The following is a 71816-nucleotide window of genomic DNA, read 5'->3' on the forward strand; positions in this document are numbered from 1 at the left end:
AAAAATTTAAAAAAAAAATATTAATCAGTCAATGAAGGGTGTAGCCAGGACTATCATCGACAGCTTATTCCCCCTTCCCCGACTCTATTTTTTTCTTGAATTTGAATCCTAGTATGAATGACGTTAAGGGGCAGTTCTTTTATCTCTTCCACTTAGTTCTGTAAGAAGTAAACTGGAAGATGCGGTACATCATCTGCAGATAAATACACTTTCCAAGACCATGTCTTTTAGAATACCCTCAGCTAACTTTTGCAACAAGGCTAACAGAAGATAGTTTATACATACCCAGGAGATTTTGGAAAATATGCTCCAGGCACATTGCTTTCTGGTGATAAAGATTAGAAAATCTAGGAAAACAAGAGTGTTTGACAGATCCTAGACGGTTTCCCTCCAAAATCCTATATCTCACATAGACTGTCAGGAAATACTGGATCACATTCAGTGCAGATCTGGAGGTTCTGACAGGAGACTCATATGCTTCAAATAATAGGCTGGCAGAAGACAGAATGCCATTGCATTGCACAGGTTTTGGCACTTGACAAATTATTGGTCCTGGGAGCTATCGCACTTCCATCTGAGATCGGCCACAGGCTGTCTGAAAATAAAAGTAGTTCCCCAAAAGAGATCTTAAGATATTTGGACTCAGATAAATTCCGGTTGAGACCCCAGAATTCTTACCATATTGATTTCATTTTGAAAAAAATTTTTTTATTTATAAATTTATATTTTATTGGTGTTCAATTTGCCAACATATAGCATAACACCCAGTGCTCATCCCATCAAGTGCCCCCCTCCGTGCCCATCACCTAGTCACCCCCACCCCTCACCCACCTCCCCTTCCACCACCCCTAGTTCGTTTCCCAGAGTTAGGAGTCTCTCATGTTCTGTCTCCCTCCCTGATATTTCCCACTCATTTTTTTCTCCTATCCCCTTTATTCCCTTTCACTATTTTTTATAGTCCCCAAATGATTGAGACAATATAAGGTTTGTCCTTCTCCGATTGTCTTATTTCACTCAGCAGAATACCCTCCGGTTCCATCCATGTCGAAGCAAATGGTGGGTGTTTGTCGTTTCTAATGGCTGAGGAATATTCCATTGTATACAGGGACCACACCCTCCTTATCCATTCATCTTTCGATGGAAACCAAGGCTCCTTCCACAGTTTGGCTACTGTGGACATTGCTGCTAGAAACATCAGGGTGCAGGTGTCCCGGCATTTCATTGCATCTGTATCTTTGGGGTAAATCCCCAGCAGTGCAATTGCTGGGTCATAAGGCAGATCCATTTTTAACTCTGGGGATCCTCCACAGAGTTTTCCAGAGTGGCTGTACCAGTTCACATTCCCACCAACAGTGCAGGAGGGTTCCCCTTTCCCACATCCTCTCCAACATTTGTGGTTTCCTGCCTTGTTAATTTTCCCCATTCTCATGGTGTGAGGTGGGATCTCCTTGTGGTTTTGATCTGTATTTCCCTGATGGCCAGTGATGCGGAGCATTTTCTCATGTGCTTGTTGGCCACGTCTATGTCTTCCTCTGTGAGATTTCTGCTTATATCTTTTGCCCATTTCATGATTGTATTGTTTGTTTCTTTGCTGTTGAGTTGAATAAGTGCTTTTTAGACCTTGTATACTTGCCCTTTATCTGATATGTCATTCGCAAATATCTTCTCCCATTCTGTAGGCTGTCTTTGAGTTTTGTTGACGGTATCTTTTGCTGTGCAAAAGCTTCTTATCTTGATGAAGTCCCAGTAGTTCATTTTTGCTTTTGTTTCTCTTGCCTTCATCGATGAATCTTCAAGAAGCTACTGTGGCCACGTTTGAAAAGGGTGTTGCCTGTGTTTTCCTCTGGGATTTTGATGGATTCTTGCCTCACATTTAGATCTTTCATCCATTTATCTTTGTGTATGGTGTGAGAGAGTGATCCAGTTTCATTATTCTGCATGTGGCTGTCCAATGTTCCCAGCACCATTTATTGAAGAGACTGTCTTTCTTCCAGTGGATAGTCTTTCCTTCTCTGTCGAATATTAGTTGACCATCGAGTTGAGGGTCCACTTTTGGATTCTCTATTCTGTTCCATTGAACTATGTGTCTCCTTTTGTGCCTATACCACACCGACTTGGTGAGCACAGCTTTGTTGCACAACCTGAAATCCGGCATTGTATTGCCCCCAGCTGTCATTTTCTTTTCTAATATTCCCCTGGCCATTCACGGTCTTTTCTGATTCCACACAAATCTTAAAATAATTTGTTCCAACTCTCTGAAGAAACTCCTTGGTATTTTGAGAGGGATTGCATTAAGTGTGTAAATTGCCCTGTGTCATGTTGACATTTTCCCAATATTCTTCGAATCCATGAGCATGGAATATTTTTCCATCTCTTTGTGTCTTCCTCAGTCTCTTTCAGAAGTGTTCTGTCATTTTTTGGGTAGAGATCTTTACCTCTTTGGTTAGGTTTATTCCTAGGTAGTGCATGCTTTTGGGTGCCATTGTAAATGGGGTTGACTCCTTAATTTCTCTTTCTTCAGTCTCATTGTTAACGTCTAGAAAGGCCACTGATTTCTGGGCATTGCTTTTGTACCCTGCCACACTGCCAAATTGCTGTATGAGTTCTAGCAATCTTGGGGTGGAGTCTTCTGGGTTTTCTATGTAGAGTATCATGTCATCTGCGAAGAGGGAGAGTTTGACTTTGCTGATTTGAATGCCCTTTATTTCTTTTTGTTGTCTGATTGCTGAGGCTAGGACTTCCAGTACTATGTTGAATATGGTGAGAATGGACATCCCTATCTTGTTCCTGATCTTAGGGGAAAGGCCCCCAGTGCTTCCCCATTAAGAATTATATTTGCTGTGGGCTTTTGTAGACGGCTTTTAAGATGCTGAGGAATGTTCCCTCTATCCCTACACTCTGAAGAGTTTTGATCAGGAATGGATGCTGTATTTTGTCAAAGGCTTTCTCTGCATCTCTTGAGAGGATCATATGGTTCTTGTTTTTTCTCTTGTTGATATGATCAATCACATTGATTGTTTTACGAGTGTTGAACCAGCCTTGAAGCACAGGGATAAATCCTACTTGGTCATGGTGAATAATCTTCTTAATGTATTGTTGTATCCTACTGGCTAATACCTTGCTGAGAATTTTTGGGTCTATGTTTATCAGAAATATTGGTCTAGGGGATCCCTGGGTGGCGCAGCGGTTTGGCGCCTGCCTTTGGCCCAGGGCGCGATCCTGGAGACCCGGGATCAAATCCCACGTTGGGCTCCCGGTGCATGGAGCCTGCTTCTCCCTCTGCCTGTGTCTCTGGCTCTGTCTCTGCCTGTGTCTTTGGCTCTGTCTCTCCTTCTATCTCTCAAGAATAAATAAATAAAATCTTTTTAAAAAAAAGAAATATCGGTCTAAAATTCTCCTTTTTGGTGGGGTTTTTGGTTTTGGGATTAAGGTGATGCTGGCCTGAAAGAACGAGTTTGGAAGTATTCCATCTCTTTCTATCTTTTCGAACAACCATAATAGAAGAGGTATGATTTCTTCTTTAAACGTTTGATGGCATTCCCCAGGGAAGCCATCTGGCCCTGGACTTTTGTGTCTTGGGAGGTTTTTGATGACTGCTTCAATTTCCTCCCTCGTTATTGGCCTGTTCAGGTTTTCTATTTGTTCTGTTCCAGTTTTGGTAGTTTGTGGTTTTCCAGAAATGTGTCCATTTCTTGTAGATTGCCTAATTTATTGGCGTATAGCTGCTCATAATATGTTCATAAAATCATTTGAATCTCCTTCGTGTTGGTAGTGATCTCTCCTGTCTCATTCATGATTTTATTAACTTGAGTCTACTCTCTCTTCTTTTTAATAAGGCTGGCTCATGGTTTATCGATCTTATTAATTCTTTCAGAGAACCAATTCCTGGTTTTGTTGATCTGTTCCACAGTTTTTCTGGTCTCTATATTCACTGAGTTCTGCTTGAATCTTTATTAACTTCTTTTGCTTGGAATAGGATCTGTTTGCTGTTTTTTCTCTAGCTCCTTTAGGTGCAAGGTTACCTTTTGTATTTGAGTTCTTTCCAGTTTTTGGATGGCTGCTTGTATTGTGATGTATTTTCCCCTCAGAACTGCTTTTGCTGTATCCCAAATATTTTGAATGGTTGTATCTTCATTAGTTTCCATGAATCCTTTTAATTCTTCCTTAATTTCCTGGTTGACCCTTTCACCTTTTAGCAGGATGGTTCTTAACCTCCACGTGTTTGAAATCCTTCCAAACTTCTTCTTGTGATTTAGTTCTAATTACAAGGCATTATGGTCTGAGAATATGCAGGGGATGATCCCAATCTTTTGGTATCAGTTAAGACCTGATTTGTGACCCATAATGTGGTCTCTTCTGGAGAAAGTTCCATGTGCACTTGAGAAGAATGTGTATTCAGTTGCGTTTGGATGTAAAGTTCTGTAGATATCTGTGAAATCCATCTGGCCCGTGTATTATTTACAGCTCTCGTTTCTTTGGAGATGTGCTTAGACGAACTTTCGAGTGTAGAAAGTGCTACATTGAAGTCATCAAGTATAAGTGTATTGTTATCTAAGTATGTCTTAACTTTGTTATTAATTGATTATTATATTTGGCAGCTCCCACATTCGGGGCATATATATTGATGATTGTTAAGTGATCTTCTTGGATAGGTCCTTTAAGTATGATATAGTGTCCCTCGCTCACTACAGTCTTCGGGATAAACTTTAGTTTCTCTATATGAGGATGGCCACCTCTGCTTTCTTTGAGGACCATTTGAATGGTACATGGTTCTCCAACCTTTTATTTTCAGGCTGTAGGTGTCCTTCTGTCTAAAATGAGTCTCTTGTAGACAGCAAATAGATGGGTCCTGCTTTTTTATCCAGTCTGAAACCCTGCGCCTTTGATGGGGTCATTAAGCCCATTCACATTCAGAGTTACTATTGAAAGATATGATTTTAGTGTCATCATGATACCTATTCAGTCCCTATTTTTGTGGATTGTTCCATTGGACTTCCTCTTAAAGAGGAATTTTGTGAGTCTCCCTTAAAATTTCTTGCAGAGCTGGTTTGGTGGTCACATATTCTTTCAGTTCCTGCCTATCTTGGAAGCTCTTCATCTCTCCTTCTATTCTGAATGAGAGCATTCCTGGATAAAGTATTCTTGGCTGCATGATCTTCTTATTTAGGACCCTGAATATATCCTGTCAGCCCTTTCTGGCCTGTCAGGTCTCTGTGGAGAGGTCTGCTGTTAATCTAATATTTCTCCCCATAAAAGTTGTCTTGCTGCTTTAAGGATCTTCTCTTTATCTTTCGAATTTGCACGCTGCACTCTTAATTGTTGAGGTGTTGACTGATTTTTATTGATTTTAGGGGGCAGTTCTCTCTATTTTCTGGATCTGAATACCTGTTTCTCTTCCCAGATTAGGAAAGTTTTCAGCTATGATTGTTCAAATACATATTCTGGACCTCTGTCCCTTTCAGGCCTTCAGGAACCCCAATTAAATGTAGATTTTTCTTCCTCAGACTGTCATTTATTTCCCTTAATCTATCCTCATGATCTTTTAATTGTTTGTCTCTTTTTCCTCAGTTTCCCTCTTTGCCATCAACTTGTCTTCTATGTCACTCACTTGTTCTTCCACCTCATTAACCCTTGTCGTTAGGACCTCTAGTTTGGATTGCATCTCATTTAATTGATTTTTAATTTCTGCCTGATTAGATCTAAATTCTGCAGTCATGAAGTCTCTTGAGTCTTTATGCTTTTTTCTAGAGCCACCAGTAGCTTTACAATAGAGCTTCTTAATTGGCTTTCTGACATTGAATTGTAATCCGTTTTTTGTAACTCTGTAGGAGAGAAGACTGTTTCTGATTTTTTCTTTTGAAGTGAGTTTTTCCTTCTAGTCATTTTGCTCAGTACAGAATGGCCAAAAAAAAGTTGAATTGGGAAAAGGAGAGAAAGAGAGAATATAAGAAAAGAAAAAGGAAAAAAAAAGGGAAAAAAGAAAGGAAAAAAGAGAAGAAAAAAAAGGGGGGGAAGCAACAGAAATCAAAAAACAAAAAACAAGGGGGAGTATCCTGATTCTGTATACTGTAGATCCCTTGACTTCGCATGGAAATTTCCAGGGCTGCTTGGTCAATAATTTTTTTTTCCACCTGGACACAGGAGGGTCCTTGCTGTCCTGTGCCCTCCTGGCTTCTGCCTCACCCGGGGGGAGCCGACGGACCTTGCGCTGTATCCCTGGTACCCTGTACTCCCAGACTTGCCCTGCTGGAGTCACGCTTCTGGGCCCGCAGCCCCCTCCACGCACAGCCTGTGACAGAACCCCCCCCACGCTGATCCCAGGGCTGCTCAGCCTCCTCCACCTAGAATGCACTGAGTACTGTCAGCTGAGCCTCCCCCATGTTTCCGGACAGGATCTTGTGGGGATGCTTTGGAACAGGACTTGACGGTGTAGCTTTCTTCTTGGTTCCCGGGGTTCCTTGGTGTGTTGCCTGACCCTCCCCTGGAGCCAGAAATAGGACTGAAGCCAACAGCTCCCGAGTGCTCAGTACCTACATTTGGGCTTCCTTCCTCGCTCACTACCTGAGATGCCCAACTGCATGCAGATGCCCCCCCCCTTTTTTTTTCTTGTGTCCTTGCCCTTCCCCTTGTCTGATGTAGCAGTTCTCTCTGCTTATTATTCTTGGGTTTTTTGACCATCACCCAAATCATCAGCCCCTTTGGTCCTGTATTCTGTCCTGTACTCTTATCCCCATCATATTCTGCTTGTGCTTCCTTGGCCCAATATCCATATCCTTGCGTACTTCAGCCAACCATCCATTGCATTCCTTAAGAGGTCCAGCTGCATGCCTGGAAAACTTCCTGTTTCCTCAGACGGTTTCTTGATTTCCTGTCTTGAATCTCCTGGCTTGAACTGTAACCTGGATTTTCCATGAAAATACTGCTTCCTTTGTATATATCTTAAAGAGGGACCGTTCCTGCCAAACTGTACCGTTCTTCTTCGAGGTGGGGATGTAGAGTATTTTCCTTGTTTCTTCTGACTCCTTCAAACCATTATTCCTCTTCCTCATCTGAAAGTCTCTAATTCCATAGAAACTTTGCTACTAACCATTTCCCTGACACTCCAGATCTAGATATGCTTCTTTTTTTTTTTTCTGGAAAAAAAGTAGCGATAATCTAAACGTCTTAGAGTCCATCATCAAAATATTTATTTACTTGAGAGAGCCAGAGAGAGAGAGAGAGAGAGAGAGAGAGAGAGAGAGAAACAAGCTGGGGTAGGGGCAGAGGGAGAAGTAGAAGCAGATTTCCCACTAGTTGTGGAGTCTGACATGAGGCTAGATACCAGGACTCCAGGATCATGATCTGGAGCAAAGGCAGATGCTCAATACACTGAGCAACCCAGGGACCCCTTGAGTCCTTCATCTTGAGTGATGTCAGTGTCCATGTAGATGATCCCATCGGATCCATAGTGTCCATGTAGATTCAATGCTTTGGCTTCTCCTTTGATTTCTTTATCAATAATATCCACCCATCCATTCAACTTCAGCTGCTTGTCGCCTACCTGGTCTTTTCCAGGACCCAAGAATTATCCCTCCCCTGAAATCATGTACTCATACATTGCATTTTCTGACTACTACTTCCTGAACTTACACTGTAATCACTGAAGTTCCTCCTTCACTGGGGCCTACAACCATTGACTCTTACTTTCTTCTTATTAATTCTGATTCCTGTTATCTTGTTTTCTCTCCTCACCCACTTCAGAATCTAGGATTCATAATTTCATTGCTATTCTTACCATAGTCTATGCTCTCTTGCCAGATCTTTTTATTCTCCTTTCCTGGGCGTTAAATCCCCAGTATGAGAGATTCCAACAATTTGACTTTCTGATGTTGATGAATGCTGCTGAAAAAAAAATTCATACACCAGGAAGATACGAAACAATACCCACAATTCTCAATACCTGTAGGCCTATTCGTGGTGATATTTTTTATGAGAGTTAGAGAAATATGTGAGACAACTTTAATGCACGTAAATAAGGATTCAGGCAAATTATGGTGCAGCCAATCCTAGATAATGAACAGGAAATGTCCAGTTGAAGAAAAGAAGGAGAGATAAGCACTTGAGGTGATGTTCATGGCATTCTAGGATCAGTTGGGGTGCAGATTGTTAAATTTGTTAAGTGCTAGGAGCTTAGGTTTTGCTGCTTTTCTATATGGATCTAAAACAACTGTTATCACAAAGAAATGGCACGGCCTCCTACTGAGATCTGAGTTTAAAAAGAAAAATTTCTCCTGAGATATTAAAATCGTGTGCCTGGAATGCCAGGGTGGCTCAAGAGCTGAGCATCTGTCTTAGTCTCGGAGGGTGATCCTGGCATCCTGGGATTGAGTCCTGTGTCGGGCTCCCTGCAGGGAACCTGCTTCTTCCTTTGCCTGCTTCACTGCCTCTCTCTCTCTCTCTCTCTCTCTCTCTCTCTCTGCATGTGTGTGTGTCTCTCATGGGTAAATAAATAAAATATTAAAAAAAAAAGAATTCTGTGCCTACCTCTTGCCCCTGTTTTGAGTCCAAAATGTGAACTATGTGATACAGAAATCCACATCCAAAAATTAAACTGTTTTTAGGTCAGTGTACCTCTGAGGTGTTAGATACAAAGTCTTCACTCTGTAGTAACACCACCATAGTCCAAGTCACAAGGAAAGCCCTGCTGAAGGGGAACTCACAATCCAAAATTAGAAAACATATGAGCAAACAATCCGTGTGAGGGATGGTCAGCAGGTATAAAGAAGGGCATATTTACACAAACACTTCACCAATAATGTCATGTAATTAAAGGCATAGAACAAAAACTTGAAATTCTGTTAAAAAGCACAAGATACTGCAGAACAGATGCCAAAACAAACAAACAACAAAACCAACACCAGAATGAAAAATAGAGTCATTGAAGTAAACTCAGTGGGTAGTATACACTTCAGATTGGACACTATTTTCTTTTTTTAAGATTTTATTTATTGATTCATGAGAGACAGAGAGAGAGAGAGAGAGAGAGGCAGAGAAGCAGGCTGCATGCAGGGAGTCCAAAGTGAAATCGATCATGGGACCAGGACTCCGGGATCATGCCCTGGGCCAAAGGCAGGCGCTCAACTGCTGAGCCACCCAGGTGTCCCTGGACACCATTTTCTAATAGCAGCTTGAAAAATATGATCATTGAAATAATAATGTCAGTGAACAAGATGAACTTGACATTAGATGGCACTGAAGAGAGAAAGGATGATGTGAGGGAATTATCAAGAGACAGCACAAAGAGATGAAAGAAGGAAACAATCTGTGATATTTTTATTTATATGAAATATATATTTGGCCATTCAGATGACCAAAATATATTTCTCATTTATTTGGCCCTTGTCCACAGCTCCTGGCTCATAGCTCCCGATACCCTGGGAATTTTCTGAGCAATAAGAGCAAGGGGAGCATCCTTTGTCATAACACTTGGTCTCTTGTTCTCAGTTCCTGAAATCACCTCAGAGCCATAAAGGTTACTGAGTTTCTTATTACTTATAACAAGCCCCTTCCCACTACCACCACAACTGCGTTTATGGTAGTGAGGTGACTTGGATAGCACCTAAGGATGGGGCTGGTTGTCGGGGGAACCGACCAAGAATAAAGGGTGGGAACTTCTAGTCCCACCCCCTGACCTCTGAGGAAGGGAGAGGGGCTGGAGGTTTGAATGAATCACCAATGGCCGACGATTTAATCAATCATGCTTACCTAATGAGGCTTCCATAAAACCCCCAAAGGATAGCACTGAGAAAGCTTCTGGGTTGGTAGACATGGCCGGTGCTGGGAGAGTGGCCTGCCAGAGAGGTCGTGGAAGCCCCGTTTCTCTTGCCACATAACTTGCCCTGTGCATATCTTCCATCTGGCTGTTCTTGAATTATATCCTTTTATAATACACCAGTAATCTAAGTTTCTCTGAGTTCTATGACCAGCTCTATCAAATCAGTCCCACCCAAGGAAGGGGCCCTGGGAACCTCTGATTCATAGTCAGTCAGAATCACAAGTCAACCAGGCTGTGACTGGTATCTGAAGTGGGGGGCAGTCTTGTGGTACTGAACCCTTAATGTGTGGAATCTGAAGCTATCTCTAGGTGAGGAGTGTCAGAATGGAGTTGAATGGTCGCATACCCAGTTGATGTTGAAGAACTGCTTGGTGGTATGGGGAAACCACCCCACACACAAACGCACACATTGGAATTTGGTGATCAAACCCATTTAATGTGAAAGTAAGGTTAAGAAGAATGTAAAATAGAATTTAAGAGTGCAACATCTGAGGGGGGCACTTGATGGGATGAGCACCGGGTGTTATGCTGTATGTTGGCAAATTGAACTCCAAAAAAAAAAAAATTTTTTTTTTTTAAAGAGTGCAACATATGTCTGGTAAAAGTATAAGATGCAGAAACTAGAGAAAATAAGGAAGAGAAAATATTCAAGTGATAATAACTGAATTTGTTCCAGAAATGATAAAACACGTTAATCCTCAGAATCAGGACACATTATGAAATCTCACAGAAACAAGAAATCCACAGCTAGCTCTAACAGAGAGAAACTGTGAACATTAAGGATTAAAGAGACCTTAAACGCAGTAAGAGAGGGGCACCTGGGTGGCTCAGTGGTTGAGCATCTGCTTTTGGCTCAGGTCGTGATCCCAGGGTCCTGGGATTGAGTTCTCATCAGGCTCTCCACAGGGAGCCTGCTTCTCCCTCTGCCTGTGTCTCTCTGTGTCTCTCATGAATAAACAAGAGAAAAAAGGCCTCCGAGTGGGGGGGTGGGGGCGAGGAGCCGGGCTAGGGCCGCGGCGAGAGCCCCCAGGACAGGAGAGCCCGGCCCGGAGGAGCAGGAGCTTCCCCAACCTTCCTGGGCAGAATGGCGCTCGCAGGGAGGTGGAGCAGGACCCCAGGAGGGTGGGGATGCGCTCCGGCTCCCGGGGGTACTAACAGGAGCTGCGCCCCGGGGAGAGCGCCCACACCCCGCGGCCGAGCTCCCTAAAGGGCTGCAGCACACACGGCTGGACCCGGGAGCACAGGGTGCCGGGGACACAGCCCAGGAACCGGCGCTCCCCCCCGGGACAGGCAGAGGCCAGGAGGGCCCAGGACAGCAAGGACACTCCTGCAGCCGGGTGGCCCTGAGCTGAGCAGATCAGCGGCCCCCCGCGGGAGCATCCAGGCCCCTGCGGAGCTGAGAGCTCCGCAGTTACTGCGGGTGCTGACTCCAGGACTTCAGAGCTGGCCCCGCCACTGTGGCTGTTCCTCCTGGGGCCTCACGGGGTAAACAACCCCCACTGAGCCTCACTGTGTCCTCACAGGATGAACAGGTTAAACAACCTTCACTGCGCCCTGCACCAGGCAGGGCGCTGAGCAGCTCCCCCAAGTTCTCACACCTGAGAATCAGCACAGCAGACCCCTGCCCCAGAAGACCAGCTAGACGGACAGGGGGAAAAACAATTGACCAAGCAGCACTGGAAAGTTCCAAGGGAAGTCGAGGGATTTACAGTATACACAACCAGAAGATACTCCCCCTTGTTTTTTGTTTTTCGATTTCTGTTGCTTCTCCCCCCTTTTTTGCTTTTCTTCTCTTTTTTTTCTTTCTTTTTTCCTTTTTTTCTTTTCTTTTTCTTTTCTTCCTTATCTTCTCTCTTTTTCTCCTTTTCCCAATACAACTTGTTCTTGGCCACTCTGGCACTGAGCAAAATGACTGGAAGGAAAAACTCACTTCAAAAGAAAGAATCAGAAACAGTCCTCTCTCCCACAGAGTGACAAAATCTGGACTACAATTCAATGTCATGAAGCCAGTTCAGAAGCACTATTATACAGCTACTGGTGACTGTAGAAAAAAGCATAAAGGACTCGAGAGACTTCATGACTGCAGAATTTAGATCTAATCAGGCAGAAATTAAAAATCAATTAAATGAGATGCAATCCAGACTAGAAGTCCTAACGACGAGGGTTAACGAGGTGGAAGAACGAGTGAGTGACATAGAAGACAAGTTGATGGCAAAGAGGGAAACTGAGGAAAAAAGAGACAGGCAATTAAAAGACCATGAAGAGAGATTAAGGGAAATACACGACAGCCTGAGGAAGAAAAACCTACGTTTAATTGGGGTTCCCGAGGGCGCCAAAAGGGCCGGAGGGCCTGAATATGTATTTGAACAAGTCATTGCTGAAAACTTTCCTAATCTGGGAAGGGAAACAGGCATTCAGATCCAGGAAATAGAGAGATCCCCCCCTAAAATCAACAAAAACCGTTCAACACCTCGACATTTAATAGTGAAGCTTGCAAATTCCAAAGATAAGGAGAAGATCCCTAAAGCAGCAAGAGAAAAAAAGTCCCTGACTTTTATGGGGAGGAATATTAGGGTAACAGCAGACCTCTCCAAAGAGACCTGGCAGGCCAGAAAGGGCTGGCAGGATATATTCAGGGTCCTAAATGAAAAGAACATGCAACCAAGAATACTTTATCCAGCAAGGCTTTCATTCAAAATGGAAGGAGAGATAAAGAGCTTCCAAGACAGGCAGGAACTGAAAGAATATGTAACCTCCAAACCAGCTCTGCAAGAAATTTGAAGGGGGACTCTTAAAATTCCCCTTTAAGAAGAAGTTCAGTGGAACAATCCACAAAAACAAGGACTGAATAGATGTGATGACACTAAACTCATATCTCTCAATAGTAACTCTGAATGTGAACGGGCTTAATGACCCCATCAAAAGGTGCAGGGTTTCAGACTGGATAAAAAAGCAGGACCGATCTATTTGCTGTCTACAAGAGACTCATTTTAGACAGAAGGACACCTACAACCTGAAAATAAAAGGTTGGAGAACCATTTACCATTCAAATGGTCCTCAAAAGAAAGCAGGGGTTGCCATCCTTATATCAGATAAATTAAAATTTACCCCGAAGACTATCGTGAGAGATGAAGAGGGACACTATCTCATACTCAAAGGATCTATCCAACAAGAGGACTTAACAATCCTCAATATATATGCCCTGAATGTGGGAGCTGCCAAATATTTAAACCAATTAATAACCAAACTGAAGAAATACTTTGATAATAATACACTTATACTTGGTGACTTCAATCTAGCTCTTTCTACCCTCGATAGGTCTTCTAAGCACAACATCTCCAAAGAAATGAGAGCTTTAAATGATACACTGGACCAGATGGATTTCACAGATATCTACAGAACTTTACATCCAAACTCAACTGAATACACATTCTTCTCAAGTGCACATGGAACTTTCTCCAGAATAGACCACATACTGGGTCACAAATCGGGTCTGAACCGATACCAAACGATCGGGATAGTCCCCTGTATATTCTCAGACCATAATGCCTTGAAATTAGAACTTAATCACGGGATCCCTGGGTGGCGCAGCGGTTTGGCGCCTGCCTTTGGCCCAGGGCGCGATCCTGGAGACCCGGGATCGAATCCCACGTCGGGCTCCCGGTGCATGGAGCCTGTTTCTCCCTCTGCCTGTGTCTCTGCCTCTCTCTTTCTCTCTGTATGACTATCATAAATAAATAAAAATTAAAAAAAAAAAAAGAACTTAATCACAACAAGAAGTTTGGAAGGACCACAAACACGTGGAGGTTAAGGACCATCCTGCTAAAAGATGAAAAGGTCAACCAGGAAATTAAGAAAGAATTAAAAGGATTCATGGAAACTAATGAGAATGAAGATACAACCGTTCAAAATCTTTGGGATGCAGCAAAAGCAGTCCTGAGGGGGAAATACATCACAATACAAGCATCCATTCAAAAACTGGAAAGAACTCAAATTCAAAAGCTCACCTTACACATAAAGGAACTAGAGAAAAAGCAACAAATAGACCCCACCCCCAGCAGAAGAAGACAGTTAATTAAAATTCGAGCAGAACTAAATGATATCGAGACCAGAAGAACTGTGGAACAGATCAACAGAACCAGGAGTTGGTTCTTTGAAAGAATTAATAAGATAGATAAACCATTAGCCAACCTTATTAAAAAGAAGAGAGAGAAGACTCAAATTAATAAAATCATGAATGAGAAAGGAGAGATCACTACCAACACCAAGGAAATACAAACGATTTTAAAAACATATTATGAACAGCTCTACACCAATAAATTAGGAAATCTAGAAGAAATGGACGCATTTCTGGAAAGCCACAAACTATCCAAAACTGGAGCAGGAAGAAATAGAAAACCTGAACAGGCCAATAACCAGGGAGGAAATTGAAGCAGTCATCAAAAACCTCCCAAGACACAAGAGTCCAGGGCCAGATGGCTTCCCAGGGGAATTCTATCAAACGTTTAAAGAAGAAATCATACCTATTCTCCTAAAGCTGTTTGGAAAGATATAAAGAGCTGGAGCACTTCCAAATTCGTTCTATGAGGCCAGCATCACTTTAATTCCAAAACCAGACAAAGACCCCACCAAAAAGGAGAATTACAGACCAATATCCCTGATGAACATGGATGCAAAAATTCTGAACAAGATACTAGCCAATAGGATCCAACAACACATTAAGAAAATTTTTCAACATGACCAAGTAGGATTTATCCCCGGGACACAAGGTTGGTTCAACACTCGTAAAACCATCAATGTGATTCATCATGTCAGCAAGAGAAAAACCAAGAACCATATGATCCTCTCATTAGATGCAGAGAAAGCATTTGACAAAATACGGCATCCATTCCTGATCAAAACCCTTCAGAGTGTTGGGATAGAGGGAACTTTCCTCGACATCTTAAAAGCCATTTACAAAAAGCCCACAGCAAATATCATTCTCAATGGGGAAGCACTGGGAGCCTTTCCCCTAAGATCAGGAATAAGACAGGGATGTCCACTCTCACCACTCTTGTTCAACATAGTTCTGGAAGTCCTCGCCTCAGCAATCAGACAACAAAAAGACATTAAAGACATTCAAATTGGCAAAGAAGAAGTCAAACTCTACCATCTCCGCCGATGACATGATACTTTACATAGAATACCCAAAAGCCTCCACCCCAAGGTTGCTAGAACTCATACAGCAATTTGGTAGCGTGGCAGGATACAAAATCAATGCCCAGAAATCAGTGGCATTTCTATACACTAATAATGAGACTGAAGAAAGAGAAACTAAGGAGTCAATCCCATTTACAATTGCACCCAAAAGCATAAGATACCTAGGAATAAACCTAACCAAAGAGGTGAAGGATCTATACCCTAAAAACTATAGAACACTTCTGAAAGAAATTGAGGAAGACACAAAGAGATGGAAAAATATTCCATGCTCATGGATTGGCAGAATTAATATTGTGAAAATGTCAATGTTACCCAGGGCAATTTACACAATCCCTATCAAAATACCATGGACTTTCTTCAGAGAGTTAGAACAAATTATTTTAAGATTTGTGTGGAATCAGAAAAGACCCCAAATAGCCAGAGGAATTTTAAGAAAGAAAACCATAGCTTGGGGCATCACAATGCCAGATTTCAGGTTGTACTACAAAGCTGTGGTCATCAAGACAGTGTGGTACTGGCACAGAAACAGACACATAGATCAATGGAACAGAATAGAGAACCCAGAAGTAGACCTTGAACTTTATGGTCAACTAATATTCGATAAAGGAGGAAAGACTATCCACTGGAAGAAAGACAGTCTCTTCAATAAATGGTGCTGGGAACATTGGACAGCCACATGCAGAATTACAGACCAATGAAGAAGAATGAAACTGGACCACTCTCTTTCACCATACACAAAGATAAACTCAAAATAGATGAGAGATCTAAATGTGAGACAAGAGTCCATCAAACTCATAGAAGAGAACACAGGCAACACCCTTTTTGAACTCAGCCACAGTAACTTCTTGCAAGATACATCCACGAAGGCAAAAGAAACAAAAGCAAAAAAGAACTATTATAGGGACTTCATCAAGACGGGATCCCTGGGTGGCGCAGCGGTTTGGCGCCTGCCTTTGGCCCAGGGCGCGATCCTGGAGACCCGGGATCGAATCCCACATCGGGCTCCCGGTGCATGGAGCCTGCTTCTCCCTCTGCCTGTGTCTCTGCCTCTCTCTCTCTGTGACTATCATAAATAAATAAAAAAAAAAATTAAAAAAAGATAAGAGGCTTCTGCGCAGCAAAGGATACAGTCAACACAACTAAAAGACAACCTACAGAATGGGAGAAGATATTTGCAAAGGACGTATCAGATAAAGGGCTAGTTTCCAAGATCTATAAAGAACTTATTAAACTCAACACCAAAGAAACAAACGATCCAATCATGAAATGGGCAAAAGACATGAAGAGAAATCTCACAGAGGAAGACATGGACATGGCCAACATGCACATGAGAAAATGCTCGGCATCACTTGCCATCAGGGAAATACAAATCAAAACCACAATGAGATACCACCTCACACCAGTGAGAATTGGGAACATTAACAAGGCAGGAAACCACAAATGTTGGAGAGGATGCGGAGAAAAGGGAACACTCTTACACTGTTGGTGGGAATGTGAACTGGTGCAGCCACTCTGGAAAACTGTGTGGAGGTTCCTCAAAGAGTTAAAAATAGACCTGCCCTACGACCCAGCAATTGCACTGTTGGCGATTTACCCCAAAGATTCAGATGCAATGAAACGCCGGGACACCTGCACCCCGATGTTTCTATCAGCAATGGCCACAATAGCCAAACTGTGGAAGGAGCCTCGGTGTCCATCGAAAGATGAATGGATAAAGAAGATGTGGTTTATGTATACAATGGAATATTACTCAGCAATTAGAAACGACAAATACCCACCATTTGCTTCAATGTGGATGGAACTGGAGGGTATTATGCTGAGTGAAATAAGTCAATCGGAGAAGGACAAACAGTGTATGTCCTCATTCATTTGGGGAATATAAATAATAGTGAAAGGGAATATAAAGGAAGGGAAAAGAAATGTTGGGAAATATCAGGAAGGGAGACAGAACATGAAGACTCCTAACTGGGGGAAACGAACTAGGGGTGATGGAAGGGGAGGAGGGCGAGTGTTGGAGGGGAATGGGTGACGGGCACTGAGGTGGACACTTGACGGGATGAGCACTGGGTGTTTTTCTGTATTTTGGTAAATTGAACACCAATAAAAATTAATTTAAAAAAATAAAGTAATATTCAAAAAGGAAAACTTACAACCTTGACTTACTAAAGACTAATGTCAAGAATGAACTAGTATTTTATGTGTCTTTGGGCTTTAACTAATTTTTACCTTTATGGCTTGTGTACTATGATACTAGTGTATTAGTTTATTTAAATATATGTATTTAAATATATAAATATATGTATTTAAACGTATAAACTAAGTATATATATATGTATTTAAATATATAAATTACGTATATAATATAATTTATCTCTCTCTGTATATATAATATATTTTCTCCATTAGTTAGCTCTGCCTATATATATATTAGTGCGGGGATCCCTGGGTGGCGCAGTGGTTTGGCACCTGCCTTTGGCCCGGGGCGCGATCCTGGAGACCCGGGATCGAATCCCACTTCGGGCTCCCGGTGCATGGAGCCTGCTTCTCTCTCTGCCTGTGTCTCTGCCTCTCTCTCTCTCCCTCTCTCTCTCTCTCTGTGACTATCATGAATAAATAAAAAATTTAAAAAAGTTATATATATTAGTGCGTGTATGTGTTTATATGCCATATGTGACTTTTTATAAAATTAGCATTGCTGTACACTACTTGCTTATTTTTTAATTACCTGAAATTTGCTTTTTTTTGTTTTCTTTCTCCTTTCCTGATTCTTTAGGCTTCCTGCACCTGGGATCACTATCATTTATCTGAAGATAATGCTTTTCTGTAGAAAGCATTATGTTTGTTCTTAAATGAAAATGTATTTAATTCTGTTTTTAAAGGACTTTTCATTAACTTTAGAATTCTGACAGATAATTATCTTTTTTGAGCACCTTACTGATAATTCATTGAATTCATAATTCATTTTATTTCTTTGAGAAATTGCTATAATACTTATTTTGTTCTTTACAGGAACTTATCTCTTCCTTTGCTTTCACTTGTAACTATATGCATTCCTAAGAAAGGATGAGAAAACACATTTGAATTGAGTCCTTCCTGGGCAGAAGGAAAATGAATTTCTCTCTCTAGAGAATCTAATGCAAATAATATTTAAAAGTGGCCTGTGCATCCAGGATAGAAAAGATTATTCCTTGATTTTCTTGGTGGATATTCTTTTTATATTATTATTATCATTATCTAAAGATTTATTTGTTTATTTGAGAGAAAGCGAACATGCAGGGGCAGAAGGGGAGGGAGAGAGAATCTCCAGCAGACACCCCTCTGAGCACAGAGCTGATGTGAGACTTGATCCCAGGACCATAAGACCATGACATGAGCTGAAATCAAGAATCAAGAATCTGATGCTTAACTGACTGAGCCAGCCAAGCACCCCTGTCTTGGTAGATATTCTACTAGAAAATTTGTTTTTAGATAGTAAGCATTTACTTATTCCTTTGGTCCTGGATATTTACTTATTCTGTTTAGTTTACATTTTTATTGTGAATATAGTCTTTTACTAATAAATTTCTGTGTATTTCTCTTTAATGTTTAAGGTATGTCTTAAACTATTCATTTCCATAGTGGTTTCCATATTTCATTATTGCAATCTTGTTTAGAACACATAGCTAAGTATAACTGTTTATATATTACCTATTTGGATATTGGAGTCCAGATTAAATGTTTAGAAAATTCCCTTGTGGCTTGAACTATGGGACCAGGGCTGTTAATGTGTATAGCTTATTGGTCTTTTTTCTCTGCAAGGCAGTTCTTATTTTCATTATAAACCTTTTCTTACACTGTAAGAAATATAATTTCTTATATTATACACTTATATTGCAAGTGTCTGGGAGGCCCCCCCCCCTTTTTTAGTACCAAGTTCCCACTAATTTGTACTCTGAGTTGCCCATAACTAGTTGGTTCATTAAGAGAACATCTGACCCTACAGCTAGACCTCTGTAGGGTCAAGAGATTGGCCTCTATTTCATCCTCAAGGGTCAACAGAGGCATCTCAGAAGCTGTCTGCTGCTGGTAAGAGATCTGAGTGTGATAAAGAATCTAAGGAGGAAAGAGAAGGAAGATTTTTTATTCTTCTGTGCAGAATACACAAGTCAGAATAAGTATCCATAAGTTCTTTGGCCTTTTTTAAAAAAATAATAAATTGATTTTTTATTGGTGTTCAATTTACCAACACACAGAATAACACCCAGTGCTCATCCCATCAAGTGCCCCCCTCAGTGCCCGTCACCCGTTCACCCTCACCCCCCACCCTCCTCCCCTTCCATCACCCCTAGTTCGTTTCCCAGAGTTAGGAGTCTTTATGTTTTATCTCCCTTTCTGATATTTCCCACACATTTCTTCTCCCTTCCCTTCTATTCCCTTTCACTATTACTTATATTCCCCAAATGAATGAGAACATACAACGTTTGTCCTTCTCCGATTGACTTAATACCTTCCAGTTCCATCCATGTTGAAGCAAATGGTGGGTATTTGTCATTTCTAATGGCTGAGTAATAGTCCATTGTATACATAAACCACATCTTTATCCATTCATCTTTCGATGGACACTGAGGCTCCTTCCACAGTTTGGCTATTGTAGACATTGCCACTATAAACATTGGGGTGCAGGTGTCCCGGCATTTCATTGCATCTGAATCTTTGGGGTAAATCGCCAACAGTGCAATTGCTGGGTCATAGGGCAGGTCTATTTTTAACTCTTTGAGGAACCTCCACACAGTTTTCCAGAGTGGCTGCACCAGTTCACATTCCCACCAATAATGTAAGAGGGTTCCCTTTTCTCCGCATCCTCTCCAACATTTGTGGTTTCCTGCCTTGTTAATGTTCCCAATTCTCACTGGTGTGAGGTGGTATCTCATTGTGGTTTTGATTTGTATTTCCCTGATGGCAAGTGATGCAGAGCATTTTCTCATGTGCATGTTGGCCATGTCTATGTCTTCCTCTGTGAGATTTCTCATGTCTTTTGCCCATTTCATGATTGGATCGTTTGTTTCTTTGGTGTTGAGTTTAATAAGTTCTTTATAGATCTTGGAAACTAGCCCTTTATCTGATACGTCCTTTGCAAATATCTTCTCCCATTCTGTAGGTTGTCTTTTAGTTTTGTTGACTGTATCCTTTCCTGTGCAAAAGCTTCTTATCTTGATGACGTCCCTATAATAGTTCATTTTTGCTTTTGTTTCTTTTGCCTTTGTGGATGTATCTTGCAAGAAGTTACTGTGGCTGAGTTCAAAAAGGGTGTTGCCTGTGTTCTCTTCTATGAGTTTGATGGACTCTTGCCTCACATTTAGATCTTTCATCCATTTTGAGTTTATCTTTGTGTATGGTGAAAGAGAGTGGTCTAGTTTCATTCTTCTGCATGTGGCTGTCCAATGTTCCCAGCACCATTTATTGAAGAGACTGTCTTTCTTCCAGTGGATAGTCTTTCCTCCTTTATCGAATATTAGTTGACCATAAAGTTCAAGGTCTACTTCTGGGTTCTCTATTCTGTTCCATTGATCTATGTGTCTGTTTCTGTGCCAGTACCACACTGTCTTGATGACCACAGCTTTGTAGTACAACCTGAAATCTGGCATTGTGATGCCCCAAGCTATGGTTTTCTTTCTTAAAATTCCTCTGGCTATTCGGGGTCTTTTCTGATTCCACACAAATCTTAAAATAATTTGTTCTAACTCTCTGAAGAAAGTCCATGGTATTTTGATAGGGATTGCATTAAACGTGTAAATTGCCCTGGGTAACATTGACATTTTCACAATATTAATTCTGCCAATCCATGAGCATGGAATATTTTTCCATCTCTTTGTGTCTTCCTCAATTTCTTTCAGAAGTGTTCTATAGTTTTTAGGGTATAGATCCTTCACCTCTTTGGTTAGGTTTATTCCTAGGTATCTTATGCTTTTGGGCGCAATTGTAAATGGGATTGACTCCTTACTTTCTCTTTCTTCAGTCTCATTGTTAGTGTATAGAAATGCCACTGATTTCTGGGCATTGATTTTGTATCCTGCTATGCTGCCAAATTGCTGTATGAGTTCTAACAACCTTGGGGTGGAGGCTTTTGGGTTTTCTATGTAGAGTATCATGTCATCGGCGAAGAGTGAGAGTTTGACTTCTTCTTTGCCAATTTGAATGTCTTTAATGTCTTTTTGTTGTCTGATTGCTGAGGCTTGGAATTCCAGTACTATGTTGAACAGCAGTGGTGAGAGTGGACATCCCTGTCTTGTTCCTGATCTTAGGGGAAAGGCTCCCAGTGCTTCCCCTTTGAGAATGATATTTGCTGTGGGCTTTTCGTAGATGGCTTTTAAGATGTCAAGGAATGTTCCCTCTTTCCCTATCCTCTGAAGAGTTTTGATCAGGAATGGATGCCGTATTTTGTCAAATGCTTTCTCTGCATCTAATGAGAGGATCATATGGTTCTTGGTTTTTCTCTTGCTGACATGATGAATCACATTGATGGTTTTCGAGTGTTGAACCAGCCTTGTGTCCTGGGAATAAATCCTACTTGGTCTTGGTGAATAATTTTCTTAATTTATTGTTGGATCCTATTGGCTAGTATCTTGTTGGGAATTTTAGCATCCATGTTCATCAGGGATGTTGGTCTGTAATTCTCCTTTTTGGTGGGGTCTTTGTCTGGTTTTGGAATTAAGGTGATGCTGGCCTCAGAACGAATTTGGAAGTGCTCCATCTCTTTCTATCTTTCCAAACAGCTTTAGGAGAATAGGTATGTTTTCTTCTTTAAACGTTTGATAGAATTCCCCTGGGAAGCCATCTGGCCCTGGACTTTTGTGTCTTGGGAGGTTTTTGATGACTGCTTCAATTTCCTCCCTGGTTATTGGCCTGTTCAGGTTTTCTATTTCTTCCTGCTCCAGTTTTGGTAGTTTGCGGCTTTCCAGGAATGCGTCCATTTCTTCTAGATTTCCTAATTTATTGGCATAGAGCTGTTCATAATATGTTTTTAAAATCGTTTGTATTTCCTTGGTGTTGGTAGTGATCTCTCCTTTCTCATTCATGATTTTATTAATTTGAGTCTTCTCTCTCTTCTTTTTAATAATGCTGGCTAATGGTTTATCTATCTTATTAATTCTTTCTCTCACAGCTGCGAGTCTCCTCCCGACGAGTCCTTTGTGCAGTCCTTCGGTCCCGGGGGGTGTCACTGGGCCCCGTCCTCCTCCCAGTTGATGCGCTGGGGTTCCACCTGCCTGCGCCTCTACGCAGTGCGAGCATCGGGCAGCCGGGAGGGCCTCGGTTATTTGCCCACTCCGCTGCAAGTTCCTGGAGGTCTTTGCTCATATTTTAATAAACAAAATAGGGTAATGGGGAAGGGAGGGAGAATAAAATAAGCAGAAATCAGAGAGGGAGAAAAAAACATAAGCGACTCTTAACTCTAGGAAACAAACTGAATCTGCTGGAGGGGAGGTGGGTGGGGGGATGGGGTAACTGGGTGATGGGCATCAAGGAGGGCTCGTGATGTAATGAGCATTGGGTGTTACATGCACCTGATGAATCACTGATCTCTACCCCTGAAATTAATAATATGCTATATGTTAATTGAATTTAAATAAAATTATAAAGAAGAAAGCAAGCAACGTGAGATCCAGAATGAGCTGCTGCATGCATGTTTAAGTGACTGATTAGTGAGTAGTGGGTCTACCTTCAATGTCATACATTCAAGTTCATGAGCTGAAGTAAGCATCATTTTTTACCTTGGAATTTAGGAGCTTTTTACAACCATGTGAATAAATATTCTAGACGTTTAGAAAATTTAATTTGGTTCTGGGAATTTACATGATTTGTCTGAGTTTACTTCACCCCAATGAAAATAAGCTGCGTACTCTGTAAACATACTGTACCTTCTCTAGATTCTCTTCTTTGAACCCTACTGCCTCAACCTCTAGTATTAACGCTCTTTGTGGCCTACTTAAAGCCTAAACTCCACCAGAATAATATTGTCTTTATGAGGTCCTTTTGAGGACTAAGAGATAGATTACAGAAAGCAATTCTATGACAAAATCAAAGTATATGTGTAAATCAAAAGCATATTCATGCAAATGGATCACAATGCTTTTTCAACTAATCACTGTGGTGTGACATTTTGAACAATCTGAAGTAAGTTAATAAAGCTCTCGAGTGAAACATCTTGATATTTTATAAAGCTGCATGCTTATAAAGCTGACCCTTTGGTTATTACAAACAAGAGCAAGTATCTATCTTTGACAATATGTTGATGAACACAAAACTTGAACAAGATGTATACGTATGTTTTCCAAATTTGACATTAAACAAAAGGAAAAAAATAAATTGAAAATGTATGAATGCTCAGGTGAGACCTACTAGTATCACCTTTGAAAAGGAATGTACAATTAAAATAGGTTGATTAGGGCAGCCCGGGTGGCTCAGTGGTTTAGCGCTGCCTTCAGCCCAGGGCATGATCCTGGAGACCCAGGATTGAGTCCCACATTGGGTTCCCTGAATGGAGCCTGCTTCTCCCTCTGCCTGGGTCTCTGACCCCCATTTCTCTCCCTCTCTGTCTCTCTGTCTCTCATAAATAAATAAAATCTTTAAAAATTAAATAAAATAAATAAAATAGGTTGAATGATGTCACCTAAAATGCTAGTGTAAGTAACTCCGACACACCATCCCTTCATGAAGGCAATGATCAAGCTGACAAAAACTATTGGAATCAACTTTTTCTGACTTCTAAAAAACACAAAACCTGGGGAAGGGCTTAAAAGAAAAAAAAGAAAAGGGTAGTACTGAATTTCAGTAAAACAGTCTGACATTTTAACTTAACCACCTACCATGCCACACTCCCCAGCTCTGTGGTCACCATGAGGACAGTGGTCTACTTTCCTGGGACAGTGTGCTCATGCCAGCAAGACTGATTGTTCTCAGAGGATTGTGGTTGTGTATTCTGACCTCCTTGGGGACTCCAAGAAGCACTGACTCAGGGTCTTTCATTTGTTTGAGGCAGTTTCAAACTGCCTCAGAGCTTTTAGGAGCTCCTGGGTGACACTGCCAAGAGCATGTCAGTGAACATACTAGCCACACCTGTCTGGGCAAGGGGCCAACCAGAGAGGCCAGAGGCAGGCAGACCGAAACACCTGGGAAGGAAGATGCTGGAGATTATCAAGGGGCGAAGGACACCGAAAATCTGCTGTGTGCCAGGCAATCCAAGGGCCATGCTGATGCCCGTGGCTGGACATATTCTTAGAAAACCCTTGAGAGGACCACATGAGTTTGCCTTCAGCACCAGGGCAACAGCAAGGGAAGGGAAGACAGAGTTAACTCCCTGCCTGCGCCCTGTGGGGCGCAGTGCAGGGGCGTCTGCAGTGACCAGCAGAGTGCTTCGTGGTGGCTTGCTCCCGGCGTTTAAGGGGCTCGCTCTTAGTCACAAGGTGACCGCTAGGCTAACAGAAGAGACTTCAGGGCACTCCTAACAAAGACCCTTTACAAAAAGTTGAGAAAAGCATTAAACAAGTGACACCATCCACACAAGTTGTAAACAAACAAACAAACCCAGAAAAGGCAGAAGAGTGCCGTTTCCAAAATTACCATCTGTGATATTCGAAATGTCAATATTCAACAACAGAAGATGGCAGTCACTCAAGGAAAGGAAGTACCGTTCATGGGAGTGGGCAGGGATTGGTAATGAAACTGAGGACCATGCTCCTAAGGAAGTGGCTTTAAAAGAACTATTTCAGTGATGCCTAAGAAATGAAACCTAGGGGTGGGGAGCCCCTAGGTGGCTCAGTTGGTAAATTGACTCTTGATTTTGGCTCAAGTCATGAGATCGAGCCCTCCATGGGCTCCATGCTTAGTGTGGAGCCTGCTTAAGATTCTCTCTTCCTCTTTTCCTTCTCTCCCTCCTAAAAAATGAAACCAGAAAGGATTCATTTTTACCAAATCAAGAGTTTCAATACATCGTGATAGATTTTAAAATGGAGTTAAAAATTCTGGAGTTGAAAAGTACAATAGTTGAAATGAAAAAAATCTATATAAAAAGAGGGTTCTAGCATTGGATTTGATCAAGAGGAAAACTAATCCATGAACATAAAGACAAATCATTTGAAATGATCAGTCAAGGTTTATGGATGAGCCAAAGATGATCTTTGCATAGCAGACCTCTGTTTATTTTTTCACAGCAGGCAGAGACCTTTAACTCAAAAAACCACTGTCACCAACCTCAAATTTTTACACACTGAATGGATTTAAACATAGCCCAGATTGGTAGAGGTTAAGCCAATTATAGCTTAGCCATATCTTCTGTGCATATCCTGTGGATCACCACCTGAATCTACCAACAGTAGATAAGATAAATCATGAATATTGGTGTCCCTAAGATCCTGTCATCCATTCATAATTCCCTGGCTCAGAGACTCCATATCCCGATGCGAGACATCATCTCACTAAGTAAGCCCTTCCTCAATCCCTCTCCTCTGGGGAGTTTCTTTTCTATCCTAGCTTTCTGGGTGGTGGCCCTATACTGTTGCCACTGAAAGATATCCTGTGAGGGACCTCTCCATTCAATTAAGCTGTCAGCGTGCCATCCAAATAAGTCTCGTTGTGTGATTATATAATTATACATTATCAGCCCTTTGCTGAAGTCCCTCGATCTCAGCACAACTGCCCAACACACATCCATGGGTCAGTGGAGATAATCCTACCAGAACGGGGCCTCCTCTGAGAAGGGAGTGTGTGCATGAATCTTAGGGGTCCTAGGACCAGCAGAGGCCCCAGGACTGGCCCCTTCCTTCCTGGAGACACCCTGTGCGATTCCTGGCTGGGCCACCAGATGGGTCTCTAATAAAGTGGTTTCCCAGAATTACAGTTCAATACAACTAGAACTTGGGAGTAGGACATGTATTGCCTTAGTCAGACAATAGAATTGGTTGCTCATCATCCTCACACATGACTTGACAGTGTGTTTCTACCCTAACTGTCCCATAGAATCATTGGAGGAGATTTTTTAAAAATGATGTATCAGTTTCAACCAGGGATGTGCTCATTTACTTGGTCTCTAGCCCATGGTTTTAGGATTTTGCTAGTTTGGCAAGAGTACAGGTCAGCTCAGGACTCCTTGGAGTATTTCCCCTTGATGTTTAAGTTCAGTCCTGGTTTTGGTTGAGGGAAAACATTTCCAAGCCTTGGGGCCGCAGCACGGGAATCCCTAGGGAAATCCCCTCTGTGAGAATGTGTATTTCACTCAGGGGGAAAGTACTTTGCACTAATTATTTAAACAAAACAAAACAGCTTAAGTGATGGCTGATAGGGCTCCAGTAGGATAAAATACCTAAACCTATTTTCTGGTCTGTGGGGGTGGGGTGGTGAACAGCCATGGTGCTATCTAAGGTGACTGGAGGATGCATAACTCAGGAATTACCTTAATAATAATATATAGACTGTGGTCACAAAATAAACTTTTTCTCCTACTCTTAGCTCAATTCAGAAGTTTGGAGACAAAATACAAAGAGATTTCCGGAGACTGAAAGAGAAAAGCTGCCTGTCTCTCTGGCACCAGGTTGCTTCCAGTAGCAGAGACAAAGGCTGAGGGCCACCAAAAGTCTTTACTGGATATCTTTGATAGTGCCTGTCTGACCCCATCTGACCAGGGCCATGACCTTCTGAGAAACCTGGCAAGTGGGGCTGAAGGTGACCCTTGTGCCACCGCCAGGGCATTAAGGCAGACAGACCATGGTGATGCGAAGTTGGACTAAGTGGAGCTGAGTTGTATGGAAGGGGCCTTTGGAGAAAGGGGAGACTCAGAGTCCTGATGAGTCTCTAACCCACATGCCCGGAAGTACAGACCTGGATCTACAAAGAGAAAACTAGAATACCAACATTTAGCTTCTTTAAAAGAGATTTTATTTTTCAAATATTTTTCGGTGTTGATCTATAGTAAAAGTTAAAACTTCTTAAAAATTTTTACTTTTGATATTACCAGATCATTTCACATTCCTATATTTATGCCACATTTTTCATAAACTAAAGGACCAAAGGTAATCCTCTGCATACGTGCTAAAAAGTGCTTTATTATTTTTTTAAAGTTTTATTTCTAAGTAATCCCCACACCCAAGGTGGGGCTCGAAGCCACAACCCTGAGACAAAGAATCGCATGCACCACCACCGGAGCCAGCCAGGCACCCCAACAGTTAGATCTTACTTATTTTTAATTAATTTATTTTTTGTTGGAGTTCAATTTGCCAACATATAGCATAACACCCAGTGCTCAACCCATCAAGTGCCCCCCTCAGTGCCCGTCACCCTGTCACCGCCCGCCTACCTCCCTTTTCACCACCCCTTGTTCGTTTCCCAGAGTTAGGAGTCTCTCATGTTCTGTCTCCCTCTCTGATATTTCCCAATCATATTCTCTTTTCCCTTTATTTCCTTTCACTATCTTTTATATTCCCCAAATGAATGAGACCATATAATGTTTGTCCTTCTCTGATTGACTCACTTCACTCAGCATCATACCCTCCAGTTCCATCCACGTCGAAGCAAATGATGGTTATTTGTCGTTTCTAATGGCTGAGGAATATTCCATTGTATCCAGAGACCACATCTTTTTCCATTCATCTTTCGGTGGACACCGAGGCTCCTTCCCCAGTTTGGCTCTTGTGGACATTGCTGCTGGAAACATCGGGGTGCAGGTGTCCCGGTGTTTCATTGCATCTGTATCTTTGGGGTAAATCCCCAGCAGTGCAATTGCTGGGTCATAAGGCAGATCCATTGTTAACTCTTTGAGGACCCTCCACAGTTTCCCAGAGTGGCTGCACCAGGTCACATTCCCACCAACAGTGCAGGAGGGTTCCCCTTTCTGCGCATCCTGTCCAACATTTGTTGTTTCCTGTCTGGCCAATGTTGCCCATTCTCACCCGTGTGAGGTGGGATCTCGTTGTGGTTTTGATCTGTATTTCCCTGATGGAAATACAGTGATGCGGAGCATTTTCTCATGGGCTTGTCGGCCACGTCTATGTCTTGCTCTTGCCATTTCGGTTCATGTCTTTTGCCCATTTCTGGATTGGATTGTTGGTTTCTCTGCTGTGGAGTTGAATAGGTTCTTTAGAGATCTTGGATGCTGGCCCTTTATCCGACGGGTCATTTGCAAGTAGCTTCTCCCATTCTGGAGATGGTCTGTTGGTTTTGTTGAGTGTCTCTTTGGCTGTGCGGAAGCTCCTCATCCTGATGAAGTCCCAATAGTTCATCTTTGCTTTTGTTTCTCTGGCCTTCATGGGTGTATCTTGCAAGAAGTTGCTGTGGCCAAGTTCGGGAAGGGCGTTGCCTGTGTTCTCCCCCAGGGTTTTGATGGAATCTCACCTCACATTTAGATCTTTCATCCATTTTGAGTTTATCTTTGTGTCTGGTGTGAGACAGTGGTCCAGTTTCCCTCCTCTGCATGTGGCTGTCCAGCGTTCCCAGTGGCGTTTATGGAGGAGACTTGTCTTTTTTCCAGTGGATGGTCTCTCCTGCTTGGTCGAATATATGGTCTTGACCATCGAGTTGAGGGTCCACTTCTGGATTCCTCTTCTGTTCCATTGGTGGCTGTGTCTGTTTTTGTGTCTGTAGCACACTGTCTTGGTGAGCACAGCTTTGCAGCGCAACCCGAAATCCGGCATTGTGCGGCCCCCCACTGTGGTTTTCTTGGCTACTATTCCCGTGGCCATTCGGGATCCTTTCTGATTCCACACAAATCTTCAGATGATCTGTTCCAGCTCCCTGAAGAGAGTCTGTGGTATTTTTGATAGGGATTGCGTTAATTGTGTAAATTGCCCTGGGTCACATTGACATTTTCTCAATATTGATTCTTCGGATCCATGAGCATGGAATAGTTTTCCATCTCTGTGTCTTCCTCAGTCTCTTTCAGACGTGTTCTGTCGTTTTTCGGGTTGAGATCCTTTACCTCTTTCATTAGGTTTATTCCTAGGTAGCTCATGCTTTTGGGTGCCATCGTAAATGGGGTCGACTCCTTGATTTCTCTTTCTTCAGTCTCATCGTTAGCGTCTAGAAAGGCCACTGACTTCTGGGCATTGATTTTGTACCCTGCCACACTGCCGAATTTCCTGTATGAGTTCTAGCAGTCTTGGAGTGGAGTCTTTTGGGTTTTCTAGGTGTCCGGTATCATGTCATCTGCGAAGAGGGAGAGTTTGACTTCTTCTAGGCCGACTTGAATGCCTTTTAGTTCTTTTTGTTGCCTGATTGCTGAGGCTACGACGACTAGTGTTATGTTGAATAGCAGTGGTGAGAGTGGACATCCCTGTCTCGTTCCTGATCTTCTTCGTGGAAAGGCTGCCAGCGTTTCCCCCTTGGGAATGATAATTTGCTGTGGGCTTTTCGTAGACGGCTTTGAAGATGCTGAGGAATGTTCCCTCTATTTCTATACTCTGAAGCGTTTGGATCAGGAATGGATGCCGTATTTTGTCAAAAGCTTTCTCTGGATCTATTGAGAGGATCATCTGGTTCTTGTTTTTTCTCTTGCAGATCTGATCAGTCACATGGAGTGTTTGCCGAGCGTTGAACCAGCCTTGCGTCCCAGGGATAAATGCCACCTGGTCACGGTGAGTAACTTCTCAATGTACCGTTGGATCCTATTGGCTCATATCTTGTTGAGAATGTTTGCATCCGTGTTCATCGGGGACATTGGTCTGTAATTCTCCTTTTTGGTGGGGTCTCTGTTTGCTTTTGGACTTAAGGTGATGCTGGCCTCATAGAACGAGTTTGGAAGTATTCCATTTCTTTCTATCTTTCAGAACAGCTTTAGTAGAATAGGTACAGTTTCTTCTTTCAACGTTTGATAGCATTCCCCAGGGAAGCCATCTGGCCCGGGACTTTTTTGTGTCTTGGGAGGTTTCTGATGATGACTACTTCAGTTTCCTCCCGGGTTATCAGCCTGTTCCGGTTTTCTATTTCTTTCTGTTCCAGTTTTGGTAATTTGTGGTTTTCCAGAAATGTATCTGTTTCTTCTAGATTGCATAATTTATTGGCATATAGCTGCTCATAATAAGTTTTTAAAATCGTTTGTATTTCCTTGGTGTTGGTGGTGATCTCTCTTTTCTCATTCATGATTTTATTAATTTGAGTCCTTTATGCTTTTTTTCTAGAGTCACCAGTAGCTTTATAATAGTGCTTCTGTATTTGGTTTCTGACATTGAATTGTAATCCAGAGTTTGTAACTCTGTGGGAGAGAGGGCTGTTTCTGATTCTTTCTTTTGAGGTGAGTTGTTCCTTCTAGTCATTTTGCTCAGTGTGGAGTGCACAAAAACAAATTATACTGGAAAAAGGAGCAGAAGAGAAAAAAAAAGAAAAAAGAAAAAAGAATAAAAAAAGGGGGTGGGGAAACAACAGAAACAAACAGAAAAGAAAAAACAAGGGGGGAGTGTCCTCTGATTCTATATAGTGTAAATCCCTCAACTTCCCCTAGAACTTTCCAGTGCTGCTTGGTCAATACTTGGCTTCCCCTGTCCTTCCAGCTGGTCTTCTGGGGTAGGAGCCTGCTGTGCTGATTCTCAGGTGTGTGCTGCTGGGGGAGCTGCCCCGCCCCCTGCCAGGTGCCAGGCTCAGTGGGTGCTGTTTATCCAGTGAGGCCCCTGCTCAGTCCCAGGCACAGGGGACACGAGGAGGAACAGCCACACTGATGGCGGCCAGCTATCCAGCCCTGGAGTCAGCTCCCGCAGTAACTACCACAGCTCCCAGGCCGCAGGGGCCTGGATGCTCTGGGGATGGGGGGCGCCGATCCGACCAGCTCAGGGCCGCCCAGTGGTAGGAGCGTCCTTGCTTTCCTGTGCCCTCCCAACCTCTGCCTGTCCTGGGGGGAGCACCAGATCTTGGGCTGTGTCCCCTAGTGCCCTGGGCTCTGGGGCCTGTGACACTGTGAATGGACCTAAAGTACCACGATGTATAATTTAAAAGCATCAGAGTAAATTTTCTGCCGTTAACTTATCTTTTATTACAAATAAAATTCATAAGCCAGTATAGAGGTTAAAGAAAAACAAAATATGGAAACAGTGCAATGACGGGGAGGGAAGCCTCTGTTGGGCTGCAGCTATCACGAGCCCTGCGGTAGGAGCTGAGGTGGCTCCTGAGGTGGTTCAGGGGGTTGCTCAGGGGTCAAAGCCAGTTGCTCCAGAGGCAGGTGGCGGCCCTGGCACTTTGGGGACCCTGACTGCAGGCGCCAGGGCCTACTCCTCCACCGGGTGGCTGAGGGTGCAGGTGGCTCCTCATCGGGGTGGGGAATCATAGGTGCCAAAACCATGTACATTGACTTGGACTCAGCAGCTGGCATCTCAGCTTGGGCCAAGCCCTCACCTCCAGCAGCCAGGAGTGGCTCGGTCACCTCAGGCCCTGAAGGTGCCGCAGGCCCCACAGTCGGAGCTGGGGTGGGCTCCTGAGGTGGGTTAGGGTGTTGCTCCGGGGCCGAAGCTGTAGACCCAAGAAGACAAATTATCATCACCAGGACGGACTTTCCACATCCCTCCCAAATCAAGGACACTCTTACCACCGCTCAGCGTGTGTGAGTGCAGAAGCCCTGGGAGGTATCCCCAGACTGCAGCCCGTGGGGATGGGGTGTGAGCCTACCCAGTGCTCCTGGCCCAGCAGCATGGAGGCTTGATCTGTGTGGCCCACCCTGTCCCCAACTCGGCCACCCCAGTCCTCCTCACCTCCACCCTCAAACTCCGCTTGATGCAGGTTTATGAAACGCCAAAGGTAACGCTCCGCACGACAGTCGAGCACTGAGCCTGGCACTGGTACTGCCCTGTGAATTTCAGCAGCTTTGTCAGGGCAGGAAATTCTGGGGCATCGTGGAAGTCCTCCTCATAGTAGTCCAGCCAGATGGGCAGGAAGGAGGTCATGGCGCTGGGGAGGGACAGGTGGGCAGAGGCGTCAGAAGACAGGGCTCCTCACACAGAGGTGTCCTGGGGAAGCCCTGCAGGAACCAGGGCCCTCGGCCTCCCGTGCGGGGCTGTCGGAGGCCAGTGCTGCTCCTTGTCCACCTGCCACCTGGCGGTCTTACCTGCCACTGGCTTGCTCACTGAGGAGGGGCTGGCACGAAGCCTCTGTGCGTGGGAGCCCATGACCAGCGGTGTGACCATCACTGTCTTTCCCGGGGAACCTTCCCTCCTGTGGGTCTGCCCAGCCTCACTCACGAGGGGCCCCCAGGGGGTGTCCTTCCACTGACTCTAATCTCCCACGGGCGGGGGCCGTCTGGTCCCTGAGCCCTCACTGGCTCTCCTGAGCACCTGCCGTGCACCCGGGTCCAGGTGCCACCAGATTGGTGAGTGCGATGCTCCTCACAGCCTCTGCTCTGGGTCCCAGGTGTGGGGCAGACAGAGGGTTGGGGGAATGGGCATGGAGGAGGTCCCTTTGGCGTCCCAGTGCTCTCCCACAAAGCCCGCACCCCACCCACGGCTCTCCTTTGCTGTTTTCCTGAAGGGGCCTCAGACCTTTACCCTGTCACAGGAATTGCAGATGTGTGGGGTGAGGGTCCAGCAGCCCCTCTGACCCACAGCCCCCTCGTGGCCCGCCCTCCTGGAGACGGAAGGCTCCCCTGCATGAGCCAGAGCTCACTCACATTTCCCACTGGTCCCGGATTCCTTCCTTCTTGCAGGAAGCTACGATGCATCGATATCTAGAGGAGGGCGGGGGGCATCACATGAATCATCCTGGGGACCCGACCTCTCCTCATAGCTGCTGTCACCCTCTGACCTCCGACTAGTCCGGAGCCCTGGGGGGCTGTCCGCTCTGTGCGTGGGGCCACGGGCAGCTCCTGGAGAAGTACCTGCACCTGCTGGCACTTTCTGTATGATTGAGGAATGAAAGGGCTCCAGCCAGGCCCTGGCCGATATCCAAGTGGGCCTCTGTGCCCAGGTGTCCCCGGGGACCCCTACTCCAAATGCCCCAGGATACAGACCCCAGATGGACTCCCTTTCAATGGCAAAACAGGCCAGCTCAAGACCCTGGTGACGGTGGGGAGGCGGCACACGCTTTGTCATGGGGAGAGAACGATGACTGCTGAGCACAAGCACAGCCCCTCTAGCCGACCTGCCACAGGCCGGGCCCCGGGGGCTGCCCTACAGGACCCAACTAGGCCCTGTGTGACTCTACTCCAGTCGGAGGAGCAGCCCGAGGGGCCGGGAAGTTCAACCACATTCCCCAAGACTCCCAACCAGTAGTTAGCCCATCCCCCTGGGCTGTGGAGGGTCAGGGAGCTCACTTTGCAAACAGCAGGTCTAGCACCTCTTCAGGGGTGCCATACTCCTCGACCACATTTAGAAATTCAAATAGGGACAGATTGTCCAAGCGCAGCAAGGCAGGCACCAGTTCTTCTACCTCCTGCTCCAGCAGCTCCCTCCGGCTGGGGGTGGTCGGGCAGATCCGATTCCTTCTCAGGGCTGAGGCCCTTTCAGCCTGAGGTGGGACAGAGGGGACATGCAGCCTGCACTGTAGCCTCCAGACCACCTGGGAGTTGGACCGCCGACCAAAGCCCGAGCTCAGTGGCTGGGGGGGGGCAGGGAGGGCAGGAGTGCCCACAGCAGGAACTCGGGGCTTGACACCTGCAGCTCAGTCACTTAGAATCTGACTCTGGGTTGTGGCTCAGGTCATGGTCTCAGCATCCTGAGATCCCGCCCCTGGCAGGCTCTGCCCTTGGGGCAGAGTGTGCTTGAGGAGCCTGTGTCTCTGTCTTCTGCTCCCTGCTCTCTGCCTGTCTCTTAAACAAACTATCCAATAAAGAAATAATCTTAGAGGATAAATTTTCAAAAAAATTTGGATCAATACAAGGACCTAGTGGGAAAGGTTAGTGTCCCAGGTCCCTTGTCAGCTGAGTTTTGGCAGCACCTCCCTGCATTAACGTCTTCACCCCTTGTCAAACCCCACATCTTAAAACTTCTCTGTCATATTTTTTAAAATATTTTATTTATTTATTCATGAGAGGTACACACAGAGAGAGGCAAAGACACAGGGAGAGGGAGAAGCAGGCTCCACACAGGGAGCCCGACGTGGGACTCGATCCTGGGACTCAGGGATCACGACCTGAGCCAAAGCAGTGGCTCAACCGCTCAGCTACCCAGGCATCCCATCTGCCATATTTTTTAAAATAAAATTATTAGAGAAGGGATGAGCTTGGATATGGGGCAGACAAAGCTGTACAAAATAAAAGAGAACTTTTGAAAATACACCAAGGTAAGTTCTCACATCCAACTAAATGTTTTGATATTTTACATGTCTCCTCCCACTACATCTTTATAAAAGCAAGCAACATTGATAATCCTTCATCTCAATTGTAAATTGACTCCCTGTCAAAGCATTTTCAAAAAATACAAGAACTTTCATAGTGGTGACATAGAATATCAAATGTCAAGTTGAATTTGAACACTATGTGCCTCGTAAGTGGAACTTCACAACAATATTCTAGGCTTGATTATTTATTAAGAGAACTTAGAATCCCATATAAGGCTAATGTTCTGGTCATTGCCCTACAAGTCATCACTACACTAATGTCCCTTTTTGCTCCAAAGTACATTTCAATGTGTGTGTGTGTGTGTGTGTGTGCATGCATATGTGTGTATGTATGTAATACATAATTTTAAAAATCCAGTCAACCCTTAATTTACTGTTCATGATGATGTTAAGTTAAAATGAAAGGAATGTGGTCTGTTCTTGACTTTTTCAATGCGTTGCTATTTCATAGTTCCTAACACATTAATTGTACTCAAATGAGCTTCCCACATTACTTAAGAGGGCAAATATTTGGATCCAGATCACCTTAAAAATTTGCAAAATTTATAAAGGATATATAAAGCTTGTTAAAATAATTTGTAAATTATTATATTTCATAAAAATACAAATTCTAAAATAATAAAATAGGCTTGAAACTAGAAAATAGTAAAGAAACTTTTGTCTGCCTTGATACTTAGAGAACATCAAGCCTGATATTGCTAGGACTAATAAACAGCTGGATCACCCAGCTGACTATTCTCTTTGAGAAAGGTTATCCTGACTTTGGAATGGCATGAGTCAGACTCTAAAGGAGAAGAAGTGGTTCTGAGGACATTCAGATATGAGCACCAAGAAGGTAATGAGTCTGGAAATCCTGTGATACAGAGAAAAGTAAGAAGAACTGGGGAAAATTTTAAATGAAAAAATTGTGTGTATCCAACCTGAAACTATTTAAAAAACTATCATGTAAAGAAAGTTTATAAAGAGCCTCATTAAGTTTATGAAACAAAAATAGAAATGATGGCAGGGATTTTATGAGAAAGCACATTCTAATCAATCTAAGAAATAACATTCTAACAGCAATATTTTATTTTTGGAGTTAGTAGTTTATTATCCTCCAAATCAGATGAAGTTAGTGGAGATGGCTTTCAGTGAATTTGTGCTCTTGGTGAGATGCTGGACTCAGAGAAGTATTGAGGTTCCTTCCATTTCTAGGGTTTCTTTTTTAAGTACTGATACCACAAAAAGTGTTAATGAGTTTCCATAGTTCTCTCTAACTTTCAAATAAAGAACATATCAGGCTACATGATACCTACTTACCATTAATATCTTATATGTGTATCTTATTTTTTTTATTAAGGTTACAGACCAGAATATGTCATCTATCTCTATGTATGGAGATATAAAGATACAATCACATACTATATCCATCTACAGACCAGAATATGTCATCTATCTCTATCTATAGATAGATATGGTATGCAGCTATATCTATATCTACATCACTATATCTATATCTCCATACATAGAGATCGATGACATATTTTTTTTTTTTAGATGGCATATTCTGGTCTATATCTTTACTGCCAGAAAAGCAGGATTAATTTTTTCTGATAAATTTTTTGACTTTAGCAGATAATAAAGAATGACCTTAAAAAACATTAAATATCTCAAAAAAACCATTAAATATCTCAAAAAAATATAATAGAGAAAAATAAAAATGGCTCATTATTCCACTTCCCAGAGATAACCACTATTAATATGTTGGTTCATATTCTTTTCCCTCTTTCTGTTGATACAGACTAGTCAAAATATATTAGTGTCTTTTCACACACATGGAATAATACTATTAATACTAAAACTTTATGTTTTTCAAAGTATTTCTTGCCTCTACTTCCACATAGATTGATCTTCTTCTTTTGGGTGACTCTGTTGTATTCTATTCAATGAACCTAAGTTTATTTAACCGATATCCCAGTTGAATAAGGGGCTTGTTTTGAGACCTTAACTATTATAAATGGTGCTACATAATATTTATAACAATATTATCTTCATTACAAAGACTAATAAACATCTCTCAAGTACTTATGAGGTGCCAAACACTTTCTTACACACTTTATAGACATCATTTCATTTAATTCTCAAAGGACAGTGAAATCTAGACATGCTATATAACTTGCCTAAGCTCACATATCTAGAAAGTAATGGCATTAGAAACGACAAATACCCACCATTTGCTTCGACGTGGATGGACCTGGAGGGTATTATGCTGAGTGAAATAAGTCAGTCAGTGAAGGACAAACATTATATGGTGTCATTATTTGGGGAATATAAAAAATAGTGAAAGGGAATAAAGGGGAAAGGAGAGAAAATGAGTGGGAAATATCAGAGAGGGAGACAGAACATGAGAGACACCTAACTCTGGAAAGGAACAAGGGAAAGTGGAAGGGGAGGTGGATGGGGGGATGGGGTGATGGGCACTGAGGGGGGCACTTGATGGGAGGAGCACTGGGTGTCATACTATATGTTGGCATATCAAACTCCAATAAAATATATATATATATATATTTAAAAAAAGAAAGTAATGAAGTGGTAATTGCAACTCAGGTCTGTCTGATTCTAGAGCTCAACACTCACTCAGCAAATACTTCTGTGCATACATTTTTGTATGACTTGTGTTAGTACACACATGGTACATTTATAAACATAGTATCGCTGAGTCAAAGGTTATGCAATATTTGAACTTCAACATGTATTTTCAAATTAATTTCCAAAAAGTTTTACCAATTAGCACTCATTAGTGCAGAAAATCAGAGCACTACTTTCTCCATACTCTTGCCAGCATTGTGTAGTATTTATCTTCCCCCCCATATGATAGGCAAAATAATTAGTGTTATTAGTGTTGTTTCAATTTTCATTTCTTTAATAATTTACTGTTTTAGTAATAAAATGTATATATTTAAATATCATTCTTGTCATCAGCTGTTGCATTATACCTCATATGCCTATCATCTCTGTTTTGGAGAAGTGGCATAGAATTCTCAAGAAATTTTTTTTTGTGCGTTTGTTTATGTGTGTGTGTGTGTGTGTGCAGTACATTATTCATTCTCTGTATCACCACATATATCCAAATTCATTGTTTTTCTTTTTTTTTTCTGTTCTTTGGAATTTGTTTCTGGGTTAAGCACAGTCAGTTGCCATGCTGCCAGCAAGTTCCCATTATTCAATTCAACAATCGGTTAAGGTTTCTTTTTTTAAAAAAAGAAATTTATTTATTTATTCAAGAGATACACACACACAGAGAGAGAGAGAGAGAGAGGCAGAGACACAGGCAGAGGGAGAAGCAGGCTCCCTCAGGGAGCCTGACCCGGAACTTGATCCCGGGACTCGATCCCGGGACCCCAGGATCACTCCCTGGTCCAAAGGCAGCCGCCCAACCGCTGAGCCACCCAGGGATCCCTCAGTTAAGGTTTCAGGACTTGGGCAAGGTAACTGACTAGAGAGTAGGAACACACCATTTAAAGTTGCTTTTTTTCTCATAAAAATAATGGCAGTTATGGAAAGAGAGAAGAAAAACTTTTTGAAAACTAACGTGATATGAATTAATACATGTATACACACATGCATATGTACATGTTCTTTTAAAAGAGCGAAGAGGGATCCCTGGGTGGCGCAGCGGTTTGGCGCCTGCCTTTGGCCCAGGGCGCGATCCTGGAGACCCGGGATCGAATCCCACGTCGGGCTCCCAGTGCATGGAGCCTGCTTCTCCCTCTGCCTATGTCTCTGCCTCTCTCTCTCTCTCTCTCTCTGTGACTATCACAAATAAATTAAAAAAATAAATAAATAAAAGAGCGAAGAGTTCAAGGGAAAAATAGCATTAAAAGAAGAGCTGTTCAAAAATTTTCTTAAATTTTAACAGTCCTTCAGAAAATAAAAAGTGATTAAAGAATTTGAGGTCAAGAATTCTTAGAAATTAAGAAATCAACTCACCATTTACATTTCTTTTTTAAAAATAGATTTTCTTGAACGAATCTTTATTCACTTGCTGTGTGCCCTTTTTTTTTTTTTTAATTTTTTTTTTTTTTATTTATTTATGATAGTCACAGAGAGAGAGAGAGGCAGAGACATAGGCAGAGGGAGAAGCAGGCTCCATGCACCGGGAGCCTGATGTGGGATTCGATCCCGGGTCTCCAGGATCGCGCCCTGGGCCAAAGACAAGCGCCAAACCGCTGCGCCACCCAGGGATCCCTGTGTGCCCTTTTTTTATAATAAATTTATTTTTTATCGGTGTTCAATTTACCAACATACAGACCATTTATATTTCTTTTAGAGTCCCTCTATAGGAGCACCTGAGTGGCTCATGGATGACCATCTGCTTTTGACTCGGGTCATGGTCCTGTGATCCCAGGGCCTGGGATCGAGTTCTGGATGGGCCTCCCCATAGGGAGCCTGCTTCTCCCTCTGCCTGTGTCTCTGCCTCTCTCTCTGTGTCTCATGAATAAATAAACGGAGTCTTTAAAAAAATAAAAAAATAAATTCCCTCTATACACTCCAGCAAGTGTATAACGCATTGCAGAAAAATGCACCGGCGTCCACCAAATGCTACCAAGTCTAGGAAGCAGTCAGGGTTAACATTTATTCCAAGTGGAATAACGTGGCACTCAGCTACATCTAATGGCATGAAGATCAACTAAGGCACACAAAAGTACTTGTTTTTTGTAATATATTCAAAGGTACAGCCATTTGCTTTGCTTAGCATTCTCAAGACGATAGTTTTGTCAATGGTGATACGAGTAAGTATGATTATGTTATGGAGTTATCATCAATAAAAACAAAAGTGTCATAAATGCTGTCCTTAAACTTGGAACCAATTAGCAGCACCTATAATCATTCTCCTTAATTATTCTCATTTTCTTAGAGGAGAAGAGAGGAGAACTTAATGTGTATCAGGTTAAGTGTTTCCTCCCTAAAGTTAAATACTTTTTTCTATAATAATCTCTAATGAATGCATGTTTGATATTTTATACTTCTTTTCTTTTGCATGAGCAGACCTACTGACGTTTTCCACCTTGTTCAAGCAAAAATGAAAAAGAATGCTAAGTAATTACAATGTGGAACAAGCCTTTTTCTTTTTCTGAGTGTTACTTGGAAGAATGCATCTTACTACAAAGCCAGTATTTTTTCTTCAATTAATATAAATAGGAAATGGGACAGATTAAGGAATTGGGTATGTGGTTTATCTCTGGTCTGTAATTTGTTTAAAAAGCAACTCCTATTTCTTTTCTAACCTGTTCATTTCTCTCCTCTATGTAGCTTAAAAAAGAAAAAAAGACCACCTACATCCACACAATATCATGTCCCCAAAAGCCAAACTTTAAAAAAAAAAAAAAGGAAGCATCAGTATTTATGTAACTTTTCTGCTCTAACAGGCAAATGTAACACAAAAGGCAACAAAATCTACATTATGATTTTATGATTATTAATTTGAATATGAATGGAAATGCCCAATTCCAAAGCTGGTTTAAACTGCAAAATTAATATACTGTGCTGTGAGTCATTTTTTCCCCTAATTATATGGTGAAATCATTAAAAAATAATGATTAAGTTCACTCAAAATGACATTGTAAAGCTTGTAGAAATATAAAAGCAGAATCTTTACATATATGTGCATGTGTGTATATATATATATATATATAAATTTCACTTTTTTATCATAGTTCATACTGCAAAGATTTTAAGGAGATTGACTTTTATCTTAGAATTCCTATTGATGAGGATAACTACCTAAACATAAACAAACAAACTGACCAATCTGTCAATGGAATACTACATATTAATTTCATTATTGGTTATGTACATTGTATTATGAACATGTTTTTACAATTGCAGAAATGTCTGCTTTACAATGAACATTGTTTATTTGAAAAAAGAGAGATTAGACGATCTATAGCTAGAAAAAAACTGAGAAAAAATTTGTTTATTTTATTTTGTATATATCTGACTTATTTATTTATTTATTTATTTATTTATTTATTTCAGAGAGAGAGAGAGCGAGAGAGTATGAGCGATGGGAGTTGGTGAACAGAGGGAGAGGGAGAGAGAATCCCATGTGGAATCCTTTCTGAGCACAGAGCCTGTTCCGCAGCTCAATCCCAGGACCCAGAGATCATGAGCAGAAATCAAGACCTGGACGCTTAAAAGACTGAGCCACCCAGGTGATCCTTAAGTTGATTTTATTTATTTATTAATAGAGAATTGCTTAGAGCCAGAGTATCTCTCTTTGCATTAGCTGTTTACAAAATCAAGCTGAGTTCAGTGTGTAAGTCAATCTTGCAAATCATCCATAGACTTACCAATAGTTCATGATAACCTAAAGAGTAAGAATATGTGTCTCAGGAAAAACAGACTCATGGGAGAATAGAAAAGGTAGAACAATGCGGTAAAGTTCCTTTTCATAGGAAGTATCACAGGAAACTAAACAGAATCACATGATAGTAGCAACTTGCTCTAGTCCCTTCCCCATTAACTGACATAATTGGCTCACTCACTGAGGAGCAGTCAGGGATGCTCAGCTTGAGGTGTTGAAGAAGGTACATTATCTCGTTTGTAACGGAGCATCTGGGGCCATTATGTAAAGCCATTCTGCTCATGTAAAAAGATGTTCCTAAGACTTTAGAGCCAGCTATATATGGAGGTCCAAGGCAGAATTAAAAGTTTAGTTTTCATGACAATCATTTCGTGAACTTCCATTCATATTGGTCATCTTTTAACCAAACAGACTAGCAAAAAGGAAGGGAGGAAGATGAAACCAAATTTGGTCAAGTTTAACTGTGCAAGGTTCAGTGTGAACCGTTCCTCATAGAGTAGAACTAAGGAATTCCCTGATCAACAAAAACTTGTTTCCTTAGAGTTTTTCCATTTCCTCCCATTTTTTCTCAACTAATGTAAATTATTGCCATCTTCTTTTAGTCTTATCAGATGACTTTGGCTTATCATCAAGGCCTTTTGTAGCCTTTTTTCCTACTTGCAAATTATCTACTTCATGCAGATTTCATTTTTCAAGTTTGGGACAGTAGTTCATGAAACAATTTCAAATTCTATTCCCATGTGTATTACATGTTGAGCTGTAGATGTTCACATGTAATGGAATGTTTAATTTTCATAAGTGTTGGACATATGGAATTGTATCTTCATGTCCATGCTGATTCAGTTCAACAAGCATCTATTGACTTCTCTATGCCAGACTCTAATTGGGATACTTGGCCTATACCAGTGAACAAGAGAGAAAAAAATTCTTACTATAGTGCTTCTTACATCTTATAATATACATTCTCTAGTTCTGCTCCGCCCACGAAAAGTTTTCCATTTCCTTCCATGTTATTCATTCTTATAAGTACTACTAGAAAGTTTCCAATGAAAACTTGTGCTAATGTCCAATAAAAAGAATAAAAAAAGCAAACAGGTAGTACTTAAATTGTGTTCATGTGTTATGCACTGCTATAAACTTGTTACATATATTAAGTCATTTAATCTGCATAACAAGTATACGGGGTGGAGACTGTTTATGATCATCATCCATACTACTGAATATATCAGTAGTCATTTCTCCTGAGTAAATACCTAGAAAGCAATTGCTGGATGGTATGGGAAGTATATTTTTAACTTCATAAGAGATTGCAAGTTTTCCTCTAAATCACATTCCTACCATCAATGCCTGACAGACCCCGTTGCTCTCCATCTGTGCACTGCTAGATATTGTCATCCATTCTGATTTGGTCCTAAAGATGATATGTAGTAATATCTCATTATAGCCTTTTTTGAAGGATAAAAATATTTTATTTAAGAGTTTTCTATACATTTATACCTCGTAAATATTTAGACATAGGAGATAGTAACTACTCTTCTCTATCTGACAAATGTGTGGAGGGGAGCCGTTTCAATAGTCCCTGCCCATAAGCAGTTGTAAAGACGGCATACTTCTTATGAACCAACTCTGATTCACAAAAAGAGTATTTGTCTCTTTTCTCCACCCTACCAATTATGCTAGCTTGATATGTTCCAGAAGCAGAAGCCAGAAGTGAAGGAACAGAGTTAGGGGACTGAGGTTTAGAGGGATGAAAAACACTCCCTAGAACCTGTGATTTTATTTTATTTGAATATGTTACATAAATTCCACCGGAAGACTTAAAATTCTATTTTGAGATCTGCCCTACGACCCAGCAATTGCACTGCTGGGGATTTACCCCAAAGATACAGATGCAATGAAACACCGGGACACCTGCACCCCGATGTTTCCAGCAGCAATGTCCACAATAGCCAAACTGTGGAAGGGGCCTCGGTGTCCATCGAAAGATGATGGATAAAGAAGCTGTGGTCTATGTATACAATGGAATATTCCTCAGCCATTAGAAACGACAAATACCCATTTGCTTCGAGGTGGATGGACCTGGAGGGAATGATGCTGAGTGAAGTAAGTCAATCAGAGACGGACAAACATTATATGGTCTCATTCATTTGGGGAATATAAATAATAGTGAAAGGGAATAGAGGGGAAGGGAGAAGAAACAGGTAGGAAATATCAGAAAGGGAGATAGAACATGGAAGACTCATAACTCTGGGAAACAAACTAGCGGTGGTGGAAGGGGAGGTGGGCGGGGGGGGTGGGGGTGACTGGGTGGTGGGCACTGAGGGGGGCACTTGATGGGATGAGCACTGGGTGTTATTCTGTATGTTGGCAAATTGAACACCAATAAAAAATAAATTTATTATTAAAAAGAATAAAATTCTGTTTTGATTTGTTTGTCCAAAAAATACGTATTTTAATACCAGTGATAACTTAAAAATAAATATAATTCTTCCTTACTATATAGACAGTAAGAATACACAGACCAGATAACCTGTTCTTCAAGCTACAAGGACCTTCCAATCATTATCTTGTCTAACACCATGCTAGTAAGAACACGTTATCAACTATGATGTTTAGAAAGGTTACCTAGGGAGAATAAAACCAGTTATTTTAACCTATATATTTTGTGGTTCAGGCGCTGATCAATGCACTTTGAAAATAACAATACTCAAGTGATAAGAGTTTATGCTTAATTCTTAAATCTTTCACAAGGTACAAGCTCAAAACCATTATACTCAATATTACAAATATGAAAGCCAGTGTCTTTTAAATTATGTAAGTTAATTTCTTAGAACTTATCCAGATGAAACTACGCAAATTATAACTTATCCTATAAATAATCCATGTTATACTCACATCTTTTTAAATCTACAATTCGTATGTCTTACAAAAATTCTCGCCATTGTCTGCTAAACTTGTAGAAATTTAGAAGATGGAAAGAATTTTAATTTTGTGGCCACAATCATAGAGTCCATGAGGGTTCGGGTAATATCAGGGGCCTTAGCACGTTCCTTAGGGCCCTACCTCGGGACCTGGACAGCGGGGCGCGGAGCAGCGGTGGGGGTGAGCGGGGAACCCGGCCTGGCCAGTCCCGCTGCAGCCAGCCCAGGGGCGACCCGGGGCCTCCCCCGCCGCGCCCCCCCCCCCAGCATCCCGGGCCCCTGCCTGCCCCCCGCGACCCCACCGGGCTCAGGTCCCGCCCTCCCCGCTGGGGGTCCCTCCCGGCCCCCCAGGCTCCTTGGCCCAAGCCCCCCCCTCCCCACCTCCCAGCTCCAGGGCCCCTGCCCGCCCCCCCCCACCCCGCCCGGCCTCAGGTCCCGCCCCCTGCGGGCCGCCCTCAGCCCCCCATCGCGCAGTGGGGCGCTGCTTACCTCAGGCCGAGTGCGGGTCAGAGCCCTGCCCCAGCGTGGAGCCGCCCGTGTGGGTCCCGCTCCAGGCCGCGGCTTCCCCAACGCCCGCCCGCTCGGGTCACCCCCAGACTGATGCGCCTCTGCCCCCCGCGCCTCCTTCCGTTAAGGCCCTTGGAGCCCCGAGCGCGCGCCGCGGGGGCCTGGCCTGGGCGGGGCACCCGGCGGGGGAGCCCGGGGCGCGCGCTGCTGCTTGGCCACTTTGGGCTTTAACCTTCGCTCCTCCCTGTGGGCTGTCGGGTTTTCTAATTACAGGAAACTAGAGGACTTGAGCGGGCTGAAGCCACTGCTGTCACTGCCACATTCTTTTTTAGGTATGACAGGGCCTTGGATCTATAGACCAGCTTCTTGTTCACCAGGAGCACCCCCGGAATGTGCATTTTCGTGTCGTATCCACAAATGCCTGTTTTTATTTTTTTCTATTTTTATTTTTATTTTTATTTTTTTTATTTTTATTTTTTTATGATAGGCACACAGTGAGAGAGAGAGAGAGGCAGAGACACAGGCAGAGGGAGAAGCAGGCTCCATGCACCGGGAGCCCGACGTGGGATTCGATCCCGGGTCTCCAGGACCGCGCCCTGGGTCAAAGGCAGGCCCTAAACCGCTGCGCCACCCAGGGATCCCCAAATGCCTGTTTTTAAATACTTCATGCACATGTTTTTAGCAGAGAGTCAAGTTTTAGTTCTATGATTATGCTTATTTCTGTCTGTACGGTTGCTTTTGTAATGAATCAGCACTTACATACACCTCTACTAGGCAATCATGGAGTTGGCACCCCACATGAAAGGTAATTTTCGGTCATTTTAAAAAATGTAACAAATACAATTATATTTGCATCCTGAACGCATTATTCTTCAAATTCAACAAATTCTTTATCACTTAAATTCTAATTTGGAACTTGTCAAAGTTTTGTTTCATGAGTCTATAAGGAAGTGGAAGCAAAACATTTGTAATGCTGTGTTTTTGTTGCTTTCACATGCATGATCTCAGTAATCACTCTGAGGTGTTATTAGCAGTGCAGCAGTATTCCAGGTTTTTAGATCTAAGGACTGAGATTGAGGAATGTGTAGTGACTTACTCAGTGTTTTGGTTTTTTTTATTACTCAGTGTTTTTAATTAATGAATATTAGAATTGTTTATTTCTGACTCTAATCCCGTTGTCCTTTCTTGTACTAATTATCTCCCCTTGAAAATCTTTACATATAGGTACTTCGTATATTTTGTTCCCCAAATAAATTTTGAATGAAAACAGATCAGATGATTACTGAAAAGAAAATCCTTCCCCTCCTGTGTAACTAGTATATGTTTTGAACTCAAATGTATCATTTTGCTTTTTATTTAGGAATTTTTTTAATGTATATATATATATATATACATATATTTTATTTATTTATGATAAATAAGAGAGAGAGAGAGAGAGAGGCAGAGACACAGGCAGAGGGAGAAGCAGGCTCCATGCACCGGGAGCCCGACGTGGGACTCGATCCCAGGTCTCCAGGATCACGCCCTAGGCCAAAGGCAGGCGCCAAACCGCTGGGCCACCTAGGAAACCCTTATTTAGGAATTTAAAAAGGTTAAATAAGTTTTCACATCATTTTGTACAATGAATAATTCATTACCTGATACATATTTTTATCCTCCAAGGACTTAAATACAGTAGACACCTCTTGTGTATTATGACAGGAGGGGGAAGAGCCCACACGTACTGTTTGGTTCCCATGACCCTTTCTGTATCCTCCAGGGACACTTGCTGGTGTCCACTCATTTCCTCCCTTGACACGTAGAGGGAGGCCACACTGAGGCAAGAGAAGCATAGCATGTCTTTCTACCCTTTGAGAGGTGCTAGGCTTTTTCTCTGGCATTAATCCGGTTTTGCTTCTAAATCAGGAAAGGAACCTCAAGAGGGAAATACACCATCTTCTGGGTCCTGACCCCCATGTAGTCCAGGCTGTTGAGTTCCTCTCAACTGAGCATCTTCCATTGAATTGTTATTTCAAAGATCTCTGTGTTTCAGAAGCCTTCTGGTTTAGGACACCTGTTTCTGGGGCGCTCCCTCTCTCTGCACAAAAATACCAAGTCGGAAGGCCCAGAGCCCCACAGCAGTGTCCTCTCCCAGTAGACATGCTTAGCTGGGGAGAGTCACAGTCAAGTAGCAAAGCCAGTGCCAAAGGGCTCCCATTCCACCCTCCTTCCTACCTCGGAGAGGGAATTGAGGCCTTTTCATGGTATCTGGAAACAAAGGAACTCTTCATCAGCAGGTTGAACCTTCCCTTTGGGCACAACTGTTCTTTAAATTAAGGTATTGTTTTTTTTTTTTTTTTTTTTTTTTTTACCTATTTAAAACATTAATGCCTTGGCTCTAATTTTGTCAGCTTGCTGTATTTTAATTTCTCCAGGACAAAGTAATCGGTTTACATTTTTAGGTTTTCAATTTGATTCTTATGCATTGCATATGAAAACAAATAGTAATAGAACTTAGCCAAATAGGCTGTGACAATTTTCTTTATTGGAGTTCAATTTGCAACATATGGCATAACACCCAGTGCTCATCCCGCCAAGTGCCCCCCTCAGTGCCCATCACCCAGTCACCCAACCCCCCACCCATCTCCCCTTCCACTGCCCCTTGTTCGTTTCCCAGACTTCGGTGTCTCTCATGTTTTGTGACAATTAAATTAATAATTCATTTTGGTTGCAAGTGTTTAGGCCTTGTGTTTTGACTGATAAATGCAAAAATGATAATTTATTACAAATAAATTCATATACTTGCACTATAGTTTGATGAACCAGTAAATTTTGTCTGCATGACTGTCATTAGACAGAAAGTTAGATCATTTCAAATATATATGTTTGACTTCAAGAACACCTGAAATGACGGCTCGCGTAAGAACATGTTTTTGTTTTTGTTTTTGTTTTTGGCCCTAAATTTGTATGAACTTACTTTAAGGTACTAAGTACACTCCTGTATATCTGAAGTGGTGTACACTTAAATATAAAGAACTAAATATGACCACATTCGATTCACATTCCAAAATAATAGACTCCAATTAATTTGCAAGTTCATTCTAAAGTCTTTCTTATTTTAAAGGAGTAATTCTGTTTGTAATATAGTAAGCCAAAGTATCTTTATGAGTTTGCTCATAGGAATCGAGAAAATGAGCCTCCGCACAATGACCACCGCTGAAACAGCCCTGCTACGTTTCTCTCGTGTGGGAGTCAGGCGCATATTCTAATAGAAGGAGATGGATTCCTAGTTCCCCGTGTGGAGGTCAGCTGGGCTCTGAGTGACTAAATAGCAGGAGGGGAAAAGGCTCACTGGAAATCCGAGTTTGTGGTGTCCAGGGGCCAGCAAAGTTCTCTGCCCTGACAGCGTCTCAGGGGGGCTTTAACGCCCCAACCACCTTTTCCACTAGAAGATTTTAAATTGGATCCACGGGCCAGAGAGTCTAAGACCTAAATAATTTCATAACATGGGAAATGTACCTGTTTCTTTCAAGTTGTTAATTAATGAATAACAACCTCGATAAAAACCTTACTATTTCCTCAGTGAAGAATTTGGGAGGCATCAACTCAGGTTGTAAAACTCAGAGAGTGTGTGGTGGTTGACATGGGGAGTCTTTAGGCCCCAGGGCGAGCCCAGGATTGGTCAGGGCTTTTGTTCAGGTGAATGGGCTTTCCCTAGGCCTGTTTCAGATCCCTGAGCTCTTTTCATGGATGCTGGCTCTGTCTCCTTTTTACCAGACACTTGGGATTTGTGATTTGTCATCTTCCTTTCATAGTATCTTTGGTCTTGTTGATAAGTAAAATCTTGACCCCCCCCCCATTTTTATCCATACCAGGTGTTACCTAGACCCACTGTGCAGTAGACATCCTGGCAGCTCTGCTACTTGGTTCTGGTTTGCTGTAAACTGTTAGGAACCAGACGACCAGACGTGATACCCTATAGGGTTTGGGGGTCTTGCTTGTCTCCTTTCCTTTCTCTCGTTTTTCAGAAATGCTTGTATTGCAATGTTAAAATTTTATGAAAGGATCATTGTTCCCTGCTTTTCGGTTTAGATGGAAACATAACTCTTTTTCTGAAAACATGAAAGTATCCCAAACCTAAACATTCCTAGAAAAAAGCATACCAATGTGCACATGCAGTTGTCTTTGCAACTTTGCTAACAGTAATTTGGGTTGATTTGAAACTTCACTGACATTTATTTATTGAAATATTTTGTTAATCAGAGAGAGAGAGTATACCAGGGAAGAGGGGCAGAGAGAGAGGGAGAGGGAGAAGCAGGCTCCCCGCTGAGCAGGGAGCTCAAAGTGGGGCTGGATCCCAGGACCCTGGGATCATGACCTGAGCTGAAGGGAGACACTTCACTGACTGAGCCACGCAGGCACCCCAAAACCTTAGGTTACCTTTAAATGAGAGGATAATACAGTTTATAAATATTCTGAATTACATTCATCTAAAGAGATTCAAAATTTTCCTATCAGAAGAGTATGAGCTTAACTCCTGGAATTGTCACTTGATTGTCCGTTTGAAAGAACTGTGTTCCTTTGGCTAAGTTGTCATCATTACTTTCATTTTCTGTATTAAAAGATCATCATCAGGGTGTCTGGGGGGCTCACTGGATTAAGCCTCAGACTCTTGCTTTCTGCTCTTGATCTCAGGGTCTTGAGTTCAAGCCCCACATTGGGCTCCATGCTGGGTGCTGGACATGGAGTCTACTTAAAAAAAAAAAAGGTTCGTCATCTTCCTCAGTGTTTATTCCTTATGAATGTCTGTAGGGTAAATACCGTTTTCGGTTCTACCACTGAAATGGGTACCTTATTCTCATGGATGCATTGAGATATTTTCCTCTGTGTTGAGTGACCATCACCATCGTGTGATGTCTGTGGAGAGTTCTTGGTAAAACTTGTTGGTCACTTTATTCCTGCTGGCCTCAGGGTCACTGTCACCATGACTCGCCCACTGCTTATTGGTCTTCCCCTCTCATTTCTTCTCTTACCCTGATGGTTAGCAGTATTTTTTCCCTTTCTATCTTTTTTTTTTTTTAATGTGGCCCTTTTAAGAAAAATAGTGCTTATAGGCTCTTTTTTTGTTGTAAAAAATATATATTTATACCAGAAATAACTCTCGAGCCAAAATGGAGGAAAACATATCTTCTTTACACCTCGGCTTGCTTATGTTAAGGAGTGAGAGGTTGTCCTATGTTATTGCCTCAGTGTTGCATGAGCTCAGGACTCTGTTTCTTCTGTCTTTTCCCATTTCTCCATCTGCAGACAATATCCAGGGTAGAATAGAATTAATATCTCGTGATCATTGGCCACGGTTTAATTGTGAACAAGTAGGATCGAACAGACATATAGCCCTGCTAAGTTATCACTTCTATGTGGAAAGATAGAAGTCACATCAATTCATCTAAAACCAAGGTTATTTATTATTTCTAGAAAATTTCCTTTTATATGTTACTGGTTTAAACTGACAACTTATTAAGGTGCCCACAGAGATAAGTGTATATCTTCCACGAAGCTATCTTGTCAGTGTCTAGGAAATATTTCCCAATTAAGTGGGTAATTTCAATGTTCTTTGGTCGCTTCCTGACAAGTGTTTTCTTGCTGAAATGGGTGTTTCCTAACTGCGACTTGATGAACGTTCCTGGTGGAAGTGAACAGAGGTGTCAGTGGTCCAGAAGGTCGGGTTCTCAGATCCTCGTGTGTTGGCTGAAGTTTCCACCTTACTTTCTTGGCAAGGGATTTGGACCCCGTTAGAGTTCATTCTCGGGGCTCGTCCGCAAGGGGATGGAAATCCCTCTCTCCGGCTCCCGCCTGCCTCTGGCCCCGCAGCCTCCCTGGAGCAGCGGCCGCCCTGCTCCTCCTGCGGCCCAGTGCTCGGGAGCTGCGAGGGGCTCCGGCCTCTGGGCCTCTGTGCAGCGGTTGCCCTGCAGGCCAGAGCGCACGGTCCTGGCCTTCCCTTCCTCCTGTGCTTCCACTCCCCCTTGCCTTAGCACCTCGCAGGAGAGCCCCTTGCCCTCCCTGCCTTGCTTTTGTTTTCTTTTCTGTCTTCTTTTTTTTAATAATAAATTTATTTTTTATTGCTTTTGTTTTCTAAGGCGGAATGGACTTCCCAGTGTTTGTGCTAATGACGTGCACTTAAGGATGTTTAAAGAAGTGGCCTTATAACATGCATCTCTGTATTATTAAGAATGTGCTCAGGTTGCCGCTCCGGAAAATCGGTCAGATCTTCCTGTGAGATCCCGGGGCCGGTTTCTCCCTGGTCTTAATTCCAGGAAAGGTTGTGCTTTTCTGAAACAAGTTGTCATTTTGGTCTTAAGTACCAGCACATCCTCTATCTAAGTGAGTTTTCCTCTTTCCGTTTACTGCTGTGTGTTATTTTCTTTTTGAAAATAATCTTAATTTCCTTATGGTTATTTGTAATTTTATCCATTGTAGAGAAAGCCTTTGTGCGGTACCGAGTATGCTAGAACTGTCATCCAAATAATGATATATTTTTCTAGACTGAAGAAATCTAGAGGTATTATTGTGTTTCATATCTTTAATACTTGACTGGCTTTAAACAAAATAAGTAGCTGTTCATGCATGACTGATAGGGTTTTAGTTTTTGTCACCCAGTGAAATAGGCTTGTGGATTCGCCATAGGTCATCATCAGTTTAAAGAGAGGAAAATGCACTTGTTTTAATATCTGTGTGATCGAGATACGAAGCTACATTTTCCTCTCTAGCAGAGATGTGTCACACGAGGTTGTAGCTGTGTTCAGTGTAGTCCTGTGGATGGATGCAAAATGGAGGGAAACGTTCCAGTCTGAAGCATTGTCATCTTTTCTCCTAATGAGCCTAGAATTCTAACAAACAATGCATTTGGGTTTTTTTGTATTGTTTTTTTTTTCAGCAGGTATATATATGCTTTCATTTTATTCATATGATAGTTTACCCAGTACAGCTCTAGGCTCCAATACCTTAAAAAATAACTCTCCTTCCCATACAAATATCACATCAAAATTCAGGTCCAGATTAATTTCACACACATTAACCTCCAACAGTTAAGCAACTATTTCCTCTGAGATACTTGCTACTCTCATTTCACAATGGATTTGGTTCATAGAAATTGGTGAAGACAACAGAAAAGAAAAGAAATGAAACAAAAAGAGTTTTCTGGACTTAGGAGATTTTGCTTTGGTTTTTAGTAAAACCTAAGTTTGTGGTGTCTTGGGAAGACCAGAGACAATCCAGTTACACATTTTTTTTTTTGTATCACTTTTAGTGTTTTCAGTTGTTTGATACTGTTTATTACATGCTTCAGATATTTGCTCTGGTTGAAAATGCTTAAATCTTCTGAAGCTTTTTGAGGACATTTTTTTTTTAAATATTTATTTATTTATTTATGATAGTCACAGAGAGAGAGAGAGAGAGACAGAGACAGAGACACAGGCGGAGGGAGAAGCAGGCTCCATGCACCAGGAGCCTGATATGGGATTCGATCCCGGGTCTCCAGGATCGCGCCCTGGGCCAAAGGCAGGCGCCAAACCGCTGCGCCACCCAGGGATCCCCTTTTTGAGGACATTAATTCTCTTCTTACTTCTCCTGTCTACCGCTGAGCCCAGCACAGTGTCTTCCATGTGGTGGTTTCAGATATCCGGTCGACTGATTTTTTTTTTTTTAATAAACTGACACCAAGAGGTTATAAATTGTAACTTTATAATTTGTAGGACAAAAGCTCTGGATTTTGAAGGGAAGCCGTGATCACTGCTCGGTCCCTGCCCACCCCAAACTCTTAGGCCCCAGATGCAGCCACTCTGGACGCTTTGAGATGCTTGTCTGTTCTCCGCGTCCTTGTCTCTGAAGAATGAGTATCTGCTGCAACTTCTTGGTTTCCAGGCTCGGGTGCTGTCCGCGTTCCTGCGTGGAAGGGACAGATTGGCGCCCCCTCGCATTCCTCCCCACGCGCAAACTCACGCCTCCTCCCACCCGCGGTGCAGACACGGCTCTGCCCCAGAATCAGACCGATGGCCAGCGAGGGTGTTTCCTAACACGTAAGCACCAGGTGCAGCTCGGGAACCTGGGAGGCTCTCTTGCCATTTCCAGGCTCGCACAAGTTTTCATTTCTGGAAATTATGGTTCGTGAAGCAGGATGAGGCCTAATCAACATGGTCCGCGTGTGACTCTGGCTTAACAGTGCGGGTGTCGGTGGCCAACAGACCCCTCGTGGCCTGGAAAGCCAGCCGTGTGAGTCAGGGAGAAACAGAGCCAACTGGAGGTAAGTGTGTAAATAGATCTACTTTAAGGAGTTGGCTCACACGATGCTGGAGACTTGGTGACTCCAAAATCTGCCGGGGGGAGGCCGGCAGCTGGAGGCCCAGGAAGAGCAGACTTCTCCCTTGCTCAGGGGAGTCAGCCTTTGTTCTAGGCAGGCCTTCACCTGATTGGACGAGGCCCACCGGCATTATGGAGGGTGACTTACTTTACTCAAAATTGCCTGATTTAAATTTTTTTTAATTTTTATTTATTTATGATAGTTACAGAGAGAGAGAGAGAGAGGCAGAGACATAGGCAGAGGGAGAAGCAGGCTCCATGCACCGGGAGCCCGACGTGGGATTCGATCCCAAGTCTCCAGGATGGAGCCCTGGGCCAAAGGCAGGCACTAAACCGCTGCGCCACCCAGGGATCCCGCCTGATTTAAATGTTAATCTCACCCAAAGCCACCCTCAGAGGAGCAGCCAGAAAAGTGTTTGACCGGCTCTCTGAGACCACACTCCAGGTGACCTGACACATCAGATTAACCATCACACCATCAGAAATTCATCCTTGAGTGGAAAAATCTCCTCTTAATACACTCAAATCACAGCAGCTGTTGTGGCGAATACTGTCGGTCTCGCAGGCTTCTCTCCTGCTCCGTGGACAGACAAGCCCCTTTCCCAAGACTCGGTCTTGGGAAATTCTTCACCCCTCTCCTGTTTGCTCTCTGACTGGTGGAACTCCTGTCTTTTTCTTTCTTTCTTGGTTTGCTTCCTTAGTTTTGGTGGTTTACTGAGACGTTTTTTGAAAATATTGTCTTTCCATCTGTGGCTTGTCTTTTTATTCTTATAAGAGCAGAAGTTATACATTTTCATGAAGATTAATTTATCATTTTTTTGTGTTTATGGATCATATTTATGTTGTATCTGAGAAATCTTAGTCCAACATAAAATAAAAAGACATTTTCTTATATTTTCTTGTGGAAGTGTGATGTTTCAGGCTGTACATTTAGGACCATGGTTAACTTTATTTTTGTATATGATGCAATTTATCAATTTCTTTTTTCTTCCTTCCTTTCTTTCTTTCTTTCTTTCTTCTTTCTTCTTTCTTTCCTTTTCTTTCTTTTCTTTCTTCTTCTCATTCCTTTTTTGGTATTTATCTATCTCTAGCTGTTTCAGCACAGATTTGCTGAAAAGACTTTTCTTTCTCTGCTCCCTTTTATTTCTTTTTCCTGTCTTACTGAAGTGGCTGGAACCGCATATGAATGTCACGCAGAACAGTGAAAAGTGGAAGCCTTGTCCTGTCACTGATCTCAGAGGGAAAGTGTCTGCTGCTCTTCTGTCAATGTGATGTTAGCTATGGCGTTTTTGTACATGACTTTAATCAGTTTGAAAATGTTCCCTTCTGTTTTTGCTTTGCTGGGAATGGATGCTGCTTTTTCTGCATTGAGGTGACATGTGCATTTTCCTTTCTGCCTATTAATATGGTGGATTATACTAGTTGTTAATTTAATTTGATTATTTAAAAAAGATTTTGTTTACTTATTCATGAAAGACACACACAGAGAGAGGCAGAGACATAGGTAGAGGGAGAAGCAGGCTTCCTGCAGGGACCCCGATGCAGGACTCGATCCTGGGACCCTGGGATCATGACCTGAGCTGAAGGCAGACGCTCAACCATGGAGCCACCCAGGCATCCCCAATAAACCAACCTTGCATTTAACCTCAGTTGGTTGTGATTTATCTTTTTAAATATTGTTAGCTTCAATTTATTAACATTATGTTGAGTATGTTCACACCCATGCTTGTGAAAGATATTATATATTATTTTATTTTATTTTGGGGGAATGTCTTTGTCTGGTTTGGGTAGCAAAGACTTCCGGCCACTTGTGGGCAGGCCCTCATCCACTTCTCTGCACAGTTTGTCTAGAATTGGTTTGATTTTTTTTTCTTGATTTTATTTATTTATTTGAGTGAGTGACAGAGAGCAAGAGCAAGTGCAGGCATGAGTGGGGGGAGGGGCACAGGCAGAAGGAGAAGCGGACTCCCCGCTGAGCAGGGAGCCCAAGTGAGGGTTGAATCCAGGACCCTGAGATCATGACCTGAGCTGACGGCAGTTGCATCACCGACTGAGGTACCCAGGTGCCCCATTTTATTTCTTAAATATTTGGTGGATTCCCCCAGTGGAGCTCCCTGGGTCTGGAATTTTACCTGTCCCTTGGTTTTTACTTCAAATTCAATTTTGTTAACAGACATGAGGCTGTTTGTCTTCTTTTCTTGAGTGAGCTTCGGTAGTTTGTCATCCAAGGACCTTGCCCACTTTGTCTTAGTTGTCAGAATTACTGGCATGCGTCTGTCCACAATAGGCCCTTATTATGCTCTTAATATCTATATCACCTGAAGGGCTGCCACTCCTCACTCCTGCTGTCCGTGACTTTTTTGTTCTCTTGGTTTTCCTGGTCAATCTAGCCAAAGACTTATTCATTACATCAATTTTCTGAAGGAACCAGCTTTCTGTTTTATTGATTTTTACTGTTGTTTTCCTTTTTTTTTTTTCATGGATTTCCATTCTCATCTGAATGATTTTTGTTTCCTTCTCGTACAATGTTGATTTTTATTTGCTTTTCTCCCCCCCCAGTTTCCTAAAATGGAAGATGGAAGTTGGAATTGTTGGTTTTAAACAAACTTTTCTAGGGTAGGTGCTAAGTGATATGTGTTTCCCTCCAGACGCTGCTCCAGCGGCAGCCTGCACGTGTTGATACAGAGCATTTCATTGTCACTCAGTTCAAAACCCTTTCTACTTTCTTCTTAAAGTTTCTTCTTTGTTCAATGTCTTATTTGGAAACATTTTATTTAGTTACTAAACATTCAAAGATTTTCTAGACATGTTTCTAGTATGATTTACAACCTAATTTCATTCCGTGATTGGAGAACATATCTTTCTGACTGAAATCCTTCACAATTTGTTAAGATTTGTTTCATGGCCCGGACTATGGATTATCTTGACAAATATTCCATTTGCACTTGAAAAGAATGTATGTTCTGCTGTTGCCAAGTATCGTGTTCTTCTGGAATGTCCCTCAGGTCAGGTCCTGGGTGTTGTCACTGATGGGCTGTCTACATCCGCCATCAATTTACTGAGAGGGATATTGAAATCCGTGACTCTACTGTTTCTACCTCCTTGTCTTTATCATGTTTGCTTCATGTATCCTGAAGCTCTGTTAGGTACATAAGCACTTAGGACTTTTGTCATGTCCTCTTGATGATCGGACATCTATTTCTTCTCGACATAGTTCTGTGTCTCCCCTGTAACAGTCTGGGTCTGAAATCAACCTTGTCAGACATTAACGTGCGACTACTTGCTTTTGATTAGTATGGAATATCTTTTTGCATCCTTTACATTTAACTTATGTGTGTCTTTGCATTTAAAGTCACTTTCTCGGGGCGCCTGGGTGGCTCAGTAGGTTGGGTGTCTGCCTTTGGCTTGGGCCATGGACTTGGAGTCCTGGGATAGTGTCCCGAGTCAGGCTCCCTGCTCAGCTTCTCCTTCTACCTCCGCTGCTCTGCCTGCTTGTTCTCTCACTCTCTCTCTCAATAAATAAATAAAACCTTAAAAGAAATAAAGTCATTTTTCTGGTGGGTATTATGTGCTTGGGCTGTGGTTTTTCATTGGATCTGACAATCTCTAACTTTTAAGTGGGTTTTGGACCATTTATACTGAGTATGATTACGGACATGGTTGAGTCTAATTCTATCCACTTGCTACTTGTTTTCTACTGTCCCGTTTATTTGTTCTCTTTTTCTTGTTTCTCTACTTTCTCTTGGATTCATTGACTATTTCTTTTTTATAATTCCATATCATTTATGTTGCTACATTATTGGCTATTTTTTTATTGTGATACTTTAGTGGTTTATTTAGTTTTTTAGAGTTCATGATATAAATCTTTAATTGACCTGCCTTTGAGCAAGATCGTGCCCCTTCCCATATAGTGAATGCAACTTACAATATGCTCCTACTTCTTCCTTTCTGTTCTTTGTGCTATTATTGTAACGTATTTTACTTTTACATATGTTATACATTCCACAATATAGTCTTCTCATTATTGCTCTAAACATTCAGCTATCTTTTACAAAGGTTAATTCATTTTTAAGTCTTCATAATTTCCCAGCTACTTATCATTTCTGATGCTCTGCATTCCTTTACGTTGGTCCAGATTTCCATCTGGTGTAATTTTTCTTCTGTTTGCTGGAGGTAAGTTCTTCTGGCTATAGTATGGATGGAAAATATTTTATTTTACTTTCATTTTTGGAAAGATATTCTTTTTGGGTAAAGAATTCTAGGTTTACAGTTATTTTTCTTCAAATGGTAAAGAAATTTCTTCATTGTCTTCAAGGAGAAGACTTCACGAGAAGTTAGCACTCACCCTTACCTTCATCCTTCTCTGTGTAGTTGTCTTATTTCTCTGCTGCTTTTTAGATTTTCTCTTTGTTTGTGGTTTTGGGCAAAATGGTACGACATGTAGTTTTTGTTTTGATTCTTGTGATTGGGGTTCAATGAGCCTCTTTAATATATGGGATTATACTTTTGTAATATAAGTTTTAGGAAAGTGGGTCTGGATGGCTATGGGAGGACTGGGTTTGGGAAGACTGCTCTGGATAGTCCTGGAGGGACTTTGAGAAGGTTGGCTCTGGGTGGCTGCTCAGATGGCGCCATGGCTGAGAGCAGGGAAGTCACAGGTGCTTTAGGGCAGCCGATCACTCTCAGACTCTGTCTTGTCCAGATTCCCCTTCCTAGTGTGGGTTTCTCTAACTCCCCAGGCCAATATGGGACCCTCACATAGGTTTCCTTTGCACTGGGAAGTTGTCCCTCTAGTGTTTTCTATTGTTTAATTATGTTTACTACTTCTTCAGTTTAGGTCTTTCTATGGATCCTAAGGCTCCATGAGAGCCTCTGACATTCTGTGTGGCTCAAAGTCACTACTCAAGGATTGCTGAATTAGTGAGAAGGACCAGGTGAATGAGCTGTGTGCTGATGTTCTCCACCATTCAAGTCTTCAGTTTATCATTTCGTCCACAGCTTCAGGTCCTACTAACCCCAAGTCTCTGACCATTTAGAAACTCTGTTCCAGGAGGTTTTGAGGAAAGCGAGGTGCCAGACTTTCTGGGGAATGTCTGGGAGGAGGGACCTGGGGATTGAAGTGTCCAATAACTGTTCACACACCACTAGGGGTTTCCAGATGTGCTGCCACCAGCTCCATACTCCTCGTGTCCCATCTACAAAGTGCTGCCTCTCTAACCACATGGTGAAAACTGAGCATTTGGTTGTGGGGGTGTAGCAGGATTAGAACACTAATTATAGTGCTCTCTAGGGGAGCCTGGAGCACTGGAGTCATGGTTATGATTCTGGTCTATGTGGGATTTACTTGAGTTCTTTTTTTTTTCTTTTATTTCTACACTTGGTGTGACAATAGATTTACATAATGAATATGTGTCGAGGGTTTCAAGTCATAGTTTTTCTAGGGTTCCATCTTTTCTTGAAAGAAAACAGATTTTTGATGTTTTTTGAATTTTGCAACAATGTGGGCTGGTCTACATGGACAGTTGGTATGTTGTGAGGATTGAAGCTCATTCACGTATCACGTATCGTATCTGGAAGCCCTGAAACAACTTCAGGGACTGATGGTGATGGAATCCCTTAACGATCTGAATTGTCATGCTGTTCATTTGTTTGAAAACTTATCTTTGAGAGTCATTATAGCACAAAAGATGCAGAGGGAGAAATAGGGTGAAAGACGTGTGTTTGAACCAAAGATCTGCTACACAAAAATAATAGAGTGAGGCCTCCAGCCTGGACATACTGGAGTAGACCTTCTTCTCCATGTTCCTCTTTGCCTTGGAAATAAAGCAAGAGGCAGTGAGAGGAAGGAGGAGGGTAGGCTACCGTGGGACCCGAGGGACAAACAGCAATTCAGTGGTGGGGATCTTACACTCCCCAACCCAACAGAGGGAGGTGGTCCAGGCCCTGAGGCTGGCAACAGGGGATAAGGGAGTCTTTTCATCAAAGCAGTGGAAAGAAACATCCATGGGAGGGACTGACCAGGGACCCCATTCAGTGACGAGTGGCTGGTGGAGAGGTCGTCCCTTTCCTGCTAGATCCTAGACTCCTTCCCCACCCTAGACACCGACCAGCTGGCTGGCTCTGGTAGAAAGAGTCCTGCCCCGGGTCACATGTTGTCATGGTGGGATTGAGGTTCCTTTCCTTGGCTCGGCGACACTGGGGAGTGTGTCTTGCTCTGCAAACTGTAGGCTGTGTTAAGCCTTAGGTAGCTACTGTAACCAGGACAGTGTGGTATCAGGGGATGATAGACACAGACTGCTGAACAAAACAGAGAATCTGGCCATGGACCCACACAAAGGAGCCCAACCGACTTTCAACAAACATGCAAGAGCGCTTAAGTGGAGGAAGGCAGGTCTAACAACAAGTTGTGCTGGAGCCGTTGGACATCCACAGGCACACTCAGAAAACAGAAACCTGACCTACACTTTACACCTTGAAATGAACTCTAAGTAGGTCCTGCACTTAAGTGTAAAGTGTTAAACCACAACTTTTGGGGGAAAAGGGAAGTTCTTCAGGGTCAGAGTTCTTAGACTTGACACCAAAAGCACGATCCATTAAAGGAAGATGGATAAATTGGACCTCAGTGGAATCAAAAACTCAAACTCGTGCTCTGTGCAGGACCACGTGACCAGGATGAAAAGATTACAGGGTGGGAGAAAAAAATTGCAAACCATATGTTCCAAAGAGAACTAGTATCTAGAATAGATAAAACCTTACAAGTTAACAGTAATGGGCGATCCAATCACAAAATGGGCAGAGACGGCAGTCAGTCTCTTGACAAGGAGGTAGGGATGGCAGCGAGGCACAGGAGGTGATGCCCAGCAACACAGCCGTCAGGGACGGGTTATGGAAACCACAGTGGGACATCACTGCACAGCTCTCAGAACGGTAACAAGTGACCTCTCTGTTGGCTGGACATGGGCCCCTGCACTCGTGGAGGGCACGTGAGATCCAAGACACAGGAGGCCCCTCCTGGCTGGTGGGTGGCAAGTTGAATAGGCAAAGGAACGTACTTGCCAGGCTGGTCGTGGGTGGCTGCATGACCAGTGCGTCTCCGTCCCTGCCCGCTGGAATCTTGCGAGTTAAGGAGCGAGCCTGACGGGTCTTGTCACATGCGCCATCCAGGTGGCCCAGCTGCATGGACAGTCTGGCAGCTGCACCCCATGGGAGCAACGGGCAGAGCTGCAACCGGAGGGCGGGAGGGGATGGGCAACCCCTGCCAGCTGATGGCCTCGTGGGTCCAGCGGCCGTCACCCCTCTCTGAGCTCCTCCTGCAGCCACCAAACGTCGGGGGAACCTAGATCTCTCCTCCACGGCTGGCCGTGGTTAGATGGCACAGGCGCTGGGAGACCAGTCTGGTGGCTTCTTCTAAACTAAACGTATAGGGGACCCCTGGGTGGCTCCGTGGTTAAGCACCCGCCTGCAGCCCACGGCGGGACTCTGGGGTCCCGGGATTGAGTCCCTCGTCGGGCTCCCTGCATGGAGCCTGCTTCTCCCTCTGCCTCTCTCCGTGTCTCTCAGGAATAAATAAATTAAATAATGGCCCCTGGGTCAATGACAAAAGGGAAATTATTGTTCATATATCTCCTTGGTTGGTCCCCCTGCTGGGGGAAGCCATGAGAGCGACGTTGCCCAGCTAATAAGTGTGTTTGCTGCACAGAATAAAGCCGGGGAGCAAGTTTGCACTGTCAGGACCACTTCTCTCCAGCTGGTCGGGTCCAGGTGACTTGCCTTCCTTTCTCTTTCCCATGTATTTCAGGATTCACCACCTAAGTCAGACTTTTTACTTTTTAAAGATTTTATTTAAAAAAATTTACATGTGCTGCTTTCTGGAAAAGAAGGACAATTTTATCATTCAAATTTTTTTTTCCCTAACTGATAAAGTTACATGTGGTTTTTCTTTTTGTGCCAATCGCCAAGTTCTGGTGTCTCTGCAGGATAGTAGCTGGCATGAAAACTGCTTCTCGGATTTCACTTAAAAATGCATTAGGAGACATTCTACCTAAATTCTGTAAAGAGAAACTGCATCTCATTCAAATAAACATCCCCCTTTCTGTGCTGTGATTCGGAAGAATAGAGTCTCATGGGAATGAAAAGAAAATTGCCCCAGACGTCTGGCCGATAAAATACAAGTGATGATAAGCATCACGATAAACAGCAGAATCGACGCGGCTGGGGTTTTACTACAATACGGCCCTGGACAGTGTGTCTGGGACGTTCTGTCCCGAGTCCTTGAAGACGCAGGAAAGATGGGTGCTAATATGAAGATCGGGTGGTGACCCCTCAGGCTCATTAGATCCATCTCCACTGCCGCAAGAGCGGCTGGGGTGGGGACCCAGGGCTGCAGAGATCACATCCTCAGGGCTCCAGACACCTGGCTTTCACGCCCCTCCCCGAGATCCGCCCACGGACTGGCCACAGGCCTGGCAGGTGGGACCTGGGGTTCCCCAAAGTCGGACGTGACCCGAGTGACTCATGGGGGTGAAGGTGGGGCGGCTGGGGCCCCCTTGCAGACGGAGGGCTCACGGGCCAGGTTCTCGTGTCTCGGGGACACCAGAGGCTCCAGGACTGCGTGGGCGGTGGGGCAGGAGCTCACCCTGACCTCAGGCACTTCCCGGGGCAGACGTGCAACCGGAGCCAGGCGGGGGGTGGCGGGAGGGGTGGGCGGGTGGTGGTGGCTGCAGGGCCCAGCAGCCCCTCCTCATCTCTCCAGGGCCTCGGGCCCTAGGCTGGGGCTGCCCCCCCAGCTCTGCTTCGGACTCAAGATTCCCTGCGGTCTCCCTGCCACCACCCAGGCCCCAGCTTGGACGTGCTTCCTCCCACCTGGCCCCTGGGAGATGCTGCCTACTTGGCCTCCGGTCCATTGCTGGCCCGTGGACGCCGGGCCGTGCCCCTTGCCCCCACGCAGCCAACCCAGACCAGATGTGCTAGTTCCTTCCCAGCTCAGAGCTGTCCCTGTCCCCACCTGCCCAGGGCCACCCGCCAGCCTGCCCGCCCCCACCCCGTCCTGGGCCCTGGGGCACCTCGGGGAGCTCCTTCTGGCTTCCACAGCCTGCTCCCCCGCTCCGGTCACCCCGGCTTGGCTCCCTCTGACCCCCCCCCCCAGCACGGGGCCTGCGGGGACCGTCCACTTGTCCGGGAACACGTGCGTTTACTGCGTGCGGGGTGCCGGTGCGGGGGGCCCGGGGGCATGAGGCTCCCTGGGCAACGGGGCTAATGAGCGTGTGGCCCGCGACCTGCTCCTCTCCCACCACGACAGGACCTCTGGGGCGTCAGAGGACGTCCCCAGCGCGTAGACAGCCAGCCTCGGCCCTGAGTGGGGGTGCTGGTGTGCAGCCCTCGCTCCCACCTGTGGGCAGCGCCTGCAGACCCTGAAGGGCTGGGGGCGAGTGGCTCCTGCTCCGAGAGCCACAGGCTCCTGTCACCACTTCCCACTGCGCCACAGCCGGAAGTCAGCAGTGAGCACCAAGGCCCCATGTCTCTGCGCCAATAAAACTTGGTTCAGGTTCACGGGATCCGCATCCCATGCGGTGCTCACGCTCCAGCAAGCAGTCTTCTCTGTGGATTTTCTTCAACCTTCTAAAGCCGTAGAGACACTCTTCATCCCCGGGCTGCGTGGCAAGGTGGTGGTGAGCTCGGCTGAGCCTGTCCTGTGATGACCCCCGCCCCTGCCCACCTCGTGGGAGGTCAGAGGGGGGCCCAGCCCCATCCCCAGGAGCCTGCTCACACCCCACTGGGCTGCGTCTGCCGTAGCTGTGCAACCTGCAGAGCAAAGCAGGAGATCTGGGGGACTCAGTGACACCGGGGCCACCTCGTCTCCTGCGGGGCTTGGTGTGACCCAGATCCTGACCTCTCTTCAGAGGCCTGGCTATCCCCCCAGCAAGCAGTCTTTGATGACACAGGCTTCTACGTTCTCATCAGGATCTTCGAAAGCTGTGACGCAGGACAGAAGGGCGATGCTCCCCAGCCAGCTGGTAGGGTCCTCGGGGCAGGACCCCTGTCTCATTGGGTGCTTCTGGGCATGCTCCCCAGGAGACCCCAGGCCCCTGGGTGGCAGGCAGGGCCCCTCCTCCCGTAGTGATGCTCACAGCTGCGGCAGCCAGTGACTGGGCCTCGGGAGCAGATGACCCCTGTCCCCTGTCCCCAGCACGAGAAGGGGCCACCAGCCGTCTCATTCCAGTGCTTGCTCTGTTACGCATTCAACAGACCTTTATTGGGTGCCTCCCATTGCCCACCCGAGGGGCACATATTGGTGAAGCACACAAACATCTCTGCCCTCACAGCGTTTGTGTTCTAGAATCTTCCTCCACACTGTGGCAGGAAAACCTGGCTTCTCGAGGCACCGAGGACCTACGCTGGTGCTCATTAAATCCCTTGCCCACCCACCCAGCTGCAGCGGGGCTCCAGCGTCACCCTCCCCACCCGGGACACAGTTCGGGTCTCCTTGCAGGGTCCCTGAGGGTGTCCCGTGGCCCGTCACTCCACGGCCCTCCCCCGTCCCCCATGCTGGCCCATGTCTTTGCTCCCTGCCCGCGTCCTTCCCCGTCAAATCCCAGTGTGATGAACCAGGCCAAGCACAGCCAACCGCCAAGCACCCCCCACCCCCACCCAGGCAGGCCCTGCCTAGGCTTCCAGCTCCATCCGGGTCCTCGATGTGCCAGTGGACACCTGGGCAGACCCCAGGGTGTGTGGTCGACGGTGGCCGCTCGGCAAGACACGCTGAGTTATTTGCTTTCTGCAGCCGGGCCTCTACCGGCAAGTGAGACACAGCTCAGACTCACGCCTGCAGAGCTCAGTTTGATCAGCTTTTTCTTGGTGGATGATAAATACTGAACTAATTTAAATCAAATCAAACTGTGAATGTGTGTGGAACTTCATTAGCATCCAGGTGACTTGCCCGGCCTGATGGGAACTGCGAAGATCAATGAGACGTGGTTACTGGTCTCAGGGGAGCGGCAGCCACACTGCCAGCTTGTTACTCCGTGACTAGTGAGCGTCAGTCCTATGCCCAGGGCAACTGCGACAGGTGGTACCTGGACCAGGGTGACAGGAGCCTGTCCACATGCAGGAGGGACGGCGTGGGGAGATGAGGCGTGCTGTTTCTGCACCAACGGGCCCTGTGCAGTTCTCGGGGCTCCCAGAATGTCTTGGGGCTGGGGCTGGACGAGCCACGGGGCAGGATGCACGTCTGGAAAATGCACCTATCCTTCTGAGTATAAGAATAGAAAATAAAGCAAAAAAAATCTAAGGAACGTTTAACTTGCCAATAATACTTCCACCCAGAGATAACCATAGTTACCAGTTTTGTCTTTTTCCTGCTTTTCAAAAATTTTATGTAGCATGTAGAATTTTCACATATTAAAGCCTGCTCTAAAGGATAACGTCACTGACTGCACAGCATGCGTGGCCAGTGTGCCACAGTGCCTTTGCACACCCATCTGTTGATGGGCATTTACATCATTGAATACTATTCCAACAATTCACACTTGTGAGAACTTCCTCCTACAGAAACATTTCCTCTCACTTTCACTTTCTCCTCGAATAAACTCCCAGAAGTGGGATTACCTGTCAAAGCTGAGGGCAAAACTCTTTTCCGTTTGGCGCTTGCTTCCCATGTAGGAAATACCAGGTGTCTCCTCCAAACAGGCGTGGAGGTCTCTTCTGGTTTGAATCACCAGCGTTGAACATCGGCACCTGCGTGTGTGTGAAAGCATGTGTGTGTGAGTGTGAGCTCCTGAGTGCGAGTTTGTGTTCATGAATGTGTGTGCACATGCACGTGTGAGAGCTTGCGCATGTGTGCATCTGTGTGTGCATGTGTGAACATGTGCACAAGTGCATACATATGAGCATGTGTACGAGTCTGCATGCACATGTGTGCATTTGGGTGTGTGAGCATATGCATGTGAGCACATGCAGGTAAGCATGTGTGTGCAAGCATGTGAGTGCATGCAAGCATGTGCACGTGGAAGCACGTGAGTGTGTACACATGTGTGAGAGCATTGTGTGTATGCACAGTTATGTGCACGCACGTGAGCATATGCATGAGTGGTGAGTGGGTGCATGTGAGCATGTGCATGCGAGTGCGTGCAGGAGTGTATGAGTGAGCCCAAAGGAATCGCAGAACAGGATGCACATGACCCCGCTCTGCAGAGACCGCGGGGGACTGAGCTGTTCTGTGGTCCTTTCCCAATGCCAAAATCCACCTCCCCTCTGTCCGCGAGGTCATCACGTGTAGACAGTGACATGACTCCAGTGACGCTGACGTACTGGGGCTTGGGTCACTCTCCTCGCGCACCCTACACCCCGGCTGCTCCTGAAGTTCGGGAGAACACTGCAGATCCGATCCTGGCTGCTAACCTGCCCGGGGCCTCCTGTGCCTGCCTCCCCCTGCGTCTCTGGACTTAATGCCGCTCTGGCGTCACCTGTACAGGGTGTCGGTCGGTCACGTCACAGTCGTTTCTGTAACTGAGTTGCAGGCTGCCTTCTTTCTAATAGGTCATGACAGTTAAAAACCAGTAAGCGAGTACCTGTAGGTCAACATGGCAAAGCAAATTTGTGCTTTAAAATCCTCTGTTCTCGCAACAGAAGAACTAGGACGTGTAAGAGGGAGAGCAAGACGGAACAAGCCTCCACACGACAGGCGTGTGTCTCTGTGGACAAGAAGAGAGCCCGCTGGGGGGCATTTCTAGTGACTGCTGGGCCCAGGGGTCGCTGGGCGCCAGTGGGGGCAGCCCGTGCGGGCTGGGCCTCAGCCTCCCCCTGCTCGTGCTCCGGGCAAGAGGGGCTGCACCGCGCTCCCGGGGCCTGGGGGGGGGGGGGGCTCAGCACCGCCGGCCCGCGGGGGAGCCACGTCGTCACCAGGTTGCCTGGGCCGAGGGGACCGGCTGACGGCCAGAACCCCGAGATCCCCACGTGGGCTGGCGGAGGCGGCTGAGGGCACGTGTTCACAGGAGGAGAGAGAGAAAAATACCCGCCCTCACCAGCTGTGCCCGAAAACCCAAGCTCCGGGCCGTGTGAAGGGACCAACCCTCACAAATGCGGCAGCAGGTGCTGTAAATCACAGGCCTGGGGGGTGCGCGGCCAGATGGGCTCTCTTTCCTCACACTCCATCGGGTGTGCAAAATCGGGCGTGTTGCAATTTGCGTTGTGCATTCTGTTCTTTCCAGGGGTAACATGGTAGTACATGCGAGGGGCTGAACCGTGTCCCCCAGGACCCACCTGGGGAAGCCCGAACCCCCGGACCTCAGGTATGACGGTTTGCAGATGGGGTCAGTGATGGAGGTACAATGAGGCCACTGGGGTGGCTCTAATCCCATAGGACTGGCGTCCTCGTGGGAAGGGGACATCAGGACACAGACCAGCAGAGAGGACAGCCACGTGGGGACACAGGGAAGACACGGGCCCATGAGAGGCCCGAGAGACCGGCTGGAGCCAGCGGGACACCTGGGGACCCAGCCAAGGGCAGCCGAGGGCCTCGGGTTCTTGCTTTCTCTCTTTGGCTTTTTCTTCTGTTGCTGTGGCACATTTTCAAGTAACTTCCAAGAAAGGTGCAAACCCAGATGCTTCTGGAAGCTTCTGTGCGTCTGGTGGTCCCACGGCAGACCCTCAGTGTGGCTCCTACCCGGGTGCAGAGCTCCGCCTGGGCCTCCCTAGGAGTCTAGAATTTCCAGGGACCCTTCGACTGTCTGCTCAGGTCTAGGCCCTCTGCCAGCGACCTGCGTGTTTTCGTGGAAGCACCTAGAATCCTGCCTTTATCCTTGGCATCTCCCAGGCAGTTACACAAGAGGTGGACTCTTTGGGTCTCTTCCCATCAGTGCCATCACCTCCAGGTGGCCTCCGGGACTTCAGCTTCTCCGTGTTACCCCAGGGACTGAGCAGACCCCCTCTGTCCAGCTGAGGCAGTCCTGCCCTGACACTCTGTCTGGTTTTAGCCTCCCCTCTCGTACTTTCTCGGCCAGCTCTCAGACCCGTTTTTACCCGAACACTTGGTTTCTTTTCCAAAAGGTCGCTCTCATTCTCCGAGTGTCCCTTTGTGTGGTATCTGGTTTTTATGTCTGTTCCTCTTCCCAAATAGCTCTGAAAGCACAAACTCAAGATACTTTGGGAAGAGCTCTTCTGTCGCCGAGCAGTGGAGGGGGGTCCCTCCTGGCCTCACCCTCTGCTGTGGGCTCTCCCCCGGGTCCCTCCCGAGCCATGAATGGCCTCTTTCGGGCCATGAGAGCACAGGCCCAGCTTCCAGAAGCCCTGGAGTTCCCCACAAGCTCCATTCTTTGGCAGGGGGGGCTTCTGGTTCTGCCTTTTGGTGAGGGGGTCAGGTAGGCCCAACCTGTCAGGGCACCAGGGTGACAGGGTGACAGCATGGGGAGACACTGAGGGGCCTGACGGCATGGTTCCTGGTGCCGCTGCTGGGTGTTTGTGCCACCCCATGCCTGGCTTCAGTATTTGCACTGACCTTGACCTCTGTGTGCCCACCTTGACCTCCGCGTGCCCACCTTGACCTCCGTGGCCCGGGCAGGCCTCCAGCTTCTCCTGCTGTGAATCACCTTGCTCTGTCCCTGCGCACACGCACCCATCAGCTTGCCTCAGGCCACCCACTCGCCTGGGCACACCTTTCCTTCCCTCTTTGCTGGGTGTGTTCTCTTTGCTGTGCATCCAGGGGGCGAGGTGGCACCGTCCTCAGAGGAATGAAGGCGTAGGCATGTCGGCCTTTGCTGCCTTGAGTACAGATGACAAAACAGCATCTCCTCGGGGCTCCAGTTTACATGTCTCGGCTCACTTTGCTTCCCATCTGTGCCGGTCACCTGTATCCCCTTGGGATAGGACACTTTGCACCCTGGCTTCATCATTTTCTTGACTCGTATGAGCTCTTTACATGTAGAAAGCCGTTCACCCCTCTCCCCTTATTTGCCGCCAATGCTGTTCACGGTGTGACTTAGGAATATGAAGGAGAGAAAACCCGTGGTGACAACTGCGTCCTGACCAGTCCCTGCCTTATTTGTGCCTCAGCCAGGACCCCAAAGCCGTTCACGGATCCCCTTGAACTTAACCCGAACGTCTCCTGCAAACCATTTTGGGAGCCCCACCTGGCCTCCTCCCACCTCTGCAGAGTAGGACAGAAGCCAGGTCGGCCCTGGGGGCATCCAGATGCCCAGGGGACAATGGCCTGTGCTCCCTGGAATTACCGTGACTTGAAACTTGATGTTTTTGTATCTGTAAGAATCAGGTGGAGCCAACCTGCTTCTCGGGAAAGCCACTTGACGGCCTTCCGTGTGACTGCATGTGGGCCGCCTACATGAACCAGCTACGTGTCTGCCCAGCGGAGCTTTGAAAGCAGCTCCGACTCCTTCAGTTGTTCTCTACAAGCAAACAGAACTATGCCCAGAAAGCCCACCAGCCTAAAGGACTCCCGATGTCACCACAGCACGATGGTCAGCTTTCTGCCCTTAGAGCCCACCTGCGAGCGTTGTCATCCTGTGTGTCAAGTGGGTTTGCACCACCTCCCTCCCAGTTACCAGGCGGATCCAACGAGGCGGCCCCGGCATCTGGCAGCTCGGGCCCCTTCACCGGGCACTGGGGGCCAGCAGCTGGAACAGCATCCGTCGTCCCCTGGTGCTGGACATCCGAGATCCAGGTTGGGGGGGGGGGTCCCTCCCGAGGCCTCCCCTGGGCAAGCGGACGGTCATGTCCTCCCCGGGTCCTCCCAGGGTCGTCCCTCAGTGCAGGTCTGCATCCTGACGTCCTCTTCTGATGAGGACGTGGTCACACTGGAGCAGGGCCCACCCTAGTGACCTCGTTTACCTCATCACCTCCTTAAAGACCCCTCTCCACATACAGACCCATTCTGAGGTCCTGGGAGGTAGAGAGGAGACACGATCCAGCCCTCCACGCCTGTGTAGGTGCCTCCTGGGATTTAGTGTGCCATATGTGCCTTCTACCTGCCTGCAGGTATCTGGAAAGAGTCCCCAAAGGGGTGATGTAAGAGAAACAGGGTATACGGGTCCCCGTCCCCAGAGCTGGTGACCATCAGAGCAAGGGCTGCGGTCGGGGTGCTCGTGGCCCAGGAGCCAGGCCTGTAGCACCTGGCAACATGGTCCCCCTTCCCCCGGAGCGCTTGGCATCAATATTTGCTGCTGCTGAATCATCACGGGGCTGTGGTGCCCCTTGGAGCAGATTTCCCCAATCTTCCCTAAAACAGTAGCAGGCTGGTGACTCATGAAGTTTTGTAACTGAGGGCCTGTCAGGTTTTGTAACTGAGGGCCAAGCTGGGGTGGGAGGGGCTGCTGCTGGCCCACACGCTTAAAAAGAATGTATGTGTTCATAACTCTTGGGAAGAAGAAAGAAGAAAGAAGAAAGAAGAACAAGAACAACAACAACAACAACAACAGCGACAAAGATCTTTGAGCCAAAGGAAAATGAAATGACATTTAATGTCAAAATTTGTAAATTAAGCAGGACTTGGAGGAAAATGTACCCTAAAACCCCTGAGTTAGAGAAAGTACAAATCATCCTGAGAAACTAGAGAACATGAGTAAATTAACCCCAAAGTTATCAGAAGAAAATAAAGATCAGAGTAGAATTCAATGAAATTGGAAACTCAAAATAACAGAGAAAGACCAATAAGACCAAAAGCTATTTCTTGAGATCAATAAAATGTATCAACTTCTATTCACATTGATCAAAAAAAAAAAAAAAAAGTCTACACAATCCTACATCAGGAGAGAGGGGATGTCACCACAAATCCTACAAATGGTAAAGTGGGTAAGAAGGGAATAGTAAAAACAAGTTTGTGATAATCGAATGAACAACGTTCAGGCAATGACATAAATTCCCAAAGCTACCTCAAAAAAGAAAAAAAAGAAGGAAAGCCTTATGGCCCTTTATCTTTAGAGAAGCTCATTTTAGTTAAAACCTTCCTACTCTAAAGACAGACATACAAATCCAAGCCGAAGGGCTTCACTTCCCGAAACGTCTGAGGAAGAAATGGTACCAATTCTACGAACTCTTCCAGAAACCCGCAAAGGAAGGAACAGGTCCCCACTGGTGAGGCCTGCTTCGCTCTGACCTCAAAGCCTTGTCTGGCCTAGAAAATGAGAGAACAACCTATATGTTGGCAAACTGAACACCAATAAAAAATAAATTTACAGAAATAAATGAGTGAATGAATGAATGAATGAATGAATGAAAGACAATGAGAGAACTACATTATTCATGAGCGCCGACGCAAATCCCCTTACCACATTTTGGCAAAACGAATCCAACAACGCACAGAACCGTACCCGCATGACAGGCAGGCCCACGCCGGGCCACCTTCCCTCCAAGCGCCGCCACTACGGCGCCACCACCGATGGGAATCACCCTCCCGAGACAGGCATTCCCTGTGCAGGAACAAGTTGCCCTACTATCATCCAAACTGAGGTCGGCGTCCCGATTGTCTGCGGAATCCAAAGGAAACACGGCTCTGGCACACAGGCATTGCGGTGGCCACAGACAGGAGGAAGCTCAAGCATGCAGGCTCCTGTGACCACCCGGGGTCCGTAAATAATTAGCCCCCAGGCCTGGCCTGACCGTTCCACAACGGCGTGAGACACCGTGATGTCCGCGTGACAGGCTTAGGGACCCACAGGGCAAGCGGGCAAAGTCGAGAAATGTCCTTGTTTTGCTGGGTTTACAGGAAGGTGAGGTGGCCTTTCCCGGTACACATCCTTGGGAAAATATGTCAGTGCGTCGCATGTAGGACCCCTTCCCAGTGACATGTGGAGGGTCTCCCTGCCACTGAGCTCCCCAGAAAACTCACCGAGAGGCGGGGGCCCGGGGTGTTATCAGTGGGGAACCCCAGGGCAGGGCCAAACACTGGGCTTACAACATCTAAAGGGGCACCGAGAAGAGCGCCTGCCAACCCAGACGGGGCACCGCAGCCTCTGCCTGTGGCGCTGGCCACACGGCAGGTGCCTGGTGAACAAGCCGCATACTTTTTGGGAATGAAGCGTGAAGAGAGCGGTTTTAACCTCAGTGCGGTTACGCAGAAAAGAATAATTAGGCTATGTTGTTCCCCGGCATACGGACGTGTGTGCAGACCCCCTATGTACCGGGGTACGCACACGCGCACGCACACGGGTCTTCCCTCCTCTATCTACCCGGAGGAACGGGATCACCCTTCATGGTCCCGAACACGCGTCCTGCCCGGACATCCTTAGCCGGGACCTGTCTTTCCCAGGTTAACAAAACCAGAGAAGAAGTATCAGACTGGCCTCCTGCGGGTGGAGCGTCCCAAGAGATGAACAAGGCCGCGTCCGGAGGCCGCCCAGCCGCACCGAGGGCTTACTGGGCGCCAGGCCCGCCGCCAAGCCCGTCCTGGTGGGGAACTAGTCACTGTATCCTCACCCAGGCTGGAAGGTTTTATGTGTCACCCGGACCGGGTCACAGGGCGTCCACACAGCCACCAAACATCACTTCCAGGTGTTCGTGCCGGTCTCTGCAGCCCATGGTCTTCTTCGGGGAGGGCAACCTCACCCCCCAATCCTCTGGGCTCCACCTGTCTGGCATCGAACACTGGCTCTCCCTGCATCCTGGCCCCCAGGGGGGCCCCAGGCTGGACACGGGGCTCCCAGGATGAGGCGACTGCCCCCCTGCTCCAGACACCACTCACACGTCAGCTCCTCCCCACTGGGCCATGTACCAGCTGCCCGGGCCCGAGCACCTCACATCGCTGCCCTGTTCCCCACCTGCAGGCTCATGCCCTGGGCAGGGCTGCCATGAAGACCAGACACAAATGCCTCGGATGATAGAGAGCAGCTTCGTAATACATCAGGATTAGAAAGCTCCCGAGAGCTCGCATCCACCGACTCTGTTCTAGGGTGCGCCCCCTGCCCACTTCTAGCCAGGGAAGCCAAGGGAGGCTCTCCACCCAGGGTCCAGACGTCTGCAAGTGGCACAGGTGGACTTGTCCAGCAGGCCGGAAGGCCTCCCCATCCAGAGCCGAGGGACACAGCAGGGGACGAGGGGGGCCCCTCGGGCATGCCCGGCTGGTCCAGATGAGCACTGGTGTGCTGGTCACCTGGCAGGTGCACAGCCCACGCCACCAGTAGTCATCCCCTCCCTCCCCAGGCTCGGGGCCGACAGCTCGCATACCTGCACCCGCACACCTACTAACTTGGGTGGGCGGTACAAGAGTAGCGTTTTCTGCACACTCCCATGACCCTGGGGAGACCCGCTGACCCGTGCAGCGCAGCAAAGGCTGAGCCACTCTGCGTGGCAGCCCTACTGCCAGACGCCTCTGGGGATGGGGAGCTCACTGCTCAGGATGCCACCAAACTCCTCTGCCTGTCAGGTGGGGTCATGCGGTTGTGCTCAGCTCCCCCTGGTCCCCGTCCTGCCCCAGCAC

General features: G+C 45.1%; 2 long non-coding RNA genes across 6 annotated transcripts; one reads left to right on the forward strand and one right to left on the reverse strand.

Annotated features, from left to right (window-relative positions):
• Positions 1–29571: 29571 nt before the first annotated feature.
• Positions 29572–44915, forward strand: LOC140599798 (uncharacterized). Of its 4 annotated transcripts, XR_012002797.1 has the most exons (5): positions 29572–29610; positions 30154–30266; positions 35039–35123; positions 39317–39494; positions 40307–41735. It is a non-coding gene; the product is annotated as an uncharacterized lncRNA (long non-coding RNA). The 4 variants fall into 4 exon arrangements; XR_012002798.1 differs by lacking the exons at positions 29572–29610; positions 30154–30266; positions 35039–35123 and adding an exon at positions 37590–37755 and having other exon boundaries at positions 38611–39494; XR_012002799.1 differs by lacking the exons at positions 29572–29610; positions 30154–30266; positions 35039–35123 and adding an exon at positions 44550–44915 and having other exon boundaries at positions 38504–39494; positions 40307–40482.
• LOC140599799 (uncharacterized) lies at positions 30309–32841 on the reverse strand. Of its 2 annotated transcripts, XR_012002801.1 has the most exons (3): positions 31711–32833; positions 31358–31471; positions 30309–30323 (listed from the first exon to the last, which is right to left on the reverse strand). It is a non-coding gene; the product is annotated as an uncharacterized lncRNA (long non-coding RNA). The 2 variants fall into 2 exon arrangements; XR_012002800.1 differs by lacking the exon at positions 30309–30323 and having other exon boundaries at positions 30974–31471; positions 31711–32841.
• Positions 44916–71816: the final 26901 nt, after the last annotated feature.

This window comes from Vulpes vulpes, chromosome 7 (assembly GCF_048418805.1).
Source record: "Vulpes vulpes isolate BD-2025 chromosome 7, VulVul3, whole genome shotgun sequence".
In the NCBI taxonomy this organism is placed as follows: Eukaryota; Metazoa; Chordata; class Mammalia; order Carnivora; family Canidae; genus Vulpes; species Vulpes vulpes.